The 71,515-nt window shown below is 38.3% G+C and overlaps 7 protein-coding genes across 9 annotated transcripts; 5 read left to right on the top strand and 2 right to left on the bottom strand.

The window, feature by feature from the left end:
- The first annotated feature begins 6,966 nt into the window (after window positions 1–6,966).
- Window positions 6,967–9,119, top strand: LOC105055425 (2-methylpropanoate--CoA ligase CCL4). 3 transcript variants are annotated; one of them, XM_010937230.4, is made up of 2 exons: window positions 6,967–7,239; window positions 7,362–9,119. In XM_010937230.4, exons 1-2 carry the CDS (start codon window positions 7,042–7,044, stop codon window positions 8,832–8,834), a joined length of 1,671 nt encoding a protein of 556 aa, XP_010935532.1. In that variant the 5' UTR covers window positions 6,967–7,041; the 3' UTR covers window positions 8,835–9,119. The 3 variants fall into 3 exon arrangements, with proteins under 3 accessions (XP_010935532.1, XP_029123504.1, XP_010935531.1); XM_029267671.2 differs by having other exon boundaries at window positions 6,988–7,123; XM_010937229.4 differs by having other exon boundaries at window positions 7,105–7,274.
- Window positions 9,120–33,267: 24,148 nt separating this feature from the next.
- On the top strand, window positions 33,268–34,131 carry LOC114914674 (uncharacterized). The gene has a single exon (XM_029267487.1). The coding sequence runs from the start codon at window positions 33,268–33,270 to the stop codon at window positions 34,129–34,131; it is 864 nt and encodes a 287-aa protein (XP_029123320.1).
- Window positions 34,132–35,233: 1,102 nt separating this feature from the next.
- Window positions 35,234–35,881, top strand: LOC140852807 (uncharacterized). Its single transcript, XM_073246372.1, has one exon. It carries the CDS (start codon window positions 35,234–35,236, stop codon window positions 35,879–35,881), a length of 648 nt encoding a protein of 215 aa, XP_073102473.1.
- Window positions 35,882–42,747: 6,866 nt separating this feature from the next.
- Window positions 42,748–49,940, top strand: LOC105055426 (glutamine synthetase nodule isozyme). The gene is made up of 13 exons (XM_010937231.4): window positions 42,748–42,904; window positions 43,018–43,057; window positions 43,182–43,285; window positions 43,385–43,433; window positions 43,592–43,698; window positions 45,869–45,956; window positions 46,732–46,860; window positions 47,256–47,330; window positions 47,432–47,485; window positions 47,620–47,657; window positions 47,800–47,959; window positions 48,953–49,013; window positions 49,631–49,940. Exons 1-13 carry the CDS (start codon window positions 42,831–42,833, stop codon window positions 49,720–49,722), a joined length of 1,071 nt encoding a protein of 356 aa, XP_010935533.1. The 5' UTR covers window positions 42,748–42,830; the 3' UTR covers window positions 49,723–49,940.
- A 666-nt stretch (window positions 49,941–50,606) lies between these two features.
- Window positions 50,607–54,591, bottom strand: LOC105055523 (endoglucanase 13). The gene is given in 11 exon segments (XM_010937361.3): window positions 50,607–50,899; window positions 51,436–51,480; window positions 51,676–52,009; window positions 52,245–52,408; window positions 52,501–52,624; window positions 52,723–52,887; window positions 53,050–53,139; window positions 53,263–53,463; window positions 53,535–53,747; window positions 54,374–54,525; window positions 54,528–54,591. Coding segments are annotated over 11 exon segments (1,845 nt in total).
- A 7,392-nt stretch (window positions 54,592–61,983) lies between these two features.
- LOC105055427 (uncharacterized) lies at window positions 61,984–64,133 on the bottom strand. Its single transcript, XM_010937232.3, has 2 exons — window positions 63,102–64,133; window positions 61,984–62,179 (listed from the first exon to the last, which is right to left on the bottom strand). The coding sequence occupies exons 1-2, from the start codon at window positions 64,011–64,013 to the stop codon at window positions 62,174–62,176; spliced, it is 918 nt and encodes a 305-aa protein (XP_010935534.1). The 5' UTR covers window positions 64,014–64,133; the 3' UTR covers window positions 61,984–62,173.
- Window positions 64,134–66,355: 2,222 nt separating this feature from the next.
- Window positions 66,356–67,932, top strand: LOC105055428 (peroxidase 10). Its single transcript, XM_010937233.3, has 4 exons — window positions 66,356–66,635; window positions 66,747–66,938; window positions 67,078–67,243; window positions 67,377–67,932. Exons 1-4 carry the CDS (start codon window positions 66,420–66,422, stop codon window positions 67,784–67,786), a joined length of 984 nt encoding a protein of 327 aa, XP_010935535.1. The 5' UTR covers window positions 66,356–66,419; the 3' UTR covers window positions 67,787–67,932.
- The last annotated feature ends 3,583 nt before the right edge of the window (window positions 67,933–71,515 follow it).

Genomic DNA, 71,515 nt, shown 5'->3' with positions numbered 1-71,515 from the left:
TCTACCTAATTTATTATCTACTCGCATATCCATATTTATGTGGTGCTCATGGAATGGTCAAGTTCACTGATGTCCCAATTGACATCCCCACTTATCCTATCTTGTATAATAATATAATAATATTAAATTGTGACAAAAATTTATAAAACTCAAAAAAATTAATACTGTTGCAGATTGGATGGTGAAATACATAGCTAACCTTATTAAATCGATTCTTCTACATATTTATTGTAGTAATTTTTTTTTTAAATTTTTTTTTGATGGATGTATTTATACTCTTTTTAAGTAATCAATTCATTCGTTCCATATTAAAAAAATAGAGAGAATTGATAAACTCAACTAGCAATAAAGCAGGTAGGGTTAGTCGGACAGTGATACTCCTGCACTAAACAATCAGGCTTGTTGGAAGTGATTGATGATCGTAACTATCTATTTGAAATCAAATCAATTCAATAAATTTGATCCTAAGTATATCTCTTGGCGGAGCTGCAATGACTTTCCAAAGTGATTTGTAATAACCCGCCCAGAAGAATAAAAAAAAAAAAACAAGAAGTCATGCATTATGCATGTTAGTTAGGGGGGGGGTTGGGAAATAGGACTCTGGTTAGGAGTCTTCTCTCTTAATTTTTATTAAAAAAAAGAATCTAACTAAAATTCAAAGTAAAATGATCCTAATTCAGTCCAGGGATCCTATGTTTCTCTTTATTTTCTATCACAAATTTCTCACAAAATCACTATCGATTTGGGTCTGTCAATCGAGTTCTTTTTCTTGAGATTTCACCAGAAAAATCGTCGGATCTCTCATTGAGGGCATCACTAAGGTTCTCTCCCTTCTCCTCCTTTTTCTAGCCTTGCTATCATCGGATTTGGTCCGATGAGTCCTCAGATTTCTAAGAAAATCAAGATTCTCCTATGTTTCTTCCTTTATCCCTCTATAGCACCGGCCACCATGGCTGGTCGTGCTTGGACTATTGGGGGCCAATGCTGCCACCACCATCACCAAAGGGGATCTATTGGTCGGGGTCGCCATCGTGGTGTGGCCGGCTCTATAATTGTCCCCTTCTCCTGCTTCAACGAAGAAGAAGAGAAAGAAAACGAGAAGAAAGAAAGAAAAGAAAAGAACAAAAAAAGAAAAAGAGAAAGAAAGAAGGAAAAAAAAAAGTTTCTCTCTCTTTTCTCTCTCCTCTCTCTATTTTCTCTCCACTTTCTCTCTCTACTACTTTCTCTCCTTATTTTCTCTCTCTAATTTCTCTTTCTTAAATTTTCTCTCTAAAATTTTATGGACCAATGGAGGGTTTAGATATTTAGACAAATCCAGATCTCAGTTAATCCTAGAAGAGATCCTGAACTTGTGATGTTTAGGGATATTTTTATAATTTTTATGTCCTTAATTGTATATGATTTTTAGGTTTATCCATGATTATATAAAGGTACAACTGATTATACAAAAAAATATTGAATAGAATATCTTGATTTCGAGTTCGTAGATCGAGGAGTTCATCGATTATTATATTTAAGTCAATCATCGATGGAGATAAGAAAATTGAACACAAACATCAGTACATATATATTTATTTTTGCACTGCATGATTTGGTTTCTCATGGCTAATATTTATTTATGATTATTGGTATGATTATTGATATGTTTTGTGTCGTATATTTATACAAAATAACAATGGTTTTTGAATGGTTTGAGTTATAATACCAACTATTAAGAATTTTGAAAGGAACATAATAAGAAACTGCATTTTATTTTATGATATGATTGAGATTTCATAATTTGATGATCAAGAAATGGGTGTTAGGACTAGCCACATTAAATTGAGAATAGCTTAGTTACGGACAGGAATATAACACCAAGAATAGTTTGCCATGATAAGATATATGATACTGAGAACAGCTTGTCATGGGCAGATATATATACATGGTATCGAGAATAGCCCCATCACGAGTGGATACGTGGTGTTTGAGTTTGTCACTACGGACTGAAGCACGGATATTCTAGTTTGCCATCATGGGTTAAAGTATGATTATTCTGGTTTGTCACTGCAAGCTGAAGTGCGGTTATTCTGGTTCGTCACCACAGACTGAAGTGTGGTTTATCGCTTGCCAGTCATAGACTGCAGCATGATCGTGGTTAGTCCGAAACACTAAAGATAATTGTTGATTAATGTGGATCATGTTAATGAGATGTGGATGATAAGATATAAAATCATAATTAAGTAAAAATGAGTTTTACTTAACGAGGCAAGTGTGGTATATCAATTTTAGAAAAGATGGATATTAAATTTAATCTCGAATTTGTCAGTTGAGCTTATGAAGTTCCAATTGAATTACGGTTTATTTGAAACTCTATTAGATTTATGAGAATCATACTAGTACATGGTTAAACCTAGTTTTTCTCAAAACTTTGATTTGATCAAGTCCATAGTCTTGAACCTAACCTAAATTCATTTGGATTTAATTGGACTCTTAATTATAAGTCCAAGAGGATTTAATTAAGTCAATTAGTTGACATAATTATCCTAACATTATCTCTTCCATATCTCCTAATTATCTCTAAGTATGCATGTGGAATATATAGACGAAAGAATGGATGGCATAATTTTTTTTTTTTAAATTATTAAGCCCCATATCCTAAAGGGCCCACCCCCTCTTATATGTCATGGCATGAAGGAGAGAGGGTGGGGTCCATGCCCCATCTCTTATGGCTGGAGATCTCTTTATAGGGCATCAAGAGTTGGCGTCCCAACCACCTGATATGTATTTCATGGATGGCTATTGTACATGCTTAAAAGGACTGATTAATTATCTTTTATATCTGATTTTATTTGGCATAAATCATATTTAAAAGGTAGAGAATTCTTATGAGATAAAGATCTATTTTTTTAAGATGATAAGGTTCCTAATATGTGTCAGGGCTTATGTCTATTTAAAGGGAGGTCTCTATGATTTCTTGGTATTGATTTTTCATCAAGAAAATCTTTTCTCTCTCCATCTCCATGCCTCCTCTCTCTCATATTCTTCCTTTCCATGCCCAAAAGTTGGGTATTCTCTCTTCCACACACTTAGAAGGAGTTCTGGTAACTTAGAAATCAAGGATCGAGGAGAAGAAGAAGAAGGCTGCAGATCAAGGAGTTGATCTCTCAGTTAAGATCAAAAGAGTTGATCAGAGTTCTCAAGGTCAAGGTTCTTCTTGAGAAGAAGAATCTTCTACGAGAAGAAAAGTTCGAGATTGATCTTGGTGGATACCTGTAGAGGCCGGATACGTATGTGGCTTCATCTTCTACAAATCCAAGATCATCTGAAGCAGTGAATTTCTACCCGTGCAAAGATAATGAGATATGATCTCATATTTTTCTTAAATTTTAGATTAATTATGTAATAACCCAGATATATACAAAAAAAAAAGAGAAAACAGAGGATATCGGGAGGAAGAAGACTCCCGTTGAGAGTCTTCTTCCCACCGTAAAAAGGAGAGGGGAATCCGAGTAAAAAACGGATTCCTCTTCTATAAAACCCCCTTTCCCCTCCCTTTAGATTTTTATCACGGGATTTTGAGAGATTATTAAGAGTTTAGAGGAATTTTTTCAAGATTTTTGCTGCGAGTTGTTTGAACAGAAAGAAAAGATCGCCGGAGCTCTTCTCAACCGTCGGAGCAAGGTAAGCCCCTCCCCTTCTTCCTCTCCCTCTTTTCTTTCTCCCTTGGCCTAAAGCCTCACCGCCGGTCACCGTCTTTGCCGAAAATCAGTCACAAAAGAATCCCCTATTTTCTGAATCTTCCTTTGATTTTTGCCGGCCGAACCTTGCCGCCGGCCGAACATTGCCCATCGCCGCCTCCACCTGTTGCCGGATCTCCGGCCAAGCCGTCGGAGCTCGAGCCACCGAGGGGGGGACCTCACGATCCTCCCCTGTTTCATCCAAGGGAGGCCGCGGGAAGAAAAGAAGAAGGAAAAAGAAGAAGAAGAAAAGAAAAGAAAAGAAAAAGAAAAAAGAAAAAGAAAAGAAAAAGAAAAAAGAAAAAGAAAAGAAAAAAAAAAGGAAAAAAGAGAAAGAGAAAAATAAAAATAAAAATAAAAATAAAATAAAATAAAAAGAAGAAGAAAAGAGAAAAAATTTTTCTCTCTCCTCTCTCTACCTTTTCTCTCCAATTTCTCTCTAGATTCTCTCTCTATTTTCTCTCTCTAGATCTTTCTCTCTTTTTGTGGATTTTATCTCTCTAGAATCTTTCTACTCTCTCTCTAACTGCATCACGAACTTTAAGATAAACTTAAGATGAAAATAAGATGATCTGAGATTGCTCCGAAATTTGTGCGGTAGATCTGATCCCAGCTGATCCTATTCAAAATTTGTAACACTTGATTCATATTGAGTCATCCTGATAGGACCTCTGATGATCCCGACCATGACTACCTCATCTGAAGGATACGAAGATTTCTCTCTCTACTTTCTCTCTCTACTTTCTCTCTCTAGAATTTTCTCTCTCTTCATGGATTTTCTCTCTCTAGAAGTCTTATGGATCAGTGGAGGATCCAGATACTTAGATAAATCCTAATTTTGATTAATCCTAAGAGAGATCCTCGATCTGTATTATTAGGATCGATTATCGGTAATTTTCTCCATATATGTGATTTTTATATTTGATCAGGATTATGAAGAGATACGATTGTCTGCAAATGATATCGAGTGGAATATTTTATTAAAAAAATTTATAAATCAAAGAAGAACATTGATTTCTGTGCTTGGATCAGTCATCGGTAAAGATAAGAATCCCTGTACATGATCATCATTATATATGTTATTTTACCGTTGGTTTTCTCTTATTGATTTTGCATCATTGGATTTGAGATCGATGAATTTATTATATCTGAGATATTGTTATTTATTTATGTGATTTTGAGCATGAGTATGCTATATCAATACAAATGTATCAGCGATTGATGGCATGATTATGTGTATGACATATTTATTACACTGCAAAAGATGAATTGATTAATGAAGTCAAATATTTTAATTTCATGAAAGTGAAAAGAAAGAGAAATATGGTTTGGACTGGCCTTGTCATGTGGAATAACTTGCCAGGAGCTTATGCCTGGGACAGCCCCCACAGACTTATATGTGGAAGAATATGATTCGAGAAAGATCATGAAGAATCTGATCCGAGAAAGATCATGAATGATTTGATCCGAGAAAGATCATGGCCACTTTGATCTGAGAAAGATCATGAATATTTCGATCCAAAGAAGATCACAAAAATCGATCCGAATAAAAGATCGTCGCATGATCCTGGTAGTCCAAAGCCAAAGCCAAAGCCAAAGCCAAAGCCAAAGCTAAAGCTAAAGCCAAAAAGAAAGGATTAAAGATGATGTGATAATAGAAGAAAATAGAAAGATAAGACATGAAACAATCGTTGAATAAAATTATTTCACTTATTTAACATATGATGATACATCTCTTTTGATAAAACAGATAATCTATAAATGTTTGCAGTATTCTGGACAGTGAACATCGACTTTTACGTGTTATTGCCTATCATTATTTTCAGATTATATTATTATATTGGTGTGATATGGGAATTCTTACTGGGCTGCAAAGCTCACACCCCTTCATTTTCTTTTTCTTCTCAGAGTTACAAGATGTCCATGGTTGGCTATGGTATAGATTTGTGAGTGAGCTGATGCATAGATAGAGTACCGTTGATACCTGATCAGAGGATTGAAGGAATGTTAATTGTAATTATGCAAGTTTTATGAATTATTATTGAAATTAAATATTAAGGTTGATAAGGTTGTAATAATTTAATTTGGCCTTGCATATTCTTTAGGGCTTGCTCTAAGGAGTGTGCGGCCATCACGTATCCGATCCGGGTGTTGGATTTTGAGCGTGACAAATTATATGTGCTTTCTTCTGGATTTGGATAGGTTTAGATCTGGTATCTTGCATGTGGGGTTAAAGGGTTTAATCCGATTTATTTTTCGCTATATGTTTTCAAAATTTTAAAATCTACACATGCTGCCTACCCTGTTTTCTATCAGTGTGGTATATCAATTTTAGAAAAGATGGATATTCAATAGTGTATGATGTATGATTCTATATATATCGATATTGAATTGTACTGGATACTTGACATGAGATTTCGTGACTTATATTTTCTTTTGATGCTGTTCATATATTATTTTCAGTCATACTATTGAATTAATGCAGGTATGCTGGGATCTTTACTGGGCTGTAAAGCTCACCCCTCCTTTTTTCTTCCTTCTCAGAGTTGTAGGATACTTATGATTGATTTTGATTTGAGTTCGCGGGTGAGCAGATGAATAAATAAAGCATCATTGACACCGAACAGATGATCAAAGAAAATAAATTTGTAATTATACAAGTGTTATTAATTGTTATGAAAATTAGATTGTTATTATTTATGGATATTAAGGTGTTATAATAAATTATAAGATCTTACATATTTTTTAAGATTTTGTCTTAAAAAAAATACGACCATCACGTATCTGATTCAGATACTGAATTCAGCATATAACAGAATGATATCAGAGCTTAGGTTTAAAATCAACAGGGACCGTGACATAAGTAATATCAAAATATTAAATTATGATCATTAGAGTATGATAGAATAATATTAAAATTTAAGATTATGATCTTTGAAGATTGTATCTTAAGAGATATTGAGATTAAAGTTATGATTATTAAAAAATATGTGATCATCATATATCCAATCTAGATATTATATTCGGAGCGTTATTAAAAAATGGACATAATTGCTTCGCGGAGCGGACCAAGCCGGCGGGGGGGGGGAGCGGAGTTTTCACCATAGGCGGAACGTTTGTTTTGGTAAAAAGCAAAGAGATTTCACCAAACTGGCAAAAGAAAAGAGATTTCACTGTTAGAAGGTTTTTACTTCACTAAGTCAAATCCTTATTTACTAAAAAAAGTTTCTCGCGGTTATTAAAAGCCTCGAAACCTGGCCAACGCTCCTCCCGCCACCCTCTCTCTCTCTTTGAGGCGGAGAACAAAGAACGAGAAGACGCCATGGACCGGATGAAGCCCAACGCCGCCAACAGCTGCCCGCTGACTCCTCTGTGCTTCCTCGAGCGTACCGCCACCGTCTACGGTAATTGCCCCTCCGTCATCTATCGCCGCACCGTCTTCACCTGGTCTCAGACCCTCCGACGCTGCCTCCGCCTCGCCTCTTCCCTCTCCTCCCTCGGCATCTCCCGCGGCGACGTCGTATGGCCTCCATCCGATCCCATTCCCATCCAGAGGCGAAAACTTTATTTTCTCTCCATTGATCATAATCTCTGCTCAAATTAAAATTCGATCTTACTGCTAAAAGTTTGATCTTTTTCCAGGTCTCCGTGCTGGCCCCGAACGTGCCGGCCATGTACGAGATGCACTTCGGCGTCCCGATGAGCGGCGCCGTCCTCAACACCATCAACCTCCGCCTCGACGCCCGCACCATCTCCGTCCTCCTCCGCCACAGCGGCTCCAAGCTCATCTTCGTCGATCCCCAGTCCCTTCCCCTGCTCTACGACGCCCTCTGCCTCCTCCCCCACTCCCACCAACCCCCCCGTGTGGTCCCCATCGAGGACCCCTACGAAGAGAACGCCAATAGCTCCGTACTTTCAGCCGCCGTCGGTGGCCTCACCTATGAGAAATTGATCGAGATGGGCGACCCGGAGTTCAAGTGGGTCCGCCCAAAGAGCGAGTGGGACCCCATGGTCCTCAACTACACGTCCGGCACCACCTCCGCCCCTAAAGGCGTCGTCCACTGTCATCGCGGTCTCTACATCGTCACCGTCGACTCCCTCATCGACTGGTCCGTCCCCAAGCGCCCCGTCTATCTCTGGACCCTCCCCATGTTCCACGCCAACGGCTGGAGCTACCCCTGGGGCATCGCTGCGGCCGGCGGCACCAACGTCTGCCTCCGCCGCTTCGACGCCGCCACCATCTACGCCGCCCTCGCCACCCACCGCGTGACCCACATGTGCGGTGCCCCCGTGGTCCTCAACATGCTCGCCAACGCCCCGGACTCCGCCCGCAAGCCCCTACCCGGCACGGTCCGGATCCTCACAGCCGGCGCTCCGCCACCAGCAGCGGTGCTCCACCGAGTGGAGGCGCTCGGTTTCTCTGTTGGTCACGGGTACGGGCTCACCGAGACAGGCGGAATGGCGTTGTCCTGCGCGTGGAAGGTGGAGTGGGACCGGCTGCCGGCGGCGGAGCGGGCCAGACTCAAAGCGCGACAAGGGGTTCGAACTTTGGCCATGACGGATATCGACGTCATCGACAGAGCCACCGGGCGGAGCGTGAGGCGAGACGGTGCTACCATGGGAGAGATAGTTCTCCGCGGCGGGTATGTGATGCTCGGTTACTTAAAAGACGAAGAGGGGACTAGCCGGGCGGTGCGGCCGGACGGGTGGTTCTACACGGGTGACGTGGGGGTGATGCATTCAGACGGGTACGTGGAGATCAAGGACCGGTCCAAGGACGTGATCATAAGCGGCGGCGAGAATGTGAGCTCGGTGGAGGTGGAGTCGGTGCTGTATGGCCACCCGGCGGTGAACGAGGCGGCGGTGGTGGCGCGTCCGGACGACTACTGGGGGGAGACCACGTGCGCGTTTGTTAGCATGAAGGAAGGGGTGGCGGCGCCGCCGACGGAGGCGGAGGTGATTGCTTGGTGCCGCGAGAGGATGCCTCACTACATGGCGCCGAAGACGGTGGTGCTCAAGCCGGAACTTCCCAAGACATCAACGGGGAAGGTTCAGAAGTATCTTCTGAGGGAGATGGCCAAGGCCATGGGATCCCCCGGGCCGAGTCGGATGTAGGGAATCGGTATGAGGGACGAGTTGAGGTAGGTAGGAGGTTTGTATTGTACTTTATTTTTTTATTTGGATTAGGTGGACGCGTCTATGGTGTGGGACCGCGAAAATTTGATGCTTGCATCTTGAAGAAGAAAGTTTCCCGGATGTTGTAAGCGAAATTGATGTCAACACACAATAGTCCCAAGGTTTTTCACCAAATATATTACCAATAAATCTATGCTGAGTAATTTGGTTTGTCTTACTAGTGGCTATGATTTAATAATAAATCTCAGTTGTCGAGTTTCTTAATGTTTAAATAGTCTTAGTGATGCTGTGGGGAATTTTTTGAGCAATGACAAAATGCTTTTGTATCTGGATCGGTCAAGAGGCCAAGAAGCTTGTGTACTGCATCCTCATTGCTCTCTTTGGCAAGGCATGATGACATGTGCTACCAAAAAAAAAACAAAGCAACGTGAATCGTGCAACCGAACGCACGAGAGAAGCTCCACCAAACTTCAAAGTGGTGCAAGAATTTTTTCCACCTTTTCAAGTGAAGGTTACAAGATGTGAAAGCTCGTATGGTGCAAGAGAGTAGAATGACTGTTTTGAGTGCTTTTCCCGCGTTGCCGTGTCATTGCTCCTTGTTCAGTGATATTGACCCAGTATACGTTCTTTCAACACTAGTGAGTTAGGTTTTTGGATATTGAGTAATGTTAGGTTTTTGGATCATAGTCAGCATATATAGAATGGTTAAACATAGCCATCATTGGGTGGATGTTTGGGCGCCTGCTGAGCTGCCTGAGCATACAAAAAATGGACTTCAATAGAAAGTTATTAGGGCCATCAATGATGATCACTTATCCAAACATTTGGGCTCATTCCTTCGTTATCACGCTGACGAATAGGGCGCGTCATCATTTAGCAAACCACCAACCCGAGGACAGTGACGAAAACGCTGGTGCGGCACAAGTAACGAAAAGAAGAAGAGGTTCCCACACAGCAGAAACATGGTCACATCAAAAGTTTCCACCTATCCGCCAACAAGTTCCGGAAACCCGTTTAGGGATTGAAGCTAGTTGAGTTTGTTGCCTCATATTTTCCTAAGGGCGTTGATGGACCCTCCCTATCTGCTAAGAGTTTCCAGCATCTTCTGAATCGCTGCTTGGCTTTTCTTTGTGTTGATTAACGTCCAGCTTTTGAAGCAAAAAGATAGTTTATTGGATAACGGTAGGTGGGACTTTACTTCTTGTTTAAAATTAAATTCTGCTATTTCTCTCTAACTACAGGTACCAGCTGACTTCAGCTATATATCAGCTGACAATCCCATGCCGGCCTATTTTCTTTATCAATCAGTCCATTCCTTGTGACCCAAAAAAAAAATTCTCTGGAGAGTCTATAGACCTTCGAGGGCTTGTTGTTATTGGCCTAGATTTGTTATGATGCAGCTTAATAATAATGCCGCGAGGGACATATATATGCAGCACCTGTATGACCATTTCCACGTTCATAAAAGTAAAAAGAAAACAATTAAAGTCCTGTCTGAGGGAAGCTGCTTAACCTAAAGTTTGGTACAGGACAACAACCGTTTATCTACCACCAAAGTGGACATTATCCGAGTTTGACGTGGGGAATGCAAGACCAAATATTTGAGTACAGAGATGCCCAAGTGGTGTTGGTGGAAAAATATCGAGATCACTGGGTCTTAGTCAAATGATCACCATCGCGTTAGGTGACTTCTTGTCTGTGCCTCTGTGGATCAGCAGCATGACCATAGACCGGTACAAAAACAATCCTTTTCAAGCATTATTGAGGATTTTGCAACTTGAATCCGACATTTTTTGTCCACCAATAACGCGAGTTGGTAGATAAGCTTGGGATTCAGTCCATGCAGGCCGGGGGTGGTTGCGGACCATGGGGTCGTTAATCTCCTCCACTAGAGAACCATAAATTTTTTAGTAGTTTATCACCACCTACCAATATATAATCATAGTTTATGAAAATAAAATAACAATTAGTTGAATTGGTGGACTTCATATGGAGACTTATTGGTGCCATGAGCATTTCAAGGACTTTCATGGATTCATTTGAAACCCAAAGATGTCAGGCATGGCAAGATAGTTGACAAGGACATCCAACTACTGTTTATAGAGATTGATTTGCAATAATTGCGACTCGGCATTCATCTTTGATAAGAACTTTTCTTTTTATTATATATTTGATGCTCCTACGTGAAGAAAGCTAATAATTTGAAGGCGTCATTTGACCAAGTAAATCTTACGTATCCAACCAAAACCAACAATGCCTTCCACGTGTACCTAATGATGGGTTTTGGAATATGGACGCATTGCTAGAAAATCCTTCATTTTGGTGCAGTTATGCGTATGTCGGAGTTATGAGCGCTCCAGATCGATGCTCCAAGGTGCATGCGAGTTCTCTCTCTCCTTTTTTTTTTTTTTGGGTAGGTAAAAATGGCAGTCTAATATGCTAGAATTCTCCTTGCAGTAGTTGATAACCAACTCCAGAAGTACCTTTTCAAGGTTGAACTAAATGGAATGAGTTACAAGCCCACAACAATACAAGTTATATATTTAACAATAAAAAAATCATTACTAAAAAATAAATTTCCTCACCGAAAGCATCAGGCGACGAAAAATATCTTGTTGTCAGGTTCGTAGCCAACACTTGATTGCTAAAAATTTTCTGCGACAAAACATCAATTCATCACCAAATATTCAACATTCATAACGAAATCGATATTATTGCTACTACATCCATAATTTATGGTACGAAAATAATTTTTTTTTGACGTTGAAGCATTTTCATTGCTAATTGTTCTAGTAATATAATTTTTTATTTTTTTTAAAAAAAAGTGACCATCAGTGACAAAACTATTCTGTCGCCCAAAATCAGGTATCGAGGAAAAAATATTTTCATCATAAATTACAAATTATTGGTGACAAATATATTTTTATCGTTAATAGTTCAAATTTAATTATAAAATAATTTTTATCTCAAATTTGTTAAATTATTAATGAAAACTTATTTGTTGTCGATATGCATTTTTTAGTGATGAAAACTTTTTTTGCTACAAGATTGATATTCGTCAGCTTGTGATAATAACTTTTATAGACAAATATATTTTACCTTTCTAAATTACTTTTAGGAGATATAATTGTTAAATATATCATCCATATTTTACAAATATTGCCTATCAACAACATATTTGAACCTAAAATCATGGAATATATTTAGTAAAAAATTAATTAAAAAATAATTCAAAGACATCAATCATCCATATACATTATCAATATTTACCAATTAGGATCATCTCCCTACAATAAAATTGAAGTCCATTAAATTAAAATATTCTTATAATAACCACAAGCACAACTCGTCTAAAAATTTAACAAAATGCTTCATACTCACTCAATATAAAAATTCATGATAAAAAATGATCTGTACAAAAATAAAGATAATGTGTAATTAATCAATAATATAAAGTGATATACTATATCTTTCATTTAATAAACAAGTAATAAAAAGATAAAGAATATTTTGAGAACATTCAATAAAATGATATTCTATTATTAAAGTAATATATATGCATGCGTGCGTGTGTGTGCCCGTGTCTGTGTGACTAACCATGAGATAGATTATCTATTGCACATATCTTCACTATACTAATTTATTACAATAGTAACATAGTTTTATAAGCATATATAAAAAATATTGGTAAATTAATCTTTATCAGATATTTTATAATTTTTTTTGTCAAAATTGATGATTTAATATTGTTGAGATTTTTATATCAAATAAATTTTAAATATTATATCAAAAAAAATATTGTTGACATTTGTTGCTAGCATACATCATCAAAGTAGTGGACATTGGACCATATCAAGATAATCCAACCCCGTACTAAGCACAATCAAGGACAAGTCAAAATATTTAATATGCATATTTACATTCTTAATAGAGATAATATTGTATTTTTATTTTTCATTTGTATAGGTTAAATGATGGAATTTGATATTTATGCTTTTTGAGAAAAAAGAATGATCCATAATGTTTTGAAATTGGAAAAACTAGTTCAACCCTATCTGTAATTGATCGAAGGTGATTGCTGTCGTAGGCAGTCAAGAATAAAAACTAACTCAAACTATATAGATGGGATGAGTCAGGATCGTTTCCATAAAGATCTAGGATATTTTTTTTTTGAAGAAGAAGAAGAAAAAATAAAAAAAAATTGATTAAAAAAAATAAAAAAAAAATAAAAAAAAATAATTATAAATATAAATTAATTTGTGAAAGAAAATAAGTCAGAGAGATAACCCAAAAATTTCGAATCCATCATACAATTTAATTTTTTTTTTATATTACAATATTAATTCTTGTGATTAAGATATTAGTATAGCTTATCTCTAAGAGATACGGACTGTATCAGCAGATCACGGCTCATCTTATTAGAGTATAAACTATCTAAATTCAATTACAAGATATAAGGTTTAATCTAACATACCACGATCTATCTATTCTAGGCACGTACCGTGTTTAGGGATCACGGCATGTCAGGAGATGGTTTAGATCGTGCAAGCTAGATCAATACATCAAAATAAAAAATATAAAATAAAAATATAATTTTATTATATAAAAATTAAATATAAAAAATAAAAATTTATTTACAAATTTCACCATATTTCTGGATTGAAAAAATTTAGCCACGCATCAAGATCTCTAACTTTATATTTATTTTTTTTTAAATTTAAAATAATAAATAAAAAAAAATTGTGGTATTTTCTTTGCTGCTACCGCTCTTCTTCACTTTTTTTTTCTTCTCCGATCTTTCTTTCTTTCTTTTTTTTCTTTTCTTTTCTTCTTCTCCTAATTTCTCTTTCTTTTCATTTTTTTCTTTTTTTTTCTTCTTTTTCTTCTTCTTCTTCTCCTTCTTCTTTATTTTTTATTTTTTATTTTTTTATTTATTTTTTTTTTTTTTATGGATTCTGTAGGCTTCAGCGTCTCCGATTTACAGGCGTATCCGGACTCCTGATTCCTCACAGAGTCCTTCTTTGTTTCGGTTTAAAAATCTTAGCCGCTTAACTCGATTAAATTTCGTCCGCACCCAGGTCGCATCTCAGCCAGATGCCAGGTTCTCTTGTGTCCACGTTTAAATGCGTGGCCCACTCTTCATGCAAAGCTTGAAGTCCCAGGCTTTTTTTAAATCACCCAACCTCAAAGCCTGTGCACCTCTTTGTTTTGATTTGAATCCCATGACAGCCCCTGGACCCCGCCTGTTTGCATGCTTTTATTTAACTTAAGCCAAGCCACTGTCTCTTATCTCATGCACCCAATGCCACTAGCTTCCAAGTGCTTCATGCGGTCCCGTTAATTTGAATTTCTGTGAGCCACGTTCAAGCTTTTGAATCCAAGCCTTTCTCATTTTTTTAAATCAATTGAAGCTTTGCTTTAAATACCCTGTGGACCCTTCTATTTGCATGCTATACGAGAACCCTGTTGAGCTCCTCTTGGCCCACTTAAGACTTTTATGGGCTGCATGCTTTGGACTGGCTTTTAGATAGTTTTGGGTCTATCTTTGGATCACCTTTAGAGTCCATTTTTAATTCAATTTATTTTTTTTTTTTTTAATTTGCAAATCGGACTCTTATATTGGTGATTATTTTTCCTATAAAACACAAGCAAAAAGCATCAATTCTTAAAAAATAAAAGTTAATTAGTATATATTTTGATGTTTTTATTAAAATATTTTTTTATACTTATCACACCCACCAACTTGAGCTTTGCTCATTCTCGAGTAAAGAAAGAATTTAGTGCTATGTACCATTTAGCTTAGAGTTTCGAGTTTCACCAAGCAAATTTTTTTAAAAAAATTATTGATATTTAGTAGAACGTGAGTGACATATGTCATTGAGGTATTAGTACTAATCAATGTAGAAGTTAAGTCAAGAACATTAAATTTTTTTCAAACTTTTCTTTAAATTATCTCTACCTTTATCTCTAAATCATCTACTTTCATATCGGCAAGTATAGTATTACTTCCATCCTTCATTTATTAATTTTTTTCTTTCTTTTTTTTTTAATTTCTTTAATGTTATACTGCTATTGAGTCTCTTAACCTCTTAAGCATTCTATTTGACCCATGCAGTGAGCTTTTAGCCAATGACTCTCAAACCAGTTGGCTTTAGGGCACTAGATATGAAGTATTCCTCAGACTTACTTGCTCGAAGCAAACAGGCTACGAGTTAAGACTAGCTTTACAATAAAGTTTCTTTATCCTTCACACTTTTTGATGCAAAACTCAATGCTTGCTTAGATAAAGAGGTCCGGTTACTCAGCATAAAGTTTTTAAAAAAAATTTTTATATTTTATGAAGAAATATATAGTTATTTTACACAAGTCCATAAGAAGTAAACTCTTCTTTGATATTGGTAGAAGAAAAATAAAAAATATTTAAAAAAAATAAAAAAATTATTTCTATTCTAAACTTAACTATTTATTGAATTTTTTTAATATTTGATTTCTCAGTATCTCACAAACTCTCTAATCTGTGCATCAATTTTTTTCAAAATAAACTTGCTTGGTTTCACTCAAATCTGTAATCTAATCATGTACATAAACACTAAATACTAATTTATTCAAGAACTTTAATTTTTTTTAATTACCCTTACCCCCCAACTCAATTTTCATTATCCTCAATGGAGAAAAAAAAATAGAGATAGATAAATAAAACAAAGAGAAATACCACTTGATTTAATAGTACACTCATTTATTGATAGGTGCTTCTACACAGAACGGTCCATTATTCTTAAAAAAATGAAGATCGGTAAAATAAAGTAAAAAAAAAAGTTTAGGTTGCCTCCCAAAAAGTGCTAAATTTCAAGTCTTCAGTCGGACTGAATCCGTGATACAGAATCAATCAGAATAAATAAGCTCATGGAGAACCATGGCCTCCTCCTCAATTTCAGTAGGCAATTCCAAGAATAATTTCAATCGTTGTCCATTTACTTTAAAAGTAGCACCATTGCTTGAATTTTTGATCTCTACAGTTTTATGAGAGAAAATTTCTTTTACTATATAGAGCCATGTCCATCTAGATCTAAGTTTTTCAGAAAATAAATATAGCCTAGAGTTATACAAAAGAACTTTTTGACCAGATGAAAATAATTTTCTTAGGATTGCTCGATCATGAAATACCTTAGTTCGTTCTTTGTATATCTTAGCATTGTCGTATGCCTCATTTCTGATTTTCTCAAGTTCATCAATTTGTAGCTTCTTATGTTATCCAGCCTCGTCTAGATCCATGATCAACTTTTCAATGGCCCATATAGCCCTATGTTCAAGCTCTACTGACAAGTGACATGCTTTATCAAACACAAGCCTATAAAGAGATATTTCTAAGTTGGTTTTGAAGGCAGCGCGATATGCCCAAAAAGCATCCACTAGCTTCAATGATCAATCTTTTCTATTAGTACTCAGTCTTCTCTATGATTTGTTTGATTTGACGATTTGAAACTTTAACTTGTCCACTAGTCTGAGGGTGATAGGGTGTGGCCAATTTATAGGTGATGTTATATTTCTTCATCAGGGTTGTAAATGATCGATTATAAAAATATGTTCTCTAATCACTTATAATGGCTCTAGAGATTCCAAAATGAGAGAGAATATTTTCTTTTAGAAATTTGATAATAATTTTGCTATCATTCAATCTACACGGCATAGTCTCTACCCATTTGGATACGTAATCGACAGTCACAAAGATATATTCATTTTCGGAAGAGTTTGAAAGTGATCCCATGAAATCGATATGCCATACATCAAAAATCTCAACAACTAAGATCGAATTTAATGGCATCATGTCTCTTTTTGTGATCCGTCCTATTTATTGATACCTAGTACAGCTTTTACAGTATTCATGTACATCCTTAAACAAATTGGGCCAATAGAATCCACATTGGAGAACTTTTGCGACAGTTTTTTTGGATCCAAAGTGGCCACCACAGGTTTGGTCATGATAAAAGGATAAGATACTTTTGATCTCATGGTTCGCGACATATCTTCTAATGATTTGATCAGGACATTGTTTAAACAGATATGGATCGTTATAAATAAAATACTTTATTTGGACAAAGAATTTGTGTTTGTCCTGAGTGGTCTAGTAAGAGAGAATCCTACTAGTGGCCAAGTAATTGACAATATCAGCATACCATGGTTCTTTGATCACGGACATGAGTTGTTTATCAGAAAAAGATTCTTCTATTGATGGTTCATTAGAGGGTACATCAGTCAATCAGGATAGATCATCAGCCACTACATTTTCGGTTCTTTTTTATCTCTAATTTTTAGATCAAATTTTTGAAGAAATAAAATTCATCGGATCAAGCGTGCTTTTGCATCTTTCTTTGTTAAGAGATTTCTAATAGCTGAGTGATCAGTATATACAATGACATATGATCCAACCAAATAAGATCTAAATTTTTCAAGGATAAAGATGATAGTCAAGAACTCTTTTTCAGTGGTTGAGTAGTTAAGCTGCGCATCATTAAGGATCCTACTAGCATAGTAAATGACTCACACCAGCTTATCAATTCTTTATCCTAAAATGGCGCTGATGGTGTGATTAGATGCATTACACATGAGTTCGAAGGGTTGAGTCTAATCGAATGGGTGAATGATAGGTGCAGAAGTTAATGCCTTTTTAAGATACTCAAAAGAATCAAGGCACTCAGAAGTGAAATCAAATTTGACATCTTTGGCAAGAAGATTGGTTAGTGGTCGAGTTATTTTGCTAAAATTTTTGATGAAGCTCCTATAGAAGCCAGCATGTCCTAAGAATGAGCAAATTTTTTTGATTGATTTGGGTGGTGACAAATTTGTAATCAGATCTACTTTGTCTTTATCTACTTCAATTTCTTTCTTTGAGATAACATGATCAAGTACCATGCCTTCTTTGACCATGAATTAGTATTTTTTTTAATTAAGCACTAACTGTTTCTCCTTACACCTTTCTAAGACTAGTCTTAAGGTGATGTAGGCACTCAGAGAAAGTGGAGCCAAAGATTGAAAAGTTATTCATGAATATTTCTAAAAATTTCTCGATCATGTCAGTAAAGATGCTGACCATGCATCTTTGAAAAGTAAATGGAGCACTACATAAACTAAAAGATATGCGTCTATAGGCAAAAGTTTTAAATGGACAGAAAAATATGATCTTCTCTTGATCTTCTGGTGCTATAAGAATCTGGTTATAGCCAGAATATCTATCAAAAAAATAATAGAACTCATGTCCGACTAATCTTTCCAACATCTGGTCAATGAATGGTGAGAAAAAATGATCCTTTCTTGTGGCTGTATTCAGTTTCTATAATCAATACAGACTTTTCATCCAGTTTGGACTCTAGTCGGCACTAACTCATTTGCTTCATTTTGGACTATTGTTATCCCTGACTTTTTAGGCACTACTTGAATTGGGCTAACCCATGAACTATTTGAAATGGAGTTGATAATTTTATTGTCTAGTAATTTGAGAATCTCTTTCTTTACTACCTCCTTCATTGCTGGGTTAAGACTCTTTTGGAGGTCTCTAATTAGCTTGGCTTCCTCTTCTAAATAAATTCGATGTTGGACAATTGAAGGGCTGATCCCTTTGATGTCAGTCATGATCCAGCCTATGGCTTCTTTATTCTCTCTAAGGACAGCTAAAAGTTTCTCCTCTGGGGTTTGATCAAGGTTTGATGCGATGATTACGGATAGAGTTTTTGATGGACCTAGATATGCATATTTGAGGTGCGTAGGGAGTATTTTGAATTCTAGTTTCGGTGCTTCCTCAATCGATGGTTTATGTATTGGTTCATCCATCCTTACAAGTGGTTCGACAGGTAGTTACTATTGTGGATGAACTCTCTGATCACTAGATGAAAAAATTTTATAGGCTATTTCAGATTCTTAGTCTGACCAGAGATTACAGTCAAAATCTTCTTCTCTTAGGTCAATGGGCTCATAGATCTCATCCTGAATCAGGTTTACATCAATGAATTAGTCCATTTTATTTTCAAGATTGAAAATATTAAGATCAATGGTCATGTTTCCAAATGAGAGCTTCATGAGTCCATTGCGATAATTAATTAGGGCATTGGTGGTTGCTAAGAATGGTCTTCTTAAGATTACTAAGATGTGACCTTTTAGATTAGACACTAGTTCAGTCTCAAGGATCACAAAATTCATAAGGTAAATGAAATTACTGATCTTGATTAACACATTCTCCATAACTCCTTTGGAGACCCTTACTGATCGATCTGCCAATTGCAATGTGATTTCTGTAGGCTTTAATTCTTTTATCCTCAATTTTTTATAGATCGAATAAGGTAAGACGTTCACACTAGCCTCTAAGTCTAATAAGGTCCTGTCAATGATGATTTCTTCATTGACACAAGAGATTGTAGGAGACCCTAGATCTTTGTAGTTAACAAGCATGTAGCTCGATAGATATCAGCTCACACTGACCGTCGAAAAAGCTTTTTAAGAATATTGGTGGTCTTCTTCTTTGTGCATAGGTCTTTGAAGAATTTGATGTATGTGGAAACTTATTGGATCATGTCTAGTAGAAGAATATTTACTTTCACTTATTTAAACATCTCTAAGATTTGATCTAAATGGGCTGAGTGTCTGTTGGACCTAAGTCCATTTGAAAAAGGAGCTATAGGATCGGTGGGTAAAGTCTCGAATTGCTTAAACCTGAGGTAGATTTTACAAGTAGCTTGGGTGGTTTGTTAATCTCTGTTAACTCCTTAGACTCATCTGGCTCCTTAAACTCGATTTGATCGGTCACTTGCTTATGAGATGGTTTAGACAATGGGTTATCTTGGTCTTCAGCTGTACTGACATGGTTGTCTATTTATTTTTCAGATTTTAAGGTATCAATTGCATTTAATTGATTGATCTGGGCTCTTTGTTGTGGTCTTTGATTATTCTGGGTTCTAGAATTAGCCTCAGGTTGACTCGATAGTTTACCTATTTTTTTCACTCACAACCGTAACTAATTGACCTAGCTGCATCTCTAAACGGACAATAGCCTAGGTGTTGGAAATTAAAAGCTGGCCCGTGGTCTGCATGAAATTGTTTACTATAGTGTTGGTGTTAGCAGTCGATTTTACTAGGATTTTTAGACTCTTTTCTAGTGAGTTAAGCCTTTGATCATTACTGAAATCTAGTGGGTTATTTGATAATTGAGTGAATCTGGGGTTGGGCTAAGTGAAGACAGGTCTATTTGAGTTTGACCCTTGTGACAAAAAAAAATTGGGATGATTCCTCCATCCTGGATTGTACGTTGGTGCGTAAGGGTCATTTGTGGGTCTTTGATAGACTGCGCTCACCTGTGCTACTTTGTTCTCGATTGGACCCATCAAGAAAGGACATCCTTCCATTGTATGGTCTGTGGCATTACACCCATTGCAAGTAGATATTGCAACTTGGTTCACTTGGGTGTGTCCCTTGAGTTCTAGAGCCTCTATCCTATGGATTAAAGATACAAATTTATCTTCTTCAGCTAGAAAAGGTTGAACTTGATATACACCCTCTTTTGAAGGTGTGAGTCTATCAGATTTCCTAGTAATCTCTCATTGTAGGCTCTTTTCTGCTAAGTCTTCTAGAAATTGCTAGGCTTCTATAGGTTCTTTGTTCATGAATTAACTCTGACACATTGATTCTAACATGATTCTAGAGTTTGGATTTAGTCCTTCATAAATGATTTGACACAGCCTCCAAGTTTCTATTCCATGGTGTGGGTATTGACTCAAAAGATTCTTAAAATGATCAAAGTATTTTCAAAAAGACTCACCAGATAATTGATAAAATTGATTAATTTTATTCCTAAATTTGGTAGTGTTATAGTGTAGAAAATTTTTTTTCTGAAACACTTTAACAAAACCCTCCCATGATGCTATGGATTGGCTAGGAATACTGTATAACCACTTTTTGGCACTATCCTTGAGGGCAAAGTTGATCAACTTAAGTTTTACAGCATCTTTAGTGAGCTGTTGGAGCCACATCGTGGTGCATAATTCCTCAAATTTTCTCATAAAAATGTATGCATCCTCGATTCTGATAAATTTAGAAAGCATGTTTATGATCTGGGATTTAATTTTAAAATTGATATCAGTTTGTGGTAGTCGGATTCATTAGGGTTGGGTTGACCCAATTGGATACATAGCAAAGATCTTTAAGGACCCGAGGTTCATATTCGGATTCACCCACGGTGGGCTTAAGGTCTACTGGACTAGATGCAAAATTTGGATCTATTCTTACTAATCAACCAGATATCCTTGTTCAGGAGGAAATTTGAGAATTTTTAGTTATTTTTATAATTTTTTTCTATCTTATAAGAAGAGGAAAGAGAGATAGATGAGAAGAGAATTCTAAAGATAAGTGCCTAAAGAGTCTTAAATCTAGAGACAATAGAGAAGAGTATTTTAATTAGGGTTAATGATTATATGTTAGTAATCAAGTTATGCAGTCAATCCTAGTGATGGATAACTCTAGATCTAGACAGCTTCTAACTACCAAGGTTGTCTTTGAGCACTCCAAGTAAAAAACTAGCCACTTAACTGGCCAGAGAAGTGTAAGGTTGGTGGGGGTCTCCCTATTGCTTTCCTTAGATACCAACTGAGTTGGTCAGGTAAGCAAATGGAACCAATTAAATAACATCTTTCTTCAGGATGTAGTCCTTGAACTATTTTTTTAGACACCAGTCAAACTGACTAACCCTAATCCGATCCAACTCTTAGGATTTCTTGTCCTATTGAACTCGAGAGTCCTTAGGGGTCAACGTCTAATTGATTTTAGATTAAGCTTTAGGTCAATACAGTATGCAGGATGATGATTTGTAGGCCAAAAAAGGGTAATGAAATCTCTAGCTTATCTTGTCTAGAGTTTGTGCCCTTAAGATGTTTTATGAAATTATATAATGCAAAAAGAAAAAGTGACAAGATTTGGTAGTTAGTCAAGAATAAATTGATTTGTTTCACTTTTTAGGTTTTGTGATTAAGTATCTAATTCTCTAAGTAGATTATGAGGTGTCAATGTAGAGAATTTTTTTTTTGGAAGAAAATAAGTTTGACTAAGGAACTAAACAAGTTAGAAAGTAAATAAAAAGAAACTAAGAATCAGACTAAAAAAATTTAATAAAAAAATAATCATGCCTAGATCTCCGACAACAACATCAAAATTTGATCGCTATCGTAGGCGGTCAAAAATAAAAACTAACTCAAACTATATAGATAGCGTGAGTTGGGATCATTTTCATGGAGATCTAGGATGATTATTTTTTTTTTTTGAAAAAAAAATAAAAGAGAATTGATTGTAGAAGAATTAAAGAAAGAATAAAATAGCAAGAATTTAATTATAAATATAAATTAATTTGTGAAAGAAAATAAGTCAGAGAGATAACTCAAGAATATTGAATCCACCATGCAAATTAGATTTTCTTTTATATTACAATATTAATTCTTGTGATTAGAGTATTAGTATAGCTTATCTCTAAGGGTACAGACTGTATCAGTAGATCACGATTCATCCTATTAGAGTATAAACTATCTAAATTTAATTATATGATATAAGGTTTAATCTAACATACCACGATCTATCTCTCTTAGGTATGTACCGTATCCAAGGATCACGGTACATCAATAGATGGTTTAGACTGTGTAGACTAGATCAATATCTCAGAATAAAAAGATATGAAATAAAAATATAATTTTATTATATAAAAATTAAATATAAAAAAAAATAAAAATCTATTTACAAACTTCATCGTATTTCTGAATTGAAAGGATTTAGCCACGCATCAAGATCTCTAACTTCGTATTCATCTTTTTTTTCAGAATTTAAAATAATAAATAAAAAAAATTCTATTCTGCTTCCTTTGCTGCTACCACTACCCTCTGTGCTTTTTTTCTTCTCCATCCCTATTTTTTTTATTTTCATGGATCCTTTTTTATAGGCTTCTGATCGCTGTCGTAGGTGGTCAAGAATAAAAATCAACTCAAACTATATAGATAGGGTGAGTAGGGATCATTTTCACGGAGATCTAGGGTGATTATCTTTTTTTTTGGAGAATTAATTGTAGAAGGATTAAAAAAAAAATAAAATAGTAAAAATTAAATTAAAATTATAAATTAATTTATGAAAAAAATAAGTCAAAAAAATAACTCAAAAATTTTGAATCCACCATACAAATTAGATTTATTATTATTTTTTTATATTGCAATATTAATTCTTGTGATTAAGGTATTAGTATAGCTTATCTCTAAGGGATATGGACTGTATCAGTAGATCACAGTTCATCCTATCAGAGTATAAACTATCTAAATTTAATTACAAGGTATAAGATTTAATCTAACATACCATGATCTATCTCTCCTAAGCACGGACTATATCCAGGGATCACAGCACGTCAATAGAGGGTATAGAATGTGTAGGCTAGATCAATACCTCAAAAAAATAAAAAGATATGAAATAAAAGTATAATTTTATTGTATAAAAATTAAATATAAAAAAAAAATAAAAATTTATTTACAGGTTTCATCGTATTTCTGGATTGAAAGGATTTAGCCACGCATCAAGATCTCTAACTCTATATTCTCCCAATATTTGATCTTTAAAGCTCTTTAATTTTTTTTATTTTTTTTATTTTTTTACTAATTTTTTTCTTCTCTACACTTATTTCTAGACCTCCTATTTATGGATAAATTTTTCATCTTTTTTTGGTAGCAAAAGGGGTCCCAAAACCTTTAGAATTCGTATTATAACCGTAGAAATTAATTTTGGCTGTCGGATCATGTTTTGACTATCCAAATCTGCCCAAAAATCAATGTTTAAATTCTTATCAAGGTCGGATACGTTCTCAGCCATCCGATCATGCTCCAAATCGAATTCTGACCATTGGATCGCATAGTTTATCTCCTTAACACAGTCGGGATTGATGCTAGCCGTTGGATCAAAATCTAGATCGATTTTCAACCATCGGATTGTGCAAAGAAGCTTCCACCCATCGTGGACCGTGTCGTAGACTGTGAAGCTGTTCTGTGGATCGCACCCCTGAATCTATGGACCGAGCAGTCGATCCACCGTGCACCGAAGGTAATAAAATTTATTTTTTAAGTTATTTTCACTTGATTTTTGCTCTGATTTTCATCTGAAAAAATAAAAAAAATATGTATTAAATTTTTAAAAATTTTACATTATTTTGGTGCTTAAATTACTCAATAAACTCAATATCTATTTTTTATAAATATATTCTAATTTTATATTTTTTTAAAATTATCTATTTTTGTCAAAAAATTTAATTTATTTATGAAATTAGATTTTTAAGAAGACGTTAGCATCATAAATTATTATGAAGGATCACTTCAAAGACCGACCATGTGATGCTGACCTCCTCACCATCAGTGTTCATTGGCCTGAGAAAATATTCATTCCAATAGTGATACCACATCAAACTTGTCACAACTCAATGAGCATGTCTATGTATTTCACCGATTTTTATGAATGATACCCCACATAGCCATCGATCCTGGCTTTTGATTAGATTGTGACAACTTTAACATGGTTGTTGAATGTTTGTAAGTGGGTGATTCAAAGTGCTCTAGAATTTAGGAGACATGGGCTTTGTATATATTTCTCATTATCTGCTTAGTTGAGTTAGTGGTTGTTAGTTGACTGAGTGTGAAGGCAACTATCTCATAATGGGATGTCAGTTAGAAATGGGAACATATGAGCTAAATATGTGGAAACGTTGCTTGCCATAAATGTCTATAAAAGAGGCATTGTATTGAAGTTTTTTTTAAGCAAGGGCATTAGAAGAAGGTTCCATTTCTTCAAAAATAGTTTTGCCTCCATTTCTATTAGAACTAATTCCACCTTTTTTCTTCCAACATTATTGGTATCAGAGCAACTAGGTTTCAATTAAGTGTGGGCAAGCAAAGGACAAGTGATTGGTTCCATTGCAACTTGAAGACTTGTAAGTCAAATTCATGGCTAATATTGTCGTGAGGAAATTAGCTATTGGGTAGCAACATGGTAGCCTTTGGAAGCTCCGTAAACATTTTTCAACCCTCAATTGCTATCTTTAAAGGTGAATGTTATAAATTTTGGAGCACTAAAATAAAAACTTTATTTATATCACAAGACATTAGGGATTTGGTTGAAAATGGATATGCAGATCCAGATGAAGAAGCAAAATTGAAAAAAAATAGAAAGAAAGATTCTGAGGCACTGTTTTTCATTCAACAAGCAGTTCATGAGTTCATCTTCTTAAGAATTGCTGATGCAACCACTGCAAAAGAAGCTTGGATAATATTGCAAAAAGAGTTTCAAGAATCGTCGAAGGTAATTACTATAAAACTTCAGTCTCTTCGTCAAGATTTTGAAACTTTATTCATGAGAAATAATGAATCACTGCAAGAATTTTTATCCAGAGTTACATCTATTGTTAGCCAAATGAAATCATGTGATGAAAAGATTTCTAAAGAATTAGTAATTACAAAAATTTTGAGAAGCTTAACTCCAAAATATGATCATATTACTGCTGTTATTGAAGAATCTAAGAACTTATTTATTTTTTTATTTGATGAATTAGTGGGTTCTTTTTAAGCTCATGATGCTAAAATGAATAGATCGACTAAGAAAGTTGAAGCAAAGATATTTCAGGTGAAGGGGAAGATCTCTACACTAAAAGATAAGTCCGATAGAGCCCCAAGAAGAGGTCATGGCCGAGGTAAATTTTGTGATCGAGATAGATTTCGTGGCCGAGGTCGAGATTGTGGGCGATTTGATGATCACCGACAATCGTCCAATGAGTATCGAGGCAACTAAAATGAAATCTAATGTCATCATTGCAAGAAATTTGGGCACGTAAAGGCAAGTTATTAGAACAAAGAAAAGCATGTCAACTATATAAAAGAAAAAGAAGAAGAAAATAAGTTATTCATGGCTTGTTATCATGTTAATGATGAATTAAATGAGGTTTAATTTTTGGATAGTGGATGTTCTAACCATGTCTGGAGTGAAATTTATATTTCAAGATATTAATGAATCACAGAAGATACAGGTTAGACTTGGAGATGATAAGAAAGTTCAAATCGAAGAGAAAGGTACAATTATAGTTAAAACAAGCCATGGTAAAGTAAAGCATCTTCATAATGTTTTCTATATTCCTAGTTTGGCACACAACTTGCTAAGTGTTAGATAGTTAATTACCAATGGGCATTATATTTTATTTGATAATGCCTCATGTGCTATTTAAGAGAAAAGTTCAGGCCAAATTATAGCTAATATTCAAATGACACAAAACAAAATGTTCCCACTTGAAATTTCAAGTATTAATAGGCATGCATGCATTGACTGCTTATGTAAATAGTGAATCTCTTTTGTAGCATTTAAGATATGGACATCTAAATATAAATGATTTAAAATTATTGAATCAAAAAGATATCGTAAATGGATTGCCTAAGATTGATTCTTTTGATAATGTATGTGAGGGTTGTATATATGGAAAGTAAAGTAAAAAGTCATTTCTTGTTAGAAAGGCATGGAGAGCAAGATGTTATCTTAAGCTTGTACATGTTGATCTTTGTGGGCCTATGAGGACTCAGACCTTGAGTGGGAGTCGATATTTTTTGTTGTTCATAGATGACTATAGCCGCATGAGTTGGTTTTATTTTCTAAAATGCAAGCTAGTCAGAAATATTTGAAGTTTTTAGAAAGTTTAAAGCATTAGTTGAAAAGCAAAGTGATTGTTCTTTAAAAAATTTTCACACAGATCGAGATGGTGAGTTTTTATGTAATGAATTTAACTATTTTTGTAATGAAAATGGTATCTATAGAAAACTCACGGCACCATACATATCAGAGCAAAACGGTGTAGCGGAACAAAAGAATTGCACGATGATGGAAATGACCAGAATTTTACTAAAAGGAAAGGGCTTTCCAAATATATTTTGTGCAAAAGCTATTGCAACAGCAGTATACTTGCTAAACATCTCTCCTACCAAGGTTGTCCTCAATATGACTCCATACGAAGCTTGAAAAGGTAAAATGCCAGGGATAAGCCACTTGAAAATTTTTGGATCAATTGCATACACTTTGATTAATCTGAAAATCATCATAAGCTTGATGAGAAGTCTAAAAAATATATTTTTATTGATTATTGCCCACAATCCAAACATATCGATTATACAACCCAATTAGTGGTAAAGTTGTTATCAGCAGAAATGTGATATTTGATAAAAATATAAATTGAAAATGGAATGACAAGTCAGAAGAGTCATAAATTCAAGTTTCTAATGAAGAACTAGGAGATCCAACTTTTTCCTCGACTACAGCAAGTGCAAGCACTTCTTTGACAAATTCATCTCCTCCAATCTCACAAAGTAGTAGTTGCTTGACTCTTCAAAATCTTCTAGTGAAAGTCCCCTTCAAAAATTCAGATCATTAGCAAAAATTTATGAAATTAGTAATTTTGCTTTGTTTGTTTCAGATCTGATAAGCTTTGATGAAGCAATAGAGGAGGAAACATGGTGCAATGCGATAACAGAGGAGGTAGCAGCTATTGAAAAAAATGAAACATAGGAGTTGGTGGACTTACCTCAAGGTAAAAATACAATTAGATTGAAATAGATTTTTAAGACTAAATATCATGCAGATGGAAGCATACAAAAGTACAAAGCCTGGTTGATAGTAAAAGGGTATGCACAACAACAAGATATTAATTTTCAAGAAACTTTCTCTCCAGTTGCTCAATTTGAAACTATAAGAACTATTCTGGTACTAGCTGCTCAATTAAAATTGCCTCTTTATCAGTTTGATATTAAGTCTATTTTTCTAAATGGTATATTAGAAGAGGAAGTTTATGTTTGTCAGCCTAATGGATTCATAGTCAATGGCAAAGAGGGTAAGATGTACCAGCTAAAGAAAGCTCTTTATGGATGAAGTAGGCATCGAGAGCATGGTACATCAAGATTGACTCATATTTTTACCAAAATGAATTTACAAGAAGTGTGAATGAACCCATACTTTATTTAAACAGGAAAGGTAATGATTTTCTTTTAGTTTGCCTTTATGTTGATGATATGATGTACATGGGTTCTTCAAATTTTTTTGTGCAAGAATTTAAAAGAAGCATGATGAGATAATTTGAGATGATAGATTTGGACTTATTACATTATTTTCTTAGTTTTGAGATTAAGCAACGTGAAGAAGAAATTTTTGTATCACAAGAGAAATATACTAAATGGTAAAGAAGTTTGAATTGTAAAGAGGTTAAATTATAAAGATTTACTGAAAAGGTTTGAAATCTTAAATTGTAAAGAGGCTGCCATACATATGAACATAAATGAGAAGTTGAGTCTTGAAGATGGTACAAAAATGGCAAATGCAAAATTGTTTAGAAGTTTAGTTGATAGCCTAATTTATTTGACACATACTCGATCGGATATCGTCTTTTCAATTGGTTTTGTTTTCAGATTTATGCATAATCCAACCAAATATCATTTTGGAGCAGCTAAGCGAAAATTACGCTATATTGTTGAGACAATAAATTATGAAATTTGGTATTCACGTGTGACTAATTTTAACTTATTTGGATTTTCAAACAGTGATTGGGCAGGTTCTGCAGATGATAAAAGAAGTACTTCTAGTAATGTGTTCACTTTTGAATCGGAAGCTATTTCATGGAGTTCAAAAAAGTAGGCAACAATACCTTATCATCTTCTGAAATGGAATATGTGACTGCAGCATCTTCAGTTTGCCAAGCTTTATGGTTGAGAAGGCTACTTGAAGATCTTTGTCAATCTCAAAAAAAAGCTACTAACATAATATGTGACAATCAAGCAGCAATAGCAATGACAAAAAACTCAATTTTTTATGGAAGAATAAAGTACATCGACATCCGACATCATCTTATTCGTGATTTGGTGGCTAAAGGACTGATAGAGCTAAAGTATTGCTATATATATGGACAAATTGTAGATATTTTTACTAAATTATTTTCTTATAATAAGCATGTCTATTTCAGATCATTTTTTTGATGTATGCAACTTTGAATCAAAGAAGAGTATTGGAATGTGTGTAAATAGATGATTTAAAATATTTTAAAATTTAGGAGACGTGGGCTTCGTATATATTTCTCATTATCTGCTTAGTTGAGTTAGTGATTGTTAGTTGACCGAGTGTGAAGGCAACTGTCTCGTAGCGAGATGTCAGTTAGAAATGAGAACATGTAAGCTAAATAGGTGAAAACGTCACCTGCCATTAATGCCTATAAAAGAGGCACTGTATTGAAGTTTTTTTTTAAGCAAGGGCATTAAAAGAAGTTTTCATTTCTTGAAAATAGTTTTGCCTCCGTTTCTATTACTCTGTTTATCGGTGCAGAGAACGAATTCCACCTTCTTCTTCTTTTTTCCAACAGCGGTATCACCGTTGCAACGAGTATCTTCTCGATCTTCCGGATGTTCTACAAACTATTCCCTCTAGGAGTCCCATTACCTGGCGCCATACGCCAAGGTCAATCTACCGATCCGCTGCTCGGGGTTGAAGGGCTTCCCGACATAACCAAAGAACTGTATCAGCTTCTGTAGTCTAGGTTTCTTCTCCTAGCCTTTGCCATCTCTGTGATGAGAGAGGTGGTTAGGGCTGGTGGGCCTATAATTACAACATTCCGAGTTCCATGGGGATGGTGCTATATACTATGCTACTCGGGATCGTACTTTGCGAACGATCGATATTTGCCTGGGGAGTTTGATAATATGCTTGTATATTGGGGAGAGGATGCATGGACGCCTCTCTCTCTCTCTCTCTCTCTCTATATATATATATATATATATATGCATGAAGTTCCTACCACACGAGCTGATAATGCTAAGGTTGATGCCTTAATTCTTGATCGAATTGTATGCCTTACATTTTTAGTTCCAAGGGTTTAGCTGGCTTACAAACCCTAAATAGCTATAGGTCAGCCAAGTTTGCAAGTAATATAAAGTCTAAAGTTGCAGAAGCTTTGGTACAATACTCTTAACAAGCTATAGGACCGTGGCAAAACGGAAGTGTTGATCATGAGAGTGGTCATGATGGCATCTCTGATAAACATATTCTTCATGTTAGCTGGATTAATATTATTTCCTTTTTAAGCAAAAGCGAAATTTGCCTCTTCAGGCTCCTGACATTCTCAATATAAGCCATCTACTCAGTGCTGTATGAAAAGCTGGACGATCTATTCATATACAAGTGAACTAGGAGTTTCCCCGTTGATCATGCATCCCTTAAGTGACTAAAATTTTGGGGTTTGATTCTTGAGCAGCAAATTCTCAAAATACTTGCAAGTAAGGCTGGCAAAATATGATCCGATCTATCAATCTGATCTATGTTCGATCCACTATAAACAAATTTGAATTTAGACTAAACGGTTTTGGGTCATAAACAGATCGATCTGTTTGATAATTGAGTCAGATTTAGATTTTAGATATCTGACCTGTTTAATTCATTTAATCTGTTTAATATTCAGATCAGATTAACCCATTTAACATATTTAATCTATTTAACCTATTTCTGGTTCATATTAACTCGATTTGTTTAATCCATTTAAGATCCGTTTAACCTGTTTAATATATTTCTGACCCATTTAACCCGATCTGCTTAACCTAACTTAATCTATTTAATAAATGAATTAAATAGATCGGATCGAATTACCTATTTAATATATAGATCGAGTTTAAATTTGAATTTTTGATCCATTTAATAAACAGATCAGATATGGATTGACGATTTCCTGATCTGATCTGTATTGATCCGATCTGTTTATAATCCAATCCGATCCGAACAGATTACCACCCCAGCTTGCAAGTAGTATAGGGTAGCGAGTAGGTTTCTCTCCGTCCCGACCTTTCTCTTAAACAAAAGATAAAAATTAAAAAGCACACTTAGTGTTGCTTTTATTTTATATGTATATATATATTTAAAAAAATAAACTTAACCAATAATTCATCAAATAAAGAAGAAATTATTAGTTGGATGCTATATACTGGGCCAATGACAGCTGATCACCATATGTCTGCCGAATAAAATAATTAAAAAACAAGCGCTACCTTGCCGGACGTTCATCGACGGACGGGCTGGACTCCATAATCCACACACTTTCTGAGATTTTAGAACTCGTTGGCAGCAGAGAGGACTTCCCTAGGACCCGCCCGATATAGTTTGCTGGATTTGCCAGGTGCCTCTAGCTCGTCACTCACCACCTCGCCCGCTCTCCACTGAACCTCCTCTCCTCCTTCCCTGCCATTCACATTGCCTCCACAATGTCGCCAGCGACCTTGAAGTGGCCCACCGTCACCCTCTCTACCTACTGCTCCTGGAGCTGGATCTATGTCCTCATCTACTACAAGCCCCTCGACTCCTCCCCTCGATGTGCACCACCTCCATCGCATCCCGGCTCACACTCCTCTACTCCCCCTTCTCCTCCATCCCTAAACTCTCTGCAGGAAGACCATCGTTCTTTCCCATGACATGCAGAAAGTGGACCTCTAAGTACGTAATCTTTCCCTCCCCAATTCAACTTGATCATGTTTTCCTTGAATTTTTATCAAAAAATATTATCTTGTTTTGATTGGTTCAATTTGGGCAGTGAGAAGGTTACAGAGAACAAGGAGATGGTGTGCACATTAATGCTCCAGAAGGAGGCAGAGGTGCTGCAGAGTAGCTAGGTGCAAAGCGCCATCATCATGGATCTCACCTGCACCCTAGTGATGGACTCGACCAACCAAGGCAAGCTTGGGAAGCAAATTAAGCTTTTGCATGCCGGTCTTGCTGGGTGAAGGATTATTACAAAGCAGTGGATCTTGATGTCACTTTCGATGACTGGTCTATAAAGCTCGAACTCCATTTCTCTCTCCTTTGGACTCGGGAGGACAACTTTGGTGCATGGGAGCCGAAAACTGTTAGCGCACGCGAAGACTTAGGGTTTCTCTCAGGATGACAGGAGAGGAGAAAGGGAGAGCACGGAGCGCATTTGAACTCCATTTCTCTCTCAGCTTACCTGGATATTCCCCATGAATATTTAGACTGCATGACGCTTCCTGATAGGACTGATCCACCACTGAGCTTATAGACCTAATCTAACTAATAATTTCTCTAGATAATTAAGAGTTCGGATCCTCTCCGGTCCACTGTTGGACTGGAGAGTGCTCGTTTGCCAAGCTCACATGGTTTTCTATTCATGTGTTGTAGGAGGCCACGCTCAATCACGGCCATCGCTCCATACATGAATGATCGTGATTGACAAACATGCCATCTCCACTCCAGTACTCCATGTATACTGGAGTGGGAATCATTTACCCTTACATGATGAATATATCTCACTGCTTCTTAGGTCCATCATCTCTTGGGGCATCCTGTGGCCTTACATTGATAGCAAGAAGGGAGACTGGTATATATATGATGCATCAGTCTCCTCCAGCAGCATGCGTGGCCTCATGGCTGGGTACAAGGTAACCAACCACTCCACTCTTCTCCTCCGATCCATACTCCCATCGTCCTCTAGTTCTATCCAATCACCCTCGCTTCCACTGGATGCATTTTACAGCAGGTGTTCATCTTCATTGCCATGATCCTTGGCGACGGCCTGCTCCATTTCCTTATCGTCTCTTCTTTAGAAGCTCCTATTACACATCTACAACAAGTGGCGACACCGAAAGGAGGTCATCACACCATGCTCTGATGACAACGCAAACTCCCGACTCATCCCGCAGCTTGGAGGATCGCCAACGCGCAAACTTCTTCCTCAAGGACGAGATCCCCATTGTACCCGTCGTCACAGGCTACATCATCCTCGCGATCATCGCCGCCATCGTCGTCTCCATATTCTTCCCCCAGCTCAAATTATATTCTACCATATCATCGTCGTGTACCTCATCGTTCCCATCCTCGCCTTGTGCAACTCCTACGGCACTGGCCTCACCGACTGGTACTTCGCAACTATTGAAAATAAATAAACTTAATTATACTTTGGATCAAGAGATATTTTTTTATATTCTCAAGACATTTTGTTTCAAAAGAAGGTATTGAAATTAGAAAATTAAATTAATATTATCTTGTTATTAGCAACGACTCTTAGTATTTTCTATGAAATGCACTTAGAATTTCTCTCTTTGTATAAAACCAAAGTGTCATTCATAATTATGACTCTTGGTATTTTGTGTAGAGGATAGTTAAAGGATTGTAAAATTATCTATATAAAGGGATGTACTTGAGTCACTTTGAAAAAAAAAGAGTTAAAAGAATATCAAACAAAACTAAAGTTCTCTTCTTGCAAAAATCTCTATCCTCTTCATTTCTTAGTGAGAAATACTTCAATACTCCTCTCTTCCTCTATCCACCACAACAAAGTGGTATCAGAGCTATGGCTAATGTAGGAGGACTTTCACAATTTTCTCTTCCTCGTCTTACCAACACCAACTATGAGAATTGGAGTATCCATATGAAGGCGTTGCTTGGATCTCAAGATATTTGGGACATAGTTGAAAGAGGTTATGAAGAAGCCGGAGAAGCGGATACTCTTACAGTGCAACAACGAGAGATCCTACGGGATAAGAGAAAGAAAGATAAGAAGGCTCTCTACTTCATCTATCAAGTCGTAGATGAGTCGGCTTTTGAGAAGATTGCGGCGGCCACGACCTCTAAAGAAGCATGGGAGATTCTTCAAAATGCGTACAAAGGAATTGAGAAAGTGAAAAAAATTTGCCTTCAAACTCTTAGAGGTGAATTTGAAGCCCTACAAATGAAAGAGTCCGAATCCATCTCGAATTTCTTTACAAGAGTCTTGACCATTGTAAACCAATTGAGGAGAAATGGTGAGACACTTGATGACAATCAGGTCGTAGAGAAAATCCTACGATCTTTGGACCACAAATTTAATTATATTGTGGTGGCCATTGTAGAGTCCAAAGATTTGGACACTATGACGGTGGATGAGCTTATGGGTTCGCTTCAAGCCCATGAACAAAGAATACTAAAGAGAAGACAAGAGTCATTGGAGCAAGTTCTACAAAGCAAGCTCTCCGTCAATAACAAAAAGGATGAGTCAAGAGGCGAAAGTAGCCAAAGAAGTCGCGATCGAGGACGTGGTCGTGGTAGAGGTCGAGGTGGAGCCTATGGTCGTGGTAGAGGCCGTGGTGACCACAACAATGTAGAGGAAGGCAACCAAAATCGTGGAGGAAGAGGACAAAGAGGTAGAGGCCGAAGGTATGACAAAGGTCAAGTTTAATGTTACAATTGCAATAAGTTTGGGCATTACTCTTTTGAGTGCCACTCTAATCAATCTAATCAAGTTTATGAAAAAGCAAATTATGCCAAAAAAGATGATGATGAAGATGACGTGCTTCTACTAGCACGAAAAGGAGGAGATGCTACCAATCAAAATATGTGATACTTGGACTCCGGTGCAAGTAACCACATGTCCGGGCATAAAGAAATTTTCATAGAGCTTGATGAATCGATGAATGATCATGTTTCATTTGGAGATGCTTCTAAGGTAAAGGTGAAGGGCATTGGTAAGATACTTATTCAACTCAAAGATGAAAGCCAACAATTTATTTTCAATGTCTATTATGTGCCTGATATAAAAACCAACATTCTTAGTATTGGGCAACTCTTGGAGAGAGGATTTGATATGCAACTGAAAGAAGGAAGCTTCTATTTAAGGAAACAAAATAAATTGATTGCTCAAGTTTCTATGTCAAATAACCGCATGTTTATGTTAAATATAAATCATGTTATTGCTAAATGTCTAAGTGCATGTTTGAAGGATATTTCTTGGCTTTGGCATTTGCGGTTCGGATATGTAAACTTCGGTGCTCTAAAACTTCTTTCAAGTAAGAGAATGGTGAAGGGGCTGCCCTATATTGATGCCCCTAATAATATATGTGAGGGGTATATTTTTGACAAATATCCAAGGAGGAGCTTTCCAAAGGAGTCTTATAATAAAGCAAAAACAGCACTTCAACTCATCCATACCGATATTTGCGGATCGATTACTCCTAGTCCATTTGGAGGTCGTCGTTATTTTCTAACTTTTATTGATGATTTTAGCAGAAAAATATGGGTGTACCTTTTGAAAGAAAAGTCAGAAGCATTTCAAGCTTTCAAGGAGTTTAAAGCTTTGGTGGAGAATCAAACTGGTTATACTATCAAGGCGTTGCGGTCAGATCATGGAGAAGAATTCACATCCAAGGAGTTTGAAATTTTTTGCAAATCTCATGGCATTTGGAGACCCTTGACCGCACTATACTCACCTCAGCAAAATGATATCGCAGAAAAAAAATCGGACTATACTTGATATGGTCCGAAGTATGCTTAAAACAAAAGAGATGCCGAAGGACTTTTGGGGTGAGGCCGTCAATTGTGCGGTCTACTTGCTTAATAGATGTCCTACAAAAATTTTAGAAGGGATAACACCACAAGAAGCATGGAGTGGTTACAAGCCCAATATCTCTCATTTGAAGATGTTTGGGTGCATAGCTTATGCACATATTCCAGATCAAAGGAGAAACAAGTTAGATGATAAAAGTTTGTCATGCATCTTCATCGGATATGATCCAAGATCTAAGGCCTACAAACTCTATGAACCAAAAGAGAAGAAAGCCATTATAAGCCGAGATGTAGAGTTTCAAGAAGATGGCATTTGGAATTGGAACACTAACATGGTGATGATACAAGATGAAGAACAAATCAAGGAGCAAACTAGAGAACCAACACCACCTTCATCTCTTATTTCATCGGATGAAGAAGATTCAACAACAATAAAGACAAGGAGCATTCAAGATTTATATGAGGTGACAACTCTCCTAAATCTTATTTGTCTTTTTGCTAATGAAGAAATAATTTTTTTTGAAGATGCTATCAAAGATGAGAAGTGGAGGAAAGCCATGAATGAGGAGATAAAAGCCATAGAGAAGAATGAGACATGGAAACTCACTTCTCTACTAAAAAATTTTGAACCGATTGGAGTAAAATAGGTTTTTAAAGTCAAAAAGAATGCACAAGGTGAAGTGGAGAAATATAAAGTACGACTTGTGGCTAAAGGCTACAAGCAAAAGGTCGGGATTGACTACGAGGAGATTTTTGCTCTCGTTGCTCGAATAGAAACCGTTCGCTTGATGATTTCTTTGGCAACTCAAAATAAATGAAAGATTTTTCAACTTGATGTCAAATTAACCTTTCTTAATGGCTATTTGAATGAAGAGGTATATATTGATCAACCTAAAGGTTATGTCAGAAGTGGACAAGAAGATAAAGTGTTGAAATTAAAAAAGGCTCTTTACGGTTTGAAACAAGCACCTAGAGCTTGGAACTCAAGAATTGATACATATTTTAAAGTTAATGGCTTTGTTCAAAGCCCCTATGAACAAGCTCTCTATGTCAAAAAGAAAGATGAAAATATATTGCTTGTCTCATTATATGTTGATGATCTTATCTTCACCGGTAATTCTACACAATTGATCAAAGAATTCAAACAAGCAATGGCGAAGGAGTTTGAAATGACTGACATGGGACTTATGTCTTATTTTCTTGGCTTAGAGGTGAATCAATTAGAAAATGAAATTTTTCTTTCTCAAGAGCACTATGCAAATGAAGTGGTTAAAAGGTTCAAGATGGAAGAATGCAATCCTATTAGCACACCAGTGGATTGTGGTGCAAAATTATCCAAGAATGATGAAGGTAAGATAATTGATTCTACACTCTACAGAAGCTTGGTAGGATGTTTGAGGTACTTGACATGTACAAGACCAGATATACTATATGGTGTTGGTCTGGTGAGTCGATTCATGGAAGAACCAAAATCAACCCATTGGAAGGCGGCTAAGAGAATCCTATGTTACATTCAAGGTACTCTAAGCCTTGGTTTATTCTATTCTTATTCTAATAACTTTCAACTTGAAGGCGATTCTGATAGTGATTGGGGTGGAGATATGGATGATCGAAAAAGCACTTTCGGATTTATATTTTTTATGGGTGATACGGCATTCTCATAGATGTCAAAGAAGTAATTGATTGTTACTCTCTCAACTTGTGAAGCCGAATATATTGCAGCATCTACATGTGTTAGTCATGCAATATGGCTAAGAAACTTGCTAAAGAAAATTAATTTTGATCAAAATGAAGCTACACAAATTTATATTGATGGCAAGTTGGCAATTGCTTTGAAAAAAAATCCGGTCTATCATCAAAGGAGAAAATATATAGATGTTCGCTTTCATTCAATCCGGGAGCATGTGAAGAACAAAAATATGGAGCTTATTTATGTAAAGACTCATGATCAAATTACGGATATTTTTACTAAACCACTTGGAGTTGATCTCTTCAACAAATTCAAACGTCTACTCGGTATGAAGGATGGAAGACAATTAAGTTTAAAGGGGGGTGTTGAAAATAAATAAACTTAATTATGCTTTGGATCAAGAGATATTTTTTTGTGTTCTCAAGACACCTTGTTTCAAGAGAAGGTATTGAAATTAGAAAACTAAATTAATGTTATCTTGTTATTAGCAATGACTCTTGGTGTTTTCTATGAAATGCACTTAGAATTCCTCTCTTTGTATAAAACCAAAGTGTCATTCATAATTATGACTCTTGGTATGTTGTGTAAAGGATAGTTGAAGGGTTGTAAAATTATCTATATAAAGGAATGTACTTAAGTCACTTTGAAAAAAAAGAGAGTTAAAGGAATATCAAACAAAGCTAAAGTTCTCTTCTTGCAAAAATCTCTATCCTCTTCATTTCTTAGTGAGAAATACTTCAATACTCCTCTCTTCCTCTATCCACCACAACAGCAACCAGCTATACGCCAAGCTCGCCATTTTCATCTTCGGTGCATGGTTCGGTTTAAGCCATGGTGGCATCATGGCCAGCCTGGCGGCCTGCTGTGTGATGATAGGCATCGTGTCAACGACGTCGGACCTCATGCAGGACTTCAAGACCAGCTACCTCACGCTGGCGTCGCCTAGTCGTGGGCACCACCATGGGGTGCATCATCTTTCCGACAGTCCTCTGGATCTTCTACACAGCCTTTCCCCTAGGGAAAGAGCTACCCAGCGCCATATGCCAATGTCTACCAAGGGATAGCGCTGCACGGAGTCGAGGGCTTCTCTTCCCTCCCTAAGAACTGCATGAACATCTGCATCATCTTCTTCTTTTTAGCTATTGCTATTAATGCACTAAAGGAGGTGGCTGGGCATAAGAATTGGCGGATAAATAGGTACGTGACAAGTGCCATGGGGATGGCGATATGCCGTTCTACTTTGGATCATATTTTACGATCGATATGTGATTCAAGAGTTTGATACTGTTCGTATGGGAGAGGATGAAAAAGAGACATACGAGGACATCTTTGCACCGGCACTGGCATCGGGCTATATGTGGGGATGGGATATGGTCGCTTTCGGCATCGCTGCTGGCGCTGGCGAGGGTGAGCTCTCCAATATGCATGGGGTTGTTGTCCGGAGCTGATAAGGCGAAGGTGAATGCCTTACTGAGGTTGTTCATAGGCTTTCAAGCTGATTCGATGTTTAATTAAGGTGGAAAGAGGCTTTTAGGTGGCATTATTTTATTAATTAATTTTTTATCTTATCGTACCATGTGTGATATGTCGGTGTCATGTCAAGATTGGGGAATATAATCTTTCTTTGGAAAAAAAAAATAGACGACAGTTATCTACTTCGATAATCTAATATATATATATATATATATATATATATATATATATATATATATATATATATATATATATATATATTAAAATTAAGATAAAATATATTAGTTATTTAGATTATCTATGTAAGCAGCATGTTACCATCTATGAATGCCATTTGGATCAAAATCAATCTGTAATATACCACGTGTCTTGACGATCCTACCTAACAATTCTTAAAACATTGAATTCAAACATGATGTTATTAGAGGACTGAACTAGATTAATCTTATTTATGTGACTTAAATAAAATTTTTAAAGCCTGATATTATTATCCTCTTGCAATAAAAATTCAATAGTTGAGAATATATATGGATAAAATCATAAATTTGGATGAATATTATTTTACTATTTATCAATATTTGTTTAAAAAATAATCCATTATGTGATCTAAAATCCGTGTACAACGCACAGGTTCAAAACTAGTATATATGCATATTTGATGATATATATATATATTTTAAATGTTGAGAAACACCAGAGAAAGAAAAAGAGAAATAAGAAATAAGAAAGGATAAAGAAGATCGATATTAATGTATAATTTTTTCATTTTTGCTTTGTTTAGGGGGCCCAACGTCACACTTCCATTACCTATTCTTCTCATTTTCTTTTACTTAAATACAATGTTAGGTTTTTAGATTCATGACTCAATTCTCATCCGGCATGAATCAGTAGAGTTAACAAAATATGATACAATGCATGCATGCGGGATGCACTCTTGTATCGTTAACCAAAAATGAATGGATGCATCAAATCATATGTTCAGACCTTCTATATGTTACAACTAAAAAGATGGAAATGCAGTTGATAGTATTGTGGTCACATGCCCAAATAACTATCGGTAAAAATGATACTTATAACAATCATTTAATTGTAATATTTTCTATGCTTGTGGCACTTAATTAATTAACTATTTAACTCATTTTTTAGATAAAATGGATGAATTAATTAAACTAAATTTGAATAAATATATTCATATTAATCCTATGTAGTTAGCCACATAAGATGCCATGCAATTAGTAGTACTATAAACTTTAGAATAAATATGTAAGACATCAAAAGCAGTCAAAGAGCTCAGTTTCTCCAACAATCCTATAATAATGAATGTCGACTACTATTATCAATAAGTACATAAAAAAGCCATCTAACAACTATCATAAAATCATTCTCCAATTAAATTTGTGAAGCTTGTGGTGTATTAGCAGGATATATCAAACATTTCCATATAACACACAATTCTACCATAGAAACTGTGGTATTAAAATATTGAACACCTCCTGTTATAATGAAAACACTAATTGTCCTTCTGATAACAAAACTAAATCCATCAAGTTCACCCTGACCCCACATTGCTATCAAAATTAATCTTGAGAAAACAAGGGGTGGTGGTTCCTTAAAAATATATATATATTAGTTTAGAAAGCATAGATTTTATAAAAAAAGAGCTGCAAATTTCTTCTATTATTGAAAATCCCTTAGTGATAGCCATTTAGCTCCTTTTTCCAGTAGCACAAGTACATTTAAGCATACGTACGAGTCGATTTTGGATGATAAAGAATAACATCAACATTATTTGATCACATCATTTGTCTTCTAGTAAATTATTGTCCTTTCAAGACTTATAACATCTATATATATATATATAAGAAAATATTTTTTAATTAGATGAACAATGTCATATATAAGAAAATATTGTTTTCAAAAAATAATTATCATTCCTATCATATCTCTGTCTGTGTATCTATTAAATAATTAAGAGAGAGAAGTCCTTACCTTACCAAAATCTAGAAAAAAATCAAGTAAAACTTAAAAGAATCCCCATGCCACCTAATTACGGAGACACGACTAGTCTTTATTTTTAGTTGAGCCATAGTTGGTTTTCAACTTTAATAGTGACTCTTATTATGGAAATCAATTATAAAAATAATTGTTATGCTATTAAAGGGATGGAATTTGCTTAGCTAGTTTTTATTTTAGTTAGAGTGTTAGCTAGTTTTTAACTTTAGTTATGACTAATTATGGAAATTAATTATGAAAAATGATTCATTATATCAGTAGGTTTTTTTCTCTCTATGGTCATGCCAGCCCACTCTATAGATACTCATGGATATTTATGAATATAAGTCTAATACTCTAATATGTAAGAATATTATTTTGTTAGTTATACTAGCCTAACTTATGAATCCCATAGAATTTTCAGTTCAATTATCCAAATAGACCCTTGTAGTCCATCTAAAGGAAAAGATTTCCATCTATGAACTTTGTCCCTTGCAACCTTCTCTCACCATTGTTCTAAGATCAGTCCCTATACTTTTTTATAAACATTATAGTCGTTACAAAGTTCATTTAGCTATCATAACATCTTTATATGTAATCATCATTTATTAATATAGTTTTTACATAGTTTGTGCACCTATAACAACATCTATATGTATATAATCATCATCTAATTGACTTTTATGAAATTATGCAACGATCATTATAACAGTTGATTAAATAACTATAATTTAGGATTTTCTATAAATGAGGGCAAGAAAAATATCAAGATGATGATTTGATCATAACAAAAAACCATCATGAATAAATCCTAGTTGTTGGTTTTCTCTGCAGATTCTAATCTCCTTTTGATTATTCAATTCGATAGCATAGGCATATTGGTTCCATAGCACAAGTGCAATGTCACATATTGACATGATTCCTTAAAAATATTTTTTTAGTTCTTTATCTTGTGCTGATTATTGTATAGTTGATGACAATATTATATGGCATATTAATTAAGACCGTGCTTTTTGAATTCGATTCACTTTGCATAGTATCACATATGATGTATGTTTGTCATGTTAATATTCCTTCAATTATTATCTAAGGTAAAATTCAGAATTCTTTAGACTTCTTGAGAATCATACTAGTATTACATATAAATAATTGTATGTTGATTAAAATTATCAATTGAGCTAAATTATTTCATTTGATACATTGATTATTAAAAAAAAATGATTTTAAGGATAACTAAACTATTTGATAGCTTGATTTGTAGTCCTTGATAACCTAGATAACTAGCATTTCCTTTTTCTCTCTTTCTTTTTTATTTTAATGAGGAGGATTTGAATCTAGTGCGCACGACAAGGGATTCTAATTTAAAAGTAGAAAATAACACTAGATGCAATCCTGATGTACATCTCATAGTTCGAATCTTAACTTTCTACGTGTACACAAACAATGTATCTAAAATTTTATATTAATTTATGTTCAGGCCACCAAGAATCTCTTATTAAATAATTAATAAAAATTTGAATTTCTTTTTTTTTTTTTGGGATATTTATTCTTTTACCTCCTCCCCGTGTAGCTATTTTGCTGTGCATTATCGGAATAGAACTTCCACCGGAACGCTACGACGTCACAATGGCCATTATTCTGTCAGCTGGTTTCCATCCGTTGCCGTGGCGGGAGATAAACTTCACCGCTCGCGCGCTCTCCTGATCGCCAGATCCACGCCTCGTATCGCGGCGGGTTTATCCACAAAGACCTTCGACAATCCCGACAATAACGGGATCCACTTCTCGACACACGTAGCGTTGGTGTATCACCTACCGTTGCCCTCAAACAGACTCCATCGTACGGTCAATTCGGAAGGTTTCCCCGCGACACAATACCCAAACTACCCCTATTTATCGCCATCTGAGCGGTGATTCCCAAACGGGCCACGCTAATCCACAAGGGGAATTTCGTCAAACTTGTGGCATCTCGTTCGCTGTTTCCGAAAAGCGAAACTCCCGTGGCTTGGGAGGATGTGGTCCCCGCAGACCCCCTGGGCCCGAAGACCGAGCCACGATCTGGTCACTCGCGGTGAGCAGACTCCTCCCACTACTACGACATTTCGATCAACGCGTCGACGAAACTAACCCCAGAAGGTTCTAGAGCTTGACTTTGATTGGGAACCGGTTTCGATTTCGTCCGGGTCCGGGGAATGGTCCGGGGGAAGTCACGGCTATCCACAACCCCATCATTATTGTATCCCGGTCAAGATTCTGTTCTTTCGGATTCCATTCCTTCCCATTTCCAAAGTACGGCACTTTCTCCAACCCCCGTTTCATCGCTTTCCCACATCACCTCTTTCTTCTCGCCCGGGCCTTTAAATAACCCGTCCCACTCCGCTCACTGTACCATCGCTCCGCTTCGTATTCTCTCTCCTCTCCTTCTTCCGACGGCCTGCTGCCATGTCTCTGTTAGAGGATCTCGTCAACATCAACCTCTCCGACACCACTGAGAAAATCATCGCCGAGTACATATGGTTGTCAAACTGTGCATATTCCGGCGTTATTCTTGGAGGACAATTTTAATCTTCGTAGAGATTTCTGATTTGCTTTTGGTGTTTTTCTTTTTTCTTTTTTTTTTTTTTTTCAGGATCGGTGGATCTGGGATGGATATGAGGAGCAAAGCAAGGGTTAGTGATCGTTTTTCACCCTGTTAATCTCTTTCTTTTTCGGTTCTCAGCTTCTGTTTTTTTTTTTTTTTTTTTTTTCCTGGGCTGTTAACGGAATATAAATGCTATTCTTGGGTTGGTGTAGACTCTTCCGGGGCCGGTATCCGATCCGTCCAAGCTACCCAACTGGAACTACGATGGATCCAGCACTGGCCAGGCTCCAGGAGACGACAGTGAAGTGATCTTATAGTGAGTTGGATATTGTTTTAAGATATTATTAGCATTCTGAATTAAAATATTTGTTTTGTGGGAAATTTTTAACCTTTTTTTTGTTATTTTTATCTGTAGTCCTCAGGCGATTTTCAAGGATCCATTCAGGAGAGGCAACAATATCTTGGTAGTAATGTTATATTTACTTTTTTTAATCTGCTATTTTGGGATTTTTTGGTTTGATAGATCTCATAGGATCTGTGATCTTTGGCTAGATCAGAGGTTTTAATAAACAAATAAATAAATAAATAAATAAAATGCACTTTTTGTTATAATTTTTTTTAGGTTATGTGCGATGCTTACACACCGGCTGGGGAGCCGATTCCTACCAACAAGCGGTTCGACGCGGCCAAGATCTTCAGCCATCCAGATGTCGTCGCCGAGGAGCCATGGTATTGTTTTCAAAAGAATTTTATTATTTTGCACAATTTTTCTTCCAAAAATTGTTTTTTCCTTTATGCAAGTGATTAAATTAGATACAACTTTTTTTATTTTATTTTATTAGAAGAAGTCCCCCAAATGTAATAAATCAGAGTTCTGCTTGATTTACTTAAGAATATTTGTTCTAGGTTGTGGAATGGATCTAATCTTTCTAGCAAAGATGGAGGTCAACCATCTGGTCTTGAAGGAGAGGAGAAATTTTACTCTCTCTCTCTCTCTCTCGTCTCCGTGTTCGTGCGTGTGTTTAAGCTTATGACCAATCAAATCGGTCATACTCCTTTTCTGGTGAATTGAGGCAGTAGATGCATCCATGATCCATCTGAATGTTTCTTATTTTGTAACGATCACTGAAGAGAGGCCTATTATTTAGATTTTAGAACCAAGAATACCATATTTTGCTATAGAAGACTGGGTAACTAAGTGGTCCACGAGGAGATGTCGTCATCGTTCGTGTCATTACACGATAGACAATATTTAACGAACGAACTTTTCTTCCTTTGTTTTCCCTCTCCTTTTCGTTTTTACCTCCTCTTCTCTGCCGTCCTGACCCTTGGAATTTCTCATTGTTGATACAAAACTATAATGGGTTTCTTTATTCTCAGACAGTTTAGTTTATGGTACTTCAATGTCGTAAGAAATAGAATATTTGAAGCCGAGCCCTGTCTAACTGCAAATTTCATCATTGTTGCCTGGTTGTTTTGTGGTACAAACTTGATTTATGAATTATATTTTAAAGAAGGATAGAAATGATAGGCTAGAAATTCTAAAGTAAAACATGGATACTCTCACTTGTTATAGTAATAGATGACCTCATCACCGACTGTTCTCACTGAGCACAATTACTGGGTTCGCGGAAATTAGGACTGGTAGTGACAATACCAGTCCCACTATTTCAGATGGATAGTCTTTCCTGGAACAAGAGTTTTCAGACCCTTTGATTGGTTAATAATATATATTGGGCCCTTAATGATAGTCATTGGGGTTCTTCTATAAGATTTTTTTTTTTTTTTTGGTACAAGAAATGAGGTGGGGGGGGGGGTGACCAGCGTAACAACGTTTCTAGGCATGGCCATGAGGGCCTCTATCTCGCTGAATGAATGTTCAATATAAGAAGCAGTAAGCGTGAATTCTTTCCCCACCATGCATGGAGCCTTTAACCATTACGTCGGGTGAGTACGTCACCCCCAGCCCCACCTCAGTATACGGAGGACTAGATGCCGCATCTTTCCACACCCGCACAGGCATCAGGGATGAATCCCTTCATTTAATCGATTCTTGTAGGCTCGAACCTACATCGCGAGGGAAAAATATCGAGGCCCGTTCCACCTGGGCTATTACTGCAGTGGTTTCTATGAGATTATTCATCATCAGCATTTCACACTATCATTTTATTGGGCATATTGCTGTATATTAAAATAAGTAGCATTGCTTGTTAAGAAATTTGCAGCATTTTTTTAAACAAATAGCCACTCGCACAAGTTTAACAACCTTGCAATTCTTGGCTTTCTTTTATTTTCTAATCTTTCTACTGAACACCCTAGTACATTATACAATTACAAATTTTAAGTACATTTATACATAGATTGAAACTAGCATCTATCTCATAGATACCATGGACTTCCAAAAATTGCATATCTTTTCTATCTCATAGATGACATTATTTTTCAAGAAAAGAATATGTCTTTGACTAGTATCATCTTAACTCATATATACTATTAACTAATTTTGCATAGAGCTGATTACTTCTATTGAAGTGTGCCCATAAATCTGACCTAGAACATCGCACCTTTTCTCCTCGTCAAGTACAAGCTGATGGGCCTATCTAGACTCTGTTCAGAATGAACTGATGTTACTAGGACCTTTTCTGGTCATTTATTGCAATCATTCTTTAGTTACTCTAGTACTATTCTCTTTCTGGCTTAGATACATGCTTAATCCTGGGTTAACTTCATTGTCCTTAGACTTCGCTTTTTGCTTGCTTTTATGTGGGTCACAACAAGTGACCTTGACTTTCACCTGAATTGAATGCATTTGATATTTAAACCCTTTTTTGTAGGCGTTTGGAGATAGAAGTGTTGGTACATAGGTAACATGTTAACTGATACTTTGTTTTGGGATCAGGTATGGCATTGAGCAGGAGTATACTCTTCTTCAGAAGGATGTCCATTGGCCTCTTGGATGGCCAGTTGGTGGCTACCCAGGCCCTCAGGTTTTTATCTAATTAATTCTTTACATATATATATTTCACAATTAGGAATCTGCTAATAATTTTTATCTAACTGAGCCAAAGAGTCCAGATATTTGGCAATATGCAGGGTGGATTGAACCAGTTAGAGTAAACGTTTGTTTGATTAGTTTTCATAGGGATTGTAACACTAACATTATGCAGTGATTTGTTGAAGTGCCTGTTTTAAAATGTATCACTTGTTTGAAATATTACTAGTTTTGTGATTGAAAGAAGAGGATAGAAACTTGCCTCGTTACATATAGAAAGGCAAAATGAATAATGGTTCCTAACTTTATGATAATTATGAGCAATGTACTATGTCCAAATGGCAATATAACTGGATATGTCAGTATTCCATTTGGCTTTCTGTGCACTATGTCAATAGCCAATTATTGACCCTCAATGTTTTGCAAATTATGAATCACAAACTTATGGCAGTAAGTACGAAGCATACGCCCGATAACATAATTGTAAGATAACATCGTCCAAAGGCTCTATTCCTGGGAGTTTGGAACCCAAGTAACCCTCTTCTTTGCCATGTTTAACACTTCTGATTGGCTGATTGTTGGGGAACTACATTTCTGATATTTTCTTATTTTCTCACATAATTCATTGTCCTGGTTCTAGCTGTTGTTGCTGGCATTGGCTTCTTAAATTAACCAAAATTTATCACATGAATTGTTTTCTACATCACAGAAGATGTGTCCTTATTTTTGCCAAAGTCATCTATTTCTCTAAATGATTCATTTGTGGATAGGGCCCATACTACTGTGGTGCTGGAGCTGATAAGGCATTTGGCCGTGACATTGTAAATTCTCATTACAAGGCATGCCTTTATGCTGGAATTAACATAAGTGGAATCAATGGTGAAGTTATGCCCGGGCAGGTAAAGTTTCCAATTTGTTTTATAGGCCACAACGCAAATTTTACCTGTTTATCTCAATGGTAAGGGGAAAATTACTCTTGTATCATTTGTTTCCTTGCTCATGAGTTTCTTTAATTTTGCATATGTGTTCTATATCTTTTCTCAAAAGAGATGATGCTTTCTTTTGTGGTAACAAAAGAGATGATGCTTTTACATGATTCATCAAATAGCTACCATTGGCTTATCGAGAAGTTTGCTTTTGGACATTCTACTCTTTTATAATGCATAGAAATTATGTTAATTAGATTTTTATTGTTCTTTATGTGACTAATAAGTGGATGCGTTGATGGCATTCCAAAAGTCCAAGCTTCGGCATTACCTGCAGTTTCCCTGATGGAATTTATTGAATTTGACAGTGGGAGTTTCAAGTGGGTCCTGCTGTTGGAATTTTTGCAGGCGATGAGTTATGGGTGGCCCGCTATATCCTTGAGGTGAATATAGCAAATGCTTCATAAAATGAATGTTTTGTCTTAGTTGAAGGACGTTCCATCTGCTTTATGAATTTCTAAAGCTTATTTTTGTTAAAATGCAGAGGATTACTGAAATTGCAGGAGTTGTTTTGTCCTTTGACCCTAAACCTATCCAGGTGTGCTGCTATCTTATTTCCTTCTTAAATCCTCCCAAGCAAGTATATTTTTGGTTTTATTAGTATTGTAGTTTCCTTTTGATTACCACTAGCAATTGATGTCTCTTTATTTTTAACTTTTTAAATGGAATCAGGGTGATTGGAATGGAGCTGGTGCACATACAAATTACAGGTGAGCATCTTCTCTCCCCCCGTTCTAATTCCACCTACATGTATAGCATATACAATTTTATGAGACTACAAAATCTCAATACTTTTTGAAAATGCTGAAAAAAATTTCTTGTGTTGTTGATTTCTTTTAAACATTTAAACAGCACCAAGTCCATGAGAAGTGATGGTGGAATTGATGTGATCAAGAGGGCAATTGAGAAACTTGGCCTGAGGCACAAGGAACATATTGCTGCATATGGTGAGGGCAATGAAAGAAGATTAACAGGTCACCATGAAACTGCTGATATCAACACATTTTCTTGGGTAAGGAATGTTGGAGGTTTATTTTCCATACTTCCTACACTATGTGTGAAATATAGATTTGTGGATAAGTGTGTTGTCTTGTGGTGTAAAAAAAAATTTTCATTTGTATTCTATGCAAAACCCTTATCCATAACCAGAGAAAAAGTTCTAAGGATCTACATGAATGTATCCAACCTCGATGTCGGTTGAGATACGCAAACACTCCTCCAAATTATGAACTGTCTTTTGTCGACCATATCCTACTTGGAATGTGCGATAAGAAATCAAAATATCAATGATCTTCTTTTTTAGCATATGTAAGTTTATCTACTTTTAGGGCGCACATAATGATGCATATAGAGGGTCTATAAATATGTAACCTTAAATGTGCTCAAATTGGTGGTAGATTTGCAGTGTTTAAAAATGGCCTCCAAGTGCACAAGGCTCCCCACACTGCGGAATCAGGGGGTGTAGGTTTGCAGTGTTTATTTCTAGTAAATGCAACGTATGGACATTTATGCAAAACGCCAAGTTAGGATAAACCATCATGCATATGTTAGAAAAAGATTACTGTTTCATTGTGTTATTTGCCTATGTGAGTCACGAAGAAGTGTGAACAGGGGGTTTAACAAGCTGAACTGTTAAATGGTGAACTGTCTCAAATTTACTGGCTAAACCTTACTGATTTTGGATGGCTCTGGTTTGGCACGGTTCAGCTGTCCTTGTAATATAGTGTGAGCCTTGGTGCAATGATAAGGTTACTTCATTTTTACCTGGAGATCATGGGTTTGAAGGATGAAGATAGTCTCTCTGTTTGAGAGTTTAAGGCTGCATACATCTAACCTTTCCGGGACCCTCCCCAATGGTGGGAGCCTTGTGCGTTGTGCCTCCATTTTCCTTTCAAATTATATAATATTATAGAATTCTTGAGGGCCCATAACACCATAGAACTTCTTAAATTTACTGCATAGCATGGATAAATATCTGATATAATTGCTATACCTGAAATTTCAGGGAGTTGCAAATCGTGGTGCCTCTGTTCGTGTTGGCCGTGAAACTGAAAAGAATGGCAAAGGTATGACGATGTTTCTTCAATTTATTGGCAATTTGCTTCCCTTCAAAAGACGATTTATAGACCATTTTGTATGTACTCCACAATAACAGTGTTTTTAGTTTGTGCCATGACCACATGTTGATACGATATTTCATAGGTATTCTTCAGTGTTCAATAATTTAATTGTATTTCGTTTGTGTGTTCATAGCTTGGTTCCTGTTGAATTTTTCAGATCTCTCTTTTTTTGGGTCTGATTTAGATTCCAGGGGAACACAACAATCCCTTCCCCTCACACGCACATGCATGCACACCCCTAGTGGGATCTATAGTGGCGTTCCCGTCGTGATGCCACATGCTTGCAAATGCATTTGTTGGACTTCATTTTCTTTTCAATGATTTTGCTTTGATGAGATGTTTTGTAGAGCCTACTTTTTCCACAAGACTTGGATGTCAATTCATCAAACACCGTGTCAAGTTGAAGCTTGTTTTTAGTGTATTCTAAAAGCAATATAATTGGGAAAAAATGGAAAAAGAACTCTTTAGGATTTTTTTTTCCCGGATAATGTCGTAAAGAAGTAAAAGCTTAAGACCTCAGGGTTTCCATTAGTCATAGTTATCAATTCTGCTCTGATGTGTAGGTTACTTTGAGGACAGAAGGCCAGCATCTAACATGGATCCTTATGTGGTGACGTCGATGATTGCGGAGACCACCATTCTTTGGAAGCCATGATGGTTGGGAGATTGACTTGGATCCATATGTTTGTGGTTCTCATACTGGTCCTCTTCTTTTAAAAAATTGTTCTATAATTTGTCTCAAGAACATGGATTGATGGATGTTTGTTATTTGAAATAGTCTGCAATCAGAAACGGGCTGCTGTGGGTCTGTGGATATAACATACCCTAATTTTGAGTGGAATCTTATGCAGTGGCCTTTATTTAATTGGGTGACATGAAGGAGGATATGGTCATTAGTTGTGGTCAATCTGCTTTGTTTTGCTTGCTTAATATAGCATATCTCATATGTAATGTTAAGATAATAGTCTTGCTGAACAAGCGATGTAGTTTACCGGCTAAATTACCAGAGTTTTTCGAAGTCTGAACAAGCTGGTGAATGATGGATGTTTAGGATGCATGGAATCATTGACATCTTATTAGAGTAGAGAATATAATTGTGAGCTCCAAACCTTTCCGTTTACGGCGAGTTGTCAATGATATTATATGGTAATATTGTGAAGGTTCGGTATTTGGAGGTGATTGAGGTGCTGTGAAATCAAATCAACTCCCAACTGGACCATAAAATTTTTTTATATAACTGCTGGTTTGCAACGTACATCAAACTTTGAACTACGTACTCATTTCTTTCTCTGCTGATTGCGTTGCTACCAACAAACAGTGACAGTAATGGCCAATAAAGTGGAGGAAAGTCAGCCAATATTTATTTATTTATTTTTTGTTTTTGTCTGTACTATTTCAAAAGTTTAGGAGGAAATGGACCAAAACAGCATGGGATTACAAGTTATTCGTGAACTCCCTTGATAAACATGGAAAATTTTTTTTCACATCTTAAATAATTTCCTTCCAGCTCTCTGAAATGCCGGTGTTTCTCACATGATTTTAGTGGTAGCTAACAACAGAAAAGTTAGCTTGTGATCCTCCTTGGATATAAACAAAATTGAACTGTGTTCCAGGCTTCACTAATTTGAGCCATGGAGGAAGCTCATAGATATTGTTCTCTGTTGTCGGTGACAGGCCCCATAGAGGCCCTGAGAGATTCTCTATGCGCAGCTTGACGTCAGTTATTGGCTTGCTGCCTGTGTTCTTGACTGTCACCCGGTGGCAGTAGTAATCAACACCTTTGTCTTTCCATGTGTTGGTTATCGTATGGAGGAATTCGAAAGGCACCTCTGCTAAAAATTCAGATGAAATATAAAGCAAAATCAGTCCACCTAGTTTTATGTATGTAGAGATGCTTACCAACTAGGGAATTCACGGAATAGATTATTTGGTAAATTATATGATTATCTTAGCAATAATGTGGGACACCGAATACAAGATTTGGACTAATTGTGCCAAAAAGCCTAAATCTATTTGGATTTTTTTTTTTTTATCTTGAACTTCAATTCAGTGCTATCAGGTGATTAAACTAATGAAACATTGCAATTGAAACTCTAGCAATGACCTCCAACATATAGCCGTGATGGAGATAGTCATGGGCTATCCTATGCCATCAAAAGGTTGCTGATATAAATAAAACAAACTTGTGTGGATACTTTTTTGCTCTATTTTTAAGTTCAGATTTTTCAGCATCCCAATAAGTTCAGGTTTTTTGGCATGATATGTATGTATCGCATGTTGTCTTATCTATCATATTTTTGCCTCAGGTCCTTCATCAGGTAGTAAAACGAAAATTCCAAATTTCCAATATCACTGTAATGTTACTCACCAGTTGCTTTTGAAGTTGATGTTGTTGAATATCTGGGAAGATAACCTACAAAATTTTAATGCACTTAGAGTTAACTGTCACATTCTTACTATATAATTAGATGAACTTAAATCTATATAATTATACATGATGCAGGATGTTTTCCAGGTGAATGCCCAAACAACGTCTGTCCTTAGATAAATCAGAGCATGTTAAGCAAATTTATAAATTATTAAACATTGGACTAATGCAACAGTTTACCTGAGTATCCTGGTGCACTAGCTAACCTTGCAAAAAGCCCCATTAGAGGAGCATTTCCAGCAATTGTGGGCTCAGTTTGCTCGTAGTTAGACCTATCATCATAAAACTGGTCTCGTCGATCAGGACCTCCAACAAGAGCTCCCATAATGACGTTGGGATTGCCCTCTTGACGGTAGTACCACTTCTCAAATCCTTCAACGCATCCGATGGGGAATGGTAGAACAAAAATGGATGGTATTGAAGCACCCCTGTGGTGCACATGAGTTGGGTAATTCCATTGGTATCCAACCAAGTAGCTCATGGACTTTGGATTCTTTCCAAGAATGTAGTCAGCCTGGTATGTTTCAGCAATACAAAAGTAATGCCATAAATAAATAATTTGGAAGATATGCAGACAATGCTATCATAAATATCTAAGTGAAGTTCAGAAGGGATCTGTTCTCAAATAGATGATTGAGGTAAGGTATGGTTTCAGGGAGCATATTGCCATGGATCTCCTTGACAAGAAAGGGATTAAGGTCATTATACAGTGACTAGCAAGCTGGGCCAATATATAAGCAATCCTTTACCTGGGATTGTGCAAACTTAAGGAGTTCTGCAGGTTGAACTAGGCCATCTCGGCATTCAAGTTTAGCATGTTCCATTGATAATAAATCTGAGTAAACTGCCAAAAGGAATGATGCTGTTGCAACATATTGCATGTTGTTCCACTCATCAAAATACAGTAAACCTCCTGATCAGACAAAGGCAGCAGCTCGAATGAGGAGATTATGTTATTACAAGATATCTTGTGTTATAGGACAAGCTTGCCATTGAATGGAAAACCTGGAGTCATCTCGACATTGTAGTCATTGTTCTTTTGAAGGCATGCACACAGGAAGAACTCAGCTTTGGCCTGATATTGCTTGAGTGTGGAACTGTAGGCTTCATTGCCTCCCCCCATTAGTACCTATAGAAGCATACAGTTGCCGTAAATAATCTATCCTAGGCAAGGCTTATCATTAAACGAGTTCAAAGAAGGCAATAGAGATTAGGTATGACATCCACCTTTGATAGAAGGACCTGCAAACCCGCATATTTGTTGTCCCATGAGAATTCCCTGACAGCCCACCCAGTTCCACCAAGGGAGACAGCATTATCAGCAGCATATTTTAGGTAGTATTGGTCATCAGTCGCCTCAAAAAGCCAAGCAGCAGCCCACAGCAATTCATCCTGCACCAAATAATTAATTTGAACACATTAGGGTTAACTTAGTAAGCAAAGGATCAGAAGAACATTTCAAATATTAAAGATCTTGCATCAACAAAGAATTTTATAAGCAATGATTTTTCTTTTCCTACATGTTTTCTCAATAAAGAAATTTTTTTTTGTTACATGATAACCAGATGATGAAGGGTAGTACTTTCGAACGATGTCGATGGAGTCATCATATTGGCCTCGGAATGTATCAGCAAAGGAGAATAACTGCAGGAACACCAAATGTGGATCCTTAGTCAGGATTGCTAGTAATTGGATGTCACGGAGTTTGGTCTGTTAGGCTTGTGCTAGTGTATGGCTGTCTCACCGTGACCATATATGGTGTCTCACCTGCTTTGCATGCAAGAGGAGGAGCTTGGAGTACGAAGAATTGTATGGCTTAAAAGCTATAGAAGCTGCAGCCATCGACGCAGCAGTCTCTGCAGCAATGTCGGAACCTGGATGCTCAGAATCAACCTTGTATACAGTCCTCGGAGTTGTCATATCCTCCGCCCTCATCCAGCAGTAATGGTCACTATCTCCATCACCAACCTTTACAATTATCTCCAAAAATCAGAAAAAAGAACAGAAATGGATATAGAAGCATAAATAAATATCTTCACCTGTGCCCAAAAGGTATCTGGTTGTTTGTGTGCCTTCATGAAGTAATCAGTTCCCCACTGAATTGCATCTAGAGCGTACTCTAATTGGTTGGCAGTGGCAATCTCTTTCTCGAACTTGATGATGCTCCATGAAAGCATTGTCACAGCAAACGCCATGGGCAGCCCAAACTTAACATGATCGCCAGAGTCATGGTATCCTCCTACCAAGTCCACCTGAGGATATATTCCAAGTGTTATTTCTATAGGTAGGTCAGGAGAACTTTGGCATGTAATGGGCATTCATACATCTATTGTATTTTGACCTACATATTATCAGCGAAAAGCCCTACTAGAAACATAATTCATTTTTCTTATTTCATTCTCAAGAATGAAAAACTACATATGGGACATGGATCCTTTATATTTGTCACTTACATTTAGAAACTAGTAGGCAAATAATTATGCATGCGTATATGTATGAACAAATATATAATCTGACATGCAGCTTGTTAGGTCGTTTTGCGGTTGAAGGACATCTCCATACATCTATTGTATTTGGACACTAATAATGTACATAATAGTTTATCAGATGAACTTAAGCATGCACATTTATTTAAAATTAAAGGAGACACATGAATAGTATTTTAGAAATTCATGCATTATGCTGGTTGGTGAATTATATCACTCGACACAATGAAAGTAGGACTTTGACCAAATATGTTACTAGCTAGAAGTTTATGTAGAAAAAATAGTGGTTGCTGCTAAGTAGCCAACACAAGATAAGCTATTATGTAGGAGGAAAATTTTAAACGTTGACTCGGTATCCATCAGCTTAAGAAAGACAATTAAGCCGGACTCACCCCTTGGTCGAACCCATCTTTCAGGCCGGAATCACTATGCCATTTGACACGCTGATCTGGTGGCAGCTTGCCGGACCTCTGGGCCTCGAAGAATAGCAAGCTCTTCTCCAAGGCTTCCCTGTAGTTGAACCCGTTTGCCACGACTGCAGTGTCTTCGAGCCAAGTGAGCACACCACCAGCATCGCCGCAATGCTGAACGACACCATGGATCTCGCCATGACTCCACCGGCAGTCAGCGGTGGGTTTTAGCTATTTGGCAATGGAGATTGTTACATATGGCCGTGGTGTTTTATAGTACGAGTGCAAGGGCAGGAAGAAAACAGGATAGAATTCTCCTAAGAGAAGGTGTTATGCACGTTGAGAGCAGAGATTAGAGCCATGCACGTTGGGAGATACGTGGCAGGAGATGATGTGAGGTGTCAACTATAATATTTGGCGCATGAGGAGCCAACTAACTAGGGGTTCTGACCCGTCTGGTTTGGGGTCGGCAACCTAGCTAGCTAGTATTCAATTCCAAACTTCCAAATCTAAATTAAGCTTACAGGATCTGAACAATATGATGTCTCAAAGTGAAGAGAACATTTGAATCCGATGGTTTTTGTTTTAAATGAAAGAATCCATTGAATTTTGACCGATACAAAACGAATATATCAAGTCTAAGAAACTAAATGTTAGGATTTGCACTAGCAAAAACTTGTGGGGGGACCTGCCATCAAAAAAATGACCCTCAAACAACTGCTGAGTGCTAACCCGTTTTTTCCGAAGTTGTTTGTAAGGGTTGATGTCAGTTCAGCATACATTTATTAAACGTTTAGGTTCTGATTTTGTGTGCACAACAGCATAATGAAACTAATGATATGCATGGAACTTTCACTGGATATGTACAGAAAATGAATCACATTCCAATTGTTAAGTTGTGGCTACATATATATCTATGTAGAGAAGCCAATGCTCTTTTTTTGTTTTTTGTAGAGTGAACTGGCCATACGTCTTCCTATTGTGCTTAAAACTGGTGGTGACCGGAATGTCATTTACATCTATTCCTATTTTGCTTTCCATGTGTTTGATAGAGATAATTTTTTCACAATTTTAATGGAATGATAAATGACACTCTCACCACTGTTCTGTAAAAAAAGGTTAAATCATTTACCGGTACGTTAGTTTAACAGCCACTGAGAACCTAAAGAATGTACGCCAGTCTTGTCCATGTTTAGCTAGGCAAACAATTTTGAGAGACTATAAAACCTTAGATATAAATATATTGGTTGCATTTTGATTCAAGACATGCAAAAGAATTAATACTGAAACTCTAGATAATTATTTATATTATGTCAAAGATTAAACAAGAATGTCACCCACGTACTTCTGCAATTTTCCAACATGCTGTATGTGGCATGCATGACTACTTAATGAATAGAGGTGAAGCTTGCTCCTCCTATTCTTATAAAAATAATAATAAAAAAACGTGACATGTGTTACCTGCTATATAATTTGACCCAGTCCATCAATTTTGATTCAGGACAACTAAAACGGTCCCAACCATAACAGCATACAACTCGAAATTCCTTGTCGTTGGATAACACTCCTCAAATTGTTTGCCTTCAAGGTGAAAAAAAAAGTCTTAGGTTGTGTTGTGTGGTATCGTTATTCTCATTGCTCTATTATAGCAAACCAAATGTATGCAAATGAAACAATGATAGCTTTGGTTGCAGCAAGAGGGGCTAGTCTGGTTGATACTATAATATTAGTGGAAGAAATTTGTGCTGCATAGAAAGATGTGCCATATGCTTCAAAAATTCTGAAGGCAACTCATTATTTTGGAAGGAGATCTTTTAATAGTTGTTAGATGGTTGTCCGGATCCATACTTTTTCAGATTAGTTTTCATCCACTTCCACAGAATTGTTGAAAAATGAAGATAGCTCTATGATCTTTTGAAATTTGGCTTGTTTATAGAGAGGCAAATAATGTCGTAGATTGAATGATGACATATATATGTACCTAATCACATGGATCTATGTTTTCCACAATGTTCTTTTTTAATTTTTTAATATTTTATTTCTGATTTCCATCAGTATTTTTATTCTAGATTGGTGTAATAAATCTATTTTACTCAAAAAAAAAAAAAAAATCAACAACAACAACAATAATAGTGGTAGTAGCAAGAAAGCTCTCTTTTATTAGGCAGTAGCGAATTCAAAGTTTAATATTATTTTACAGAGGTATATGCGGATGCCAATTACTTGTCTTTCATTGGTTTCAGGTGTTAGTTAATGTCACCCATTCATTCACGGCGAGCAAATGGGATGACACGAGGATAAAGCAGCCCACCCGCTGGCGGGTGCTTCGTTCATGAGATAGAGAACTCTGGATTCAGAGTTTTTGCCGCATATATATATATTAAAGGCATTTGTTTTACGAGCTTTAAAAAGGATCTACAATTTTTATGATAAAATTAAGTATCTTTAATTCAAATTTTGAAGGTTCTACCAAGTTGGCTTTATCTAAATATAGCACTCCACGTATGTCTCACTACTCTATTTCGAGTTCCCAGGTAATTCTTTCCTCTTATCTTGATAATCTAGAAAAGATATGGGACATCCCACTTGGATTCAATTTATAGCCCTATAAGGGTAGAATCGACAATTTATTCTCGTACATTAGGGACCGAATCAGGTCTAGGAGCAATGTTATGAGGCTCAAATAGGACTCCACGCCATATAGCACGTGGTAATTGGCGCAATTGATATGAGGAACCAGTATTAGCGTGACACGTGGCAGTTTGGGCGCCGAAGTATTACTTCAGGCAGACCGGGTCCGGGTCAAGATTGAACCGGTTTTGAGTCGGTCCATTTCCGCAAACCAATCCTCTGCCGTCTGATTTGTGCTAGTTCATATCTTCGCGCAAGGTGTTGGAGTTTTAGTACGAGAACACTACCAAACCTCGCGATGGTGGAAAGACCACTCGTTGTCTCTGCCCTGAACTTTGTCACAGATCCCATTAGGTAGTGAAAATAATGTCAGAGAGAGAGATGAGACCGCCATCTTCTCAAGTAGTTTCCAGCACAGAGGACACTACAAATCGGATTGTCAACGGGTGGCAAGTGCACCAATCTACTTTACAATCACTATATTTGATCAATCTTTCTTCTTCCATTATTCTGTTTTTTTTTTTTTAATCCATACATTTAAATCTGATTACATGTGAAATATCTCATGTTTCAGCTGTTCTTGCTGGTATGAATGCATGGAATGTTGCTTTGATTTCATCTGCTGCTACCTCCTTTGGTAGCCCTGCCAGGTTTTCAGAGTTTTGAAGTTTTAGATCCAGAAAATGAAAGCATAGGCAGAAAAGAATGGGAAAAATATAGACACAAAAGAGAAGAACTCAGCACGATATCAGACTGTTGGGATATACCGACCGACGATTCTGACGGACGATCCCGACCGACGACCGACGGACGACTCCGATGGACGACCCCGACCGATGACCGACGGACGACTCCGACGGACCGATCCCGACTGACGACCCCGACCGACGACCGACGGACGACCCCGACGGACGACTCCGACCGACGACCCCGACAGACGGCTGCCGACAACATCCGATCGAAGGTGTGTCGGCCGAACCGACCCATGCTGTTCCCGACCGACCGAACGGCCGAACCCATATTACCGACTCACTGTCGGGGGTGGCAGCCGAAGTCCGACTTAAGCAAGACACCAGACCAGCCAACGGTGCCGCCAGATCATCACCCGACGTCCCGGCAGCCGAATACCGATGTATGATCGGCCAGCCCTCCCAAATACCGTACGACCGCTATGGGCTGCTGTCCTGTCAAGGACGTGCTGTGTGACCACCCTGAAACATTGTCCTGCCAAGGACATGGGTTGATTCTGACAACCCGCGACGATTTGACAGCCCATGGTGACTCTGACAGCCCCACGATGATTTGACACCCTTACGGCGACTCTGACGTCTCCAGTGAGTTGACAATTCTTCAATTGTCTGCGCTATTAATGACGGCACCAAACCACGCTCCACTATATATATCGGGGAAGGCAACAATGCTAGAGGTCCTTTCGAAAACTCTTGGGCTTGCCCCCTCTCTCTCTCTATCCCTCTCTCGTTGAGCTCCTTATTTCCTTTTCACTGTTGCCTAGTCTCCTCTCTGACTTGACCGTCGGAGGGTCTCCGCCGGAGCCGCCTCCGGTCAGTGCGAACTTTCTTTTGCAGGCGCTCGTTTCCGACAACCAGACGACGAGGGGATTGACCGCAACAGATTGGCGCGCCAGGTAGGGGGGCGAGGAGCAACGCTCATAGTGACAAGTTAGTGCTTCATTGACAGCACCAGGGATCGTAACCCCCACAGAATTCAAGATGACAAAGACAAGAGCTCAGCGATCGAGGGTCATCGGATCGGCGAGGCGCTCTTCCCGCCAGGAAGAGGCCTCTCCTCCATCCTCCGCGGCGGAACCCAGCTCTCCGCACCCCGCGGTGACCACGGAGGCGCAAATCGCGACGATCGTATGGCAGATGATCGTGCTAACCGACGCGGTCAGAAGCCTTCAACAACAACCGGTCCGGCTGCCGCCATCACTGGTCGGGCAGCCGGCGGCACGTCCGATGCCCTTCAGGAGCAGCCGCCAATGCCCGCGTCGGTCTCCATCGCCTCCGCAGGAGCACCTGCCACAGCGCTCCTACAGAGAGGAGGAGGGGCGGCCGCGGTGCGATACCCACCGGTCCAGACGGCATTCTCCCTCCCAGCTAGAACGAGCGAGGAAGGAGAAGCGACCGCGAATGCCGTCCGCCTCCCTCTCAAAATCTTCCGGAGACTCCACTCCTGGGGTCTCCCAGCACCGACGGACAGACGACTACGAACGCAGGTTCGAGGAAATCGACTGTCGGCTCGCATAGCTGCAGGTGGACGGGTAGAAGTCTTCAAATGATGTCGACTTTCAGACCGTCCAACCTCTCTCCCGACTCATCCTCAACGAATCGATCCCCAGTCGATTCAAGATGCCGCACGTGGAGCCTTACGATGGCTCCACCGACTCAGTCGACCACTTGGAGAGCTACAAGGCTCTCATGATGATTTAGAGGGCAACCGATGCTCTTCTTTGCATCGGCTTCCCCGCCACACTCCGCAAAGCTGCCAGGGCTTGGTACTCCGACCTCCGTTCAGAAAATATCCACTTCTTCGGGCAGCTCGAACATTCCTTCGTGGTCCATTTCAGCACCAGTCGGAAGCCGCCACGAATCTCGGACAGTCTTTTCTCCCTCAAGCAGAGAGAAAATGAGACTCTACAACACTTTGTGATGCGATTCAACGCGGCCACGCTTGAGGTTCGGGACCTCAACGAAGACATGGCTATCTTGGCCATGAAGAGGGGGCTAAGGGGGTCCCGTTTCACATACTCCTTGAACAAGACCCTCCCTCGGACATACGCCGAACTGCTGGAGTGCGCGTACAAGTACATGTGCGCGGATGAAGGAGCTTCCGACCGGCACCTGACTTAAGGCACGGACCGAAAGAAAAAATGGAAGAAAGGTCAGGCCCATGCTGAACCCAGCAGGCCCTCCACCGATAAACGGATCTTGCCCCGACGACGGAGTCCGAGACCGACGCATCGCAGGTATGACTCCTACACCTCTCTCCCCGCTCCTCGTGCGCAGATCCTGATAGAGATCGAAGGAGCGGAGAATCTACGACGACCTCGGCCTCTGAAGGCAAAAGGCTCCGACCAACATGGCTCGATCACCGATCGCCGAATCAACGGCTCGATCACCGATCGTCGAACCGACAGCCTCGACCTCTGAAGGCAAAAGGCTCCGACCAACATGGCTCGATCATCGATCGCCGAATCAACGGTTCGATCACCGATCGTCGAACCGACGGCCTCGGCCTCTGAAGGCAAAAGACCCCGACCAACATGGCTCGATTGCCGATCGCCGAAACTATGACTCCGTCGTCGGCCTGATCGTCGAATCGTCGAACCAACGGCTCAATCTACGTCTCGATCGTCGAGGACACATCGGATTCTACGAAGGAGATCGAAGGGGCGGAATATCTACGACGGCCCCCACCTCTGAAGGCAAAGGGCTTCGACTAATGCGGCTGGCTAACTTGCCGACTTAGCTTCGACTAAGAAGGGCAAAATGCCAAGACGATCGCAGTCGCATTCGCGACATACCGATCTGGTCACGACCGATCGAAGGATATTCGACTTGCCACCGTTTATCATACATCCCGACGCATACGTCCGACCAAAGGCCGGACAATGGATATTCGACTTGCCATCGTTATCCTATCCGAATACGTCGGACGCTACTCGACTATCAGATTCTACGGAATGATCGTGTCGACGAGCAACATTCGGAGGTTGGCCGACCTCCGACCCGACATGCATGCTCGACCTACAGTCGGGACGACCGATATTGGATCGTTCGTTGATGTGATCGCCAGAGTCGGGGCAAGACGAGACGGAAAACCACTCCTTTCATCCGAAGCTGTCGCCCACGTGTTCACGCGAGCCAACACGACATCAGACTCACGAGTGGGGGGGCAACTGTTGGGATATACCGACCGACGATCCCGACAGACGACCCCGACTGATGATCGACGGACGACTCCGACGGACAACCCCGACCGACGACCGACGGACGACTCCGACGGACCGATCCCGACCGACGACCCCGACCGACGACCGACGGACGACCCCGACGGACGACTCCGACCGACGACCCCGACAGACGGCTGCCGACAATATCCGACCGAAAGTATATCGACCGAACCGACCCATGCTGTTCCCGACCGACCGAGCGGCCGAACCCATATTACTGACTCACTGTCGGGGGTGGCAGCCGACGTCCGACTTAAGCAAGATACCAGACCAGCCAACGATGCCGCCGGATCATCACCCGACGTCCCGACAGCCGAATACCGATGTATGATCGGCCAGCCCTCCCAAATGCCGTACGACCGCTATGGGCTGCTGTCCTGTCAAGGACGTGCTGTGTGACCACCCTGAAACATTGTCCTGCGAAGGACATGGGTTGATTCTGACAATCCGCGGCGATTTGACAGTCCATGGTGACTCTGACAGCCCCACGGTGATTTGACACCCTTACGGCGACTCTGACAATCTCCAGTGAGTTGACAATTCTTCAATTGTTCGCGCCATTAATGACAGCGCCATACCACGCTCCACTATATATATCGGGGAAGACAACAGTGCTAGAGGTCCTTTCGAAAACTCTTGGGCTTGCCCCCTCTCTCTCTCTATCCCTCTCTCGTTGAGCTCCTTGTTTTCTTTTCACTGTTGCCTAGTCTCCTCTCTGATTTGACCGTCGGAGGGTCCCCGCCGGAGCCGCCTCCGGTCAGTACGGACTTTCTTTTGCAGGCGCTCGTTTCCGACGATCAGGCGACGAGGGGATTGACCGCAACACAGACCTTTGTTAGGATGAATACTTTGTTCTCCCGTGTAAAGATGCATAGTTTTTACTCTTTGAAATATGAAACATGGTGGTACCAGCCATCTTTCTGGTAGAAAGATTGGCATTCTTTCTTTTGAAGCTGGTAGTGAATGAGATGATGTTGGAAACTTGGAATGATATATGTGATTTCTTCAAACATGTGGGTGAAAATAAATTATGATTCAATTTAGATAACAGTCTTTAGAACATTTATTAAAGCTAATTAAAAAATTGATCCGCTAAAGTTCTTAGGATGTTCCCTTCCCAAAGAACTACATAGCAGGGAAAAGTTGAATTCTGCTGAAATTTTTGTAGATGGATTCCATCAGTCCTGCATAGTAAGGAGCATAGAATAATTAGTCACAGCATTGGTAAAAGAAGCCCACTCGCACTTAGATCGCTCCTTCAACAATCTCACAACATAAATTTCCAAACATTAAATATAACAAATAAGAACAATAATATTTTACCACTAGTGGTAGTGGTGCAGCCATAACTTGCATAATTCTTCCCCCAAGGACTGGGTATCTTCGCATAAGCATCACAGATTTGTTTTGAAATTTATATTAGTCTACATCCTCCTCACATAAGAAGGGTTGCTCTTTGAATCAAATGTTATGAGCTGTCTCTAAGCACTACGCAAAAGGTCTGGCAACGAGGTCAAAGCTCAGGGTTTTGATTGAAGTAACCGTAAACTAGGAATCTTAATAAGTGTCCCAAGTTATGGGTTTTAAGCATCTCTGTTGCAACAATCTGTTTCTGTCCACCAGATTCTCTCTCTCTCTCTCTATCTGCGTGCGTGTGTGTGTCTTGAGTTTGCGTGTATGTCTTTTGATGCAAAGATTGGAATCCCATCTCCAATATTTCACCAGATGATCACCAACCATCACTAGGGATCACTGCAAATAGGACCTAAAAAGAAACTTAAAAAGTTCCAAAAGCATTGAAAGATCCTTAAATTAGAGCTTTCTAATCAGACAGTATGTTTTTTGTGTTCACTGCCATGCTCTATGAAGAGCACCTTCAATAAAGTTACTACTAATTGGCCCTTTTTTTTAAAACTATATCTAGCATAGCAAACAGCGTTTTCCCTTCATAACAATCTTTGGACTTCTCTAATGACTGTTAACATGTGACAAGTTGTAAGACATCAAATCATTTGTTTATGGCCTAACAAATCAATGCAACTAGCTACTAATAGCCAAATAAACAACACCGAAGAATAGCTAAACGACCCTGCTATGTCAACATACCTCATTCCCACTGTCATGGTCGTCTGCTTTCTTAAGTTTTGTCCTTCCACCTTCCCGATGGAATGGCAGCTTCATGGGACCGAATGGAGTGTTAACATCTAGGCTCCCCTTCATGGAGTACCCTGTCCCCTTGCCTCTCATCATATCCCACAGCGCAGACCCAAATTCTTTGGGCCTGAAGGAGATGGGTAGCTCAACAACCCCACTGCCCTTCTTCCCAATGACTGCAGACTTGGAGAGGCGAGCACCACCAATACTTACCTCCCCAAGGCACATCTCATACTCCAATGAGTTCAAGGCCAAGTCGAAATCATTCATGTTTTCCACCTTCAGGAAAAGTGTGGCACTTGTTTCCTCAAAAGAGAAGCTATCAAACTTGATCTTTTGCAGGTCTATTTCTGGCTTGTAAGGCACGGGTATCTCCCCATTCTTCTCCATTGGAAGGGTGATGTTTCCAAACACTGGCAAATCTACAATGAGCTCCACTCTTACCTTGTAGGGAATCACACTGCCTGGTTCTATGTCATTATAGGTAGACTTTATATCATCATAGATCAGAGTGAGTGGGACCTTTATGGTTTCAGATCCATGGGCATGGATGGTACCGGCATCTGGGATTTTACCAGAAATGAGCTTCCTGCCACTGCTTTCTATCAGGTAGTTGATGTCAACAAGAGGGATTGGAATTGGGTTTGGGTTTGTGACGAGGATGTCGACGACAATGTCGGCCCTTTTCAGGTCAATGGAATCAATGTGGATTGCTGTGACGTCGGCTGTGGGCTTGCCGAACCCCACAGTCTCTTCGATCTTCTCACCGACATCATGGATGAAGTCCTTCACCTTATCTAAAAACCCTCCCTTTTCCTCATCCCTTTTATCTTCCTTCTGCTCTTGTTTGTCAGTGGAGGCCATGGCTGCAAAGAGCACTCAGCAGCTTTGGTTTGAAACACAAGAACATATGTTGTGCTATCAAACCACCTGAAATTTTGTATAAAGGCATCAAAAAGGAGGGTCCATTCCTTCCTACTCTTTTCTTCTATTTTTGACATGACGATTTAGGAGAGAGAGAGGGGAGGTGATGGTTTTGGACTTGGTTCCAATATAGAAATGAGTGGACCAGCGGGAGAGTAGCCGTTGGAAATAGGATCGCCTAACGAACTTTCAAATGGCAGTTAGGGACCCGGGTGATCTGAATAATGGTGTGGCCTTGCAAAAAGGACCATGAGATCTAGCCATATTCAACTAATTAATTTATGTTCTTTTTATTATTGTTCTCTGATTTCACTCCAACATGAAAAGAATTTGCTTGCATTAGAGTTCCTTCCTTGACATGTACATATACATACATACATACATATAACATCCCTCTACTGAACGTCCAGTGTATCAGCTCTCTCTTCCTCTTTAACAATGAAAATTTTCCTCAAAAAATAAGTGTATCAGCTCTCTCATGACCAACATAATTCAAAACTTAACTTTTGGCAATCATTCACGACAACATCTCTCTTCCTTTCTTAGTTTCAAGGCCTTAGTATGGACTCAGTACCCTTGTTTGAGCAGTTAAACGTTCAGATTGGAGTTGTCGTCTTTGTATTCATGCTTTCTGGTGAAATAGCAATTCTTTGTATAACTACAAATGCATAGAAGCACTTACAATTTTAGGTTGTTTCAAAACGTGATTGGCTCCTATAGACCTAAAAACTTTAGAACTAACATCATGGCAAGCAGTCACTAGCTAGATCGAGTTGCATGATGACCCAACTTTATTTGAGTAGTAAAATATTGGAAGATCCATGGGATTTAACCAGATCTTTCGATGCATGGTGTTAAAGGCTTTGAATTTGACTGGAACATTAGTAACCTAGTGGTCAATTTTAAATCTGAGTCCTGAATTTTAATTTGGAATATTAGTTGTTTATTGGATCCGCATGAGTTACAATATCAAATAGCAGTCAAAGGTTTGCCATGTGTCTTTTTTCTGGGTACAAAATATTCACGTCTGTCTTCTTTTTGTTCCTAACTTGAGCAAGCCTGAGAAGGACTATCCTATGATGATAAAATATTCAGCTATAGATATGCCATTGCTTGTAGCAGACTATATTAAAGACAGTTATACTATGAACTAGACCAAATAAATTAAAACAGGTTCCAGAGTTAATTTATGAAACATGTGGTGGACCTTTTCTTGTGTAATGGATTTTTTCAGACACATGAACCTGGGTAGTTTATCAAGCAATTATTTAACAGTTCAAGATAATTGAAGTTGAATATGTATGATGATGATAGAAATATCACTAGAACAAAAGGTTTGTTGGATGAGAGAGATCTATCAAAACTGGAGTTCCAATTAAATTAGTGCCAGAAGTCATTTTTTGAATTGCTGGTTCATAGCTTTCTTCAACCATGCAATGCATCTATAACTTGCTATATAAAATAGCATTGCTCCACTTCCCAAGCCACTATCTTAGATGACAAGTTTGAACCACCTACTCAAGCATTACTCTCTATAATGGATGTCCTGCTGGAACACAAACTCGGCACACAATTTACCCAATTTGATCACATGTAGTGATCATTTAAATTAAATTACAACTAGTGGATTGCTTCATTGTCTAATACTTAATTTGAGAAGTAACCTATCAGAATTCCTATGCGGTGCCGGTGCCTACCACCGCAACGCACAATCTCCTTCAGGTGGTGTCCACAGATCACAGTTGACTGCTATTCGACGTTTTGACTTCATTAACACCGAAAGTTACTAGCTTCAGTTTGAAGAGATTTTATTCAGTGAATAATACATTTCTAATGTATATTGTAAGTCTGCACCCACCTCCAACAACAGAGTTAAGAAGTGCCTCTCCTTCAATCCATTAGAAGCTTGTCAAAGGATTTTGCTCTCAGTTTGCTTTCATGGCTTGCCAACAAGTATGCGAAAAGGGAAACTAGCCACCTCATGAGTTATTCTCAACTTTGCACATAACCACTAAATAAGAGTCATGTGAGAAATTTCCATCATCCATAGACCCTTTTCTATTTCTTTCTTTTAATTGTTGAAGAGATGTCCAAACCAAGTCATTTCCTTGACACTAGAGAGAGAACATCATTTTGGACTACAACCCGTTGGTCACAAAGTGGAGCCGTGCCCAACCCTGCAAATTTGGACAGCCTAGTGCTCGCGGCACTCTCCATAATACTTTATAAGTAGAGGTGCATTATTTTTCCCTATACCTTGCCTATATAAATCACCAACCCAAGACATCCTCAATCACCAAACTGGTGAAGTGAAGAAGTAGTAACACATTTGTTCTATACATCCTCATGGATCAGAAGCCTTCTAGCCGCATCATCTTTTCCTTGGTCTGCCTCCTAATCTTGAGTCCTCCAATCCATGGCCAACTTGATTACAGATTTTATGATACATCATGTCCCAATTTAACCAGAATCGTGAGGTATGGAGTGTGGTCAGCCATGCTCAATGAAACCAGAATGGCAGCCTCTCTTCTTCGCATGCACTTTCATGATTGCTTCGTTGATGTATGCGTTCGAAATTCACTGCAGCTCAATCATCTTCATTCCTTCACCATCTTTCCATGGTTCAAACTAGAATTCTAACTTACATGAATCTTCTCTTTCTTTGATGCCAAGGGGTGTGATGCGTCGCTGCTACTTGATGACTCCGACGATATCATCAGTGAAAAGAGTGCATCACCAAACAAAAATTCTGTCAGAGGATATGAAGTAATAGACAGCATAAAGGCTGATGTGGAGAAAGCTTGCCCATCAACAGTTTCTTGTGCAGATATCTTAACGATTGCGGCACGCGAAGCTGTCTTCCTAGTAAGGAACTCATACATAACTTTTACGTTCATTCTCCCGGAACAATAGTAGCTACTTTTCGTAGAGGGTTGTCTCATTTTTGTGAACAAAAGTCTGCATTTTTCTCTCTAATTCTTGTGACATCTTTTTCCTTTTTCAGTCAGGAGGGCCTTTCTGGTATGTTGCACTGGGCAGGAGAGATGGGACAGCAGCCAACAGGACAGCAGCCAACGAACAATTACCATCACCTTTCGATTCTCTAACAACCATAACTGCTAAATTTGCTGCCAAGGGCCTTGACACTAAAGATGTTGTTGTCCTCTCAGGTGTCCCCCTTATTCCTCGGCCTTACAAACATATAAAGCAACACCACAGTGTTCATATCGTTTTCTTATTCCTACTTTACTCTTAATTAATTAAAAAAGCTTATAGCTAGCTATGGTTCCATGTAACTTTCAGGGGCACATACCATTGGCTTTGCACAGTGCTTCACCTTTAAGAACAGGCTCTTCAATTTTAACAACTCAGGTGAACCAGACCCGGCGCTCGACACATCTCTGCTCAGGAACCTACAGAGCCTGTGCCCAAACAATGTCAGCTCCAACAGCAATCTTGCTCCTCTGGACCCCGTGACAACAAGCAGGTTCGATAATGTCTATTACAAGAACCTCATGAACAGTTCAGGACTTCTCCAGTCAGACCAAGCTCTACTGGACGACTCTGATACTGCCTCCATGGTCAGTGACTATAGCAGATACCCCTACATGTTCTTCCGGGACTTTGGGGCATCCATGGTGAAGATGGACAGCATAGGTGTGCTCACTGGAGGCAATGGTGAGATAAGGACCAACTGTAGGGTTGTGAACTAGTCTTGTTTCCAGGCATCGATCACAGGTTAGGAAAAAATATATATGAAATGTAACATGCTGCATGAAGTTATGAATGCATGAATAAGACGAATTTGCTAATGGAATTTTCAGTTTTGTAGTGGTAATGAATCAAGTATTTGTTTGTCCTCTGTAAGGTTAATGAATGAAATCAGGATATAGCTGCACATAACGGTAATAGGCAATGAAATTTTTTATTAGATTACTTCATGCAACATCTCCACCTCAAACCTTTATTCATTACTTCGATGCATCAGCATTCATTGCACTAGCCGTGACAATCCAAAGTAGAACGAACCCAACACAAGCTGTAGAATATGTGACGTATTATTAACAACATGAAAACAAAAATAAGAAGAAATGGCTACGTCCGCAAGGACAGATTCACTGTAAGATTAACTTCAAGTATCAATTTTGCTTTTCTTCATTCTAGTAAGAGTTTTATAGACGTTTTTCTTCGCTTAGAATCCTTTCAAAAAGTTCCTCTGGTGTTTTCCGGAACCAACGCTTTTGTAGAGCCCGACAACATGTATGAATTAATCCCAAGACACCACCATTGCCTTCTTCCATGAAATTTATCGCTATCACCACCTTGACAACCCGCCAACTAAATCTTCCTTGGAGTAGATCCATGGAGTCATGGACTTGCCCACCCATGTGGTTCATGCATGGACGCTACTAGGCATCCAACATATGTACCCTTCTAAGTTAAGAGACTGGGCGCAAACAGCCCGATGATTGTACTCTTTTAGTTGGAAGTAGCATTCTCCAAACCAAAGAAGGAGATCCTTCTTTTCTTCTTCTTCTCCTTCTTCTTTTTCTTTTTTTTTATTTCTTTTTTTTTTTTTTTTTTTTTTTTTGAGGGTAAGGGAGTCCACCCGTCTTGGTAGTTCTTCAAACAAATGAAGTTCGCAAGGATTGATCCTCATGCCACTGCCCATAAACTAATTAGCATCTCCACTTGGGTGCTCTTGGAAGAGGTCCATGCCCTGGTGGTGGCACCTCTATTAAAAATAAAGAAAAACAGAAACACATTATTTCTTAAAGAATGTTCGTAATGGTGCACCGGACAAAGTGGGAGAGAGGGTTGATAATTATAACCTATTTTTCAGTTTTATGTAGTAAATGTCAGTGGTTGGCTAAGAATTTAAGATAATTTGATGACAGTAATATTTTTGCTTTCTTAGTCGACCATTAGCATGGCCACTATTGAGGTAGGTTGAGCAAGGTAATGGTTGACAGGAGACCAACAACTAACTGCAGAAAATATCAAAATGGATGTGATAGCTTCAAATTTGAATATTTTGTTGTAGGCGAAAGAAGGAAAGGTTTAAAATATTAGGAATGAAAGTTTTAAGAAAAATTTTGGAGAAACTTGAAATAACATTACAAAATAGAAATGCTAGGCAATTGAGGATCTCTAACATCAATCCCAAATAATTGGGACCAAAATTCATTGAACTGATACTGGAGAATGTATTGGTTGATTACTGGTTTGGTAGCTGAGGCATACTAAAATCAAGTGAAAAAGAGGGAGATATACAAGAAGGAGAAAAAGTGGGGGGAAAAAGAGAGGCATACCACATCATTACAGAACCCTAATTCTAACCAATGTCTTTATCGTGGAATCACCAATAGAGCTATCAAAATGGACCGGTCCGGCCCAGCTCGGCTCTAGCCCACATGGGCTATGATTATAGGAGCCAGGCCAGACTCGGCCCACTTGTAAAAATTGGCTATAAAAATCCAACCCAACCTAGTCCATGTGGGCTATGGATTAGGGCTGGACCAGCCCACTTCTTTTTGTTTTTTTCCTCATTTCTCCCTTCCATTCCTCCCACCCTCCCACCCAGCCGATCCTCTACTTTTCTCTACAAGCAGCCGACCCGCACCCACCTCCCTCCGATGTGCCACCTGCAGCCCCTCCCCACCACCATTCTTCGCGCCATTTGTTGCGGGCCCCATGCCAGTTCCGCCCCGCTGTCGCGGCCATCTGGAGGAGGTGGGACCATTGGAAAGGGAGGGGAGGGCGCAGAGGAGGCCAAGCACGAAGTAGACCAGCTTCGGGTCGTTGCTGTTGTATCGCAATTGAAGCAAAAGAAGAGGAAGGGGGAGACAGGAGGAGAGAAGGACTTGATAGAAAAATCAAAAAAAAAAGATCAAGCCATCAAGTGGGCCTGCCCACGGGTTGATCCAACTTTAACCCAGTTCATCCCATAGGCTACAGGGGTCGGGCCAAAAAGTCCACTTTCATAAATGAGCCAGAATTTCTCAGTCTGATCCGGCCCATTTTTCGGACCAAATGGGCTGACCCATTTTGACAGTTCTAATCACCAATAATGACATAATATTGTAAGATAAAAAGGGAAGAGGAAGAGCAGAAGAGTAGAATCAAGAGCGAGAGAGAGAGAAGGAGAGGGAAATTAAGAGATTAGAAAGGAGGCAAGAGAGATATGCATCGTCGTTGTAGAATTTTAACCCTAGTTGATGTCATTATCGCTGAGCCATCATTGCCGGTGGAGTATTTTGACAGATGCAAGACAAGAGGATGATCAAGAGAGTAGAAGGAGTAAGAGAGAGAAAAATTGAGAGATCAGAAGAGAAGGAGAGGATTGCAAAGGCAAAAAGATTTTTATTAAAAAAAAAAAGCATTCATTTTAAGAGATATGTTGAGGAATAATTATTCCACAGCAGGTATATTAAGGACGGTATTTATATACTCTTGGACCTATTCATCTAAATATCCGGTTCAAGATTTTAGTTGGAATCTTAACATGATAATAGCAACTACCAATCTTTCTTGCCTACCATCTACATCATAGAAAAAATGATATGGCCAGCTACTACATACCAAGTATTTGAATTAATTCATTTTTACATCCATAAATTAGAATGATCTCCTTGCCATTCTAATTCATTTTTGCATGAGACCAAGAACTTGGGAGGACTTGATGCCAAAATTACAAAAACAAGTCTCAAGAAAACAATCCTACGTGTTGGAGCACTACTGCCCAGTCGTACCAATCCATCGCCCCTCACCAACCGTGAGGTATTGTCCGCTCTGGAACGGAGCCCGAGCCTTTGACCCGGTCAACACCCCGCCCCTCACGGTTTTGCCCCGCAAAAGGCGCCTCACGTGGGAGAGGGAGGCTGGCAGTACTTAAGCAGTAGTAACTCTCGCAATTTTCCGGTATGGGACTTTCGGGCTCGAAGCCCCCGATGCCCATCCCACAACAGAAGCCCCCCTGCGAGAGAGGCTACTGCGCGGGTAGGGGACGGGTTCCCACAGACGGCGCCACTGTTGGAGCACTACTGCCCAGTCGTACCAACCCATCGCCCCTCACCAACCGTGAGGTATTGTCCGCTCTGGAACGGGGCCCGAGCCTTTGACCCGGTCAACACCCCGCCCCTCACGGTTTTGCCCCGCAAAAGGCGCCTCACGTGGGAGAGGGAGGCTGGCAGTACTTAAGCAGTAGTAACTCTCGCAATTTTTCGGTATGGGACTTTCGGGCTCGAAGCCCCCGATGCCCATCCTATACTGTTGGAGCACTACTGCCCAGTCGTACCAACCCATCGCCCCTCACCAACCGTGAGGTATTGTCCGCTCTGGAACGGGGCCCGAGCCTTTGACCCGGTCAACACCCCGCCCCTCACGGTTTTGCCCCGCAAAAGGCGCCTCACGTGGGAGAGGGAGGCTGGCAGTACTTAAGT

Source organism: Elaeis guineensis, chromosome 12 (assembly GCF_000442705.2).
Source record: "Elaeis guineensis isolate ETL-2024a chromosome 12, EG11, whole genome shotgun sequence".
NCBI classification, from domain to species: domain Eukaryota; kingdom Viridiplantae; phylum Streptophyta; class Magnoliopsida; order Arecales; family Arecaceae; genus Elaeis; species Elaeis guineensis.
The sequence above is the reverse complement of the archived record's forward strand: the minus strand, read 5'-3'. Positions and strand labels throughout refer to the sequence as shown.

What these genes read in the sequence shown, in the direction of transcription:
- LOC105055427 (XM_010937232.3), bottom strand. Translation starts at nt 64,013, where the DNA reads ATGGCCTCCACTGACAAACAAGAGCAGAAGGAAGATAAAAGGGATGAG.
- LOC105055428 (XM_010937233.3), top strand. Translation starts at nt 66,420, where the DNA reads ATGGATCAGAAGCCTTCTAGCCGCATCATCTTTTCCTTGGTCTGCCTC. An exon ending in TTCATGATTGCTTCGTTGAT is followed by an intron (nt 66,636 to 66,746) that starts GTATGCGTTCGA and finishes TTTGATGCCAAG; the next exon opens with GGGTGTGATGCGTCGCTGCT. An exon ending in CACGCGAAGCTGTCTTCCTA is followed by an intron (nt 66,939 to 67,077) that starts GTAAGGAACTCA and finishes TTCCTTTTTCAG; the next exon opens with TCAGGAGGGCCTTTCTGGTA.
- LOC114914674 (XM_029267487.1), top strand. Translation starts at nt 33,268, where the DNA reads ATGGCTAATGTAGGAGGACTTTCACAATTTTCTCTTCCTCGTCTTACC.
- LOC140852807 (XM_073246372.1), top strand. Translation starts at nt 35,234, where the DNA reads ATGCCGAAGGACTTTTGGGGTGAGGCCGTCAATTGTGCGGTCTACTTG.
- LOC105055426 (XM_010937231.4), top strand. Translation starts at nt 42,831, where the DNA reads ATGTCTCTGTTAGAGGATCTCGTCAACATCAACCTCTCCGACACCACT. An exon ending in GACAGTGAAGTGATCTTATA is followed by an intron (nt 43,286 to 43,384) that starts GTGAGTTGGATA and finishes TTTTATCTGTAG; the next exon opens with TCCTCAGGCGATTTTCAAGG. An exon ending in TTGACCCTAAACCTATCCAG is followed by an intron (nt 47,486 to 47,619) that starts GTGTGCTGCTAT and finishes AAATGGAATCAG; the next exon opens with GGTGATTGGAATGGAGCTGG.
- LOC105055425 (XM_010937230.4), top strand. Translation starts at nt 7,042, where the DNA reads ATGGACCGGATGAAGCCCAACGCCGCCAACAGCTGCCCGCTGACTCCT. An exon ending in GCATCTCCCGCGGCGACGTC is followed by an intron (nt 7,240 to 7,361) that starts GTATGGCCTCCA and finishes ATCTTTTTCCAG; the next exon opens with GTCTCCGTGCTGGCCCCGAA.